General features: G+C 41.9%; 1 protein-coding gene and 2 long non-coding RNA genes across 4 annotated transcripts; 2 read left to right on the top strand and 1 right to left on the bottom strand.

Annotated features, from left to right (window-relative positions):
- The first annotated feature begins 13,758 nt into the window (after positions 1 to 13,758).
- LOC117552335 lies at positions 13,759 to 15,962 on the top strand. The gene is made up of 4 exons (XR_004569932.1): positions 13,759 to 14,180; positions 14,886 to 15,203; positions 15,394 to 15,523; positions 15,903 to 15,962. It is a non-coding gene; the product is annotated as an uncharacterized LOC117552335 (long non-coding RNA).
- Positions 15,963 to 16,537: 575 nt separating this feature from the next.
- LOC117552337 lies at positions 16,538 to 27,969 on the top strand. Of its 2 annotated transcripts, XM_034225710.1 has the most exons (10): positions 16,538 to 16,669; positions 16,896 to 16,994; positions 17,226 to 17,458; positions 17,585 to 17,763; positions 26,430 to 26,523; positions 26,619 to 26,728; positions 26,996 to 27,121; positions 27,274 to 27,388; positions 27,492 to 27,554; positions 27,853 to 27,969. In XM_034225710.1, the coding sequence occupies exons 1-10, from the start codon at positions 16,543 to 16,545 to the stop codon at positions 27,916 to 27,918; spliced, it is 1,212 nt and encodes a 403-aa protein (XP_034081601.1). In that variant the 5' UTR covers positions 16,538 to 16,542; the 3' UTR covers positions 27,919 to 27,969. The 2 variants fall into 2 exon arrangements, with proteins under 2 accessions (XP_034081601.1, XP_034081602.1); XM_034225711.1 differs by lacking the exon at positions 27,853 to 27,969 and having other exon boundaries at positions 27,492 to 27,703.
- Positions 27,970 to 30,530: 2,561 nt separating this feature from the next.
- LOC117552338 lies at positions 30,531 to 34,534 on the bottom strand. The gene is made up of 4 exons (XR_004569934.1): positions 34,123 to 34,534; positions 32,969 to 33,419; positions 32,399 to 32,576; positions 30,531 to 30,660 (listed from the first exon to the last, which is right to left on the bottom strand). It is a non-coding gene; the product is annotated as an uncharacterized LOC117552338 (long non-coding RNA).
- Positions 34,535 to 72,089: the final 37,555 nt, after the last annotated feature.

Raw genomic sequence — 72,089 nt, forward strand, 5'->3', positions numbered from 1 at the left:
GCCTTTGTTTCTGCTAAAAGAGGTGTCGACCAGCTAGGGCCACAAGAAAATCGGCGAAATCGAGTGTGACGATTAAAAAATAAATTAAAAACATCTAATTTTGACAATAAAAACCGACCAATAGGGCTCCTCAACATCGGCCCGCTCACAGGAAATAAAACACCAACCTTTGACTTCAACTTTAGCTGAACCCCGACAATCTGAGCTCAAGTCAGCCGACAAGTCAGGCCCAGCTGCACATCCTGCTGGAGGAAAGGGATATTGTGATGCCTTTGATGACGACTGGGAGAACGACGACCTCCTTGACTCTTTGTGCTGACGATGAATCCTGATCAGCAACACCACCCAGTGACCACTTCCGGTTCTACGTTAACAATGACTACAGCCGTTAAAATGCATTAAATAAAAAGTCATGAATGAGTGTATGAGGAGAAAAGGCATGTGGAGTTATACAATGAACACACTACGTCTAAATCCTCTGTTTTACGTGATATCAGACACAGAAGAACACAAGAGGGAGGTTCCCTTTTACGTCAACAGCCGCCATTGAAAGGAGGAGCCATTTCATCAGATATAGACGTAGGGATGGGTATCGTTAAGGTGTTAATGGTACTACTACTTTTATCGATACCGCTTATCGGTCAGGTCTTTTAACGGTACTCTTATTGGTTCTTTTGGAGAAAAAAACAAGGTAAACTAACCAAACTAATTGTGAACAAAACTAACATTGCTTTTTATTTAAATTAAATAAATAATATTTCACATCAAAAGAAACAACAATGCATTAACAAATCGTATTAAATAATCTGATGACAGAACTGTAAACAGAATAGCTGAAACTTTAACAAAATAAATAACTCAGTTACCTCTAATCATTAACCCATGTTTGTATAATGTAGTTAACTCTGTGTGTCCGAGTCCGACCCTTGTCAATTAACTATAGGGGTCCCTCAGGGCTCTGTTCTTGGTCCCCTCCTCTTCTGCTTGTACACAAACTCGCTCGGATCAGTCATTAGCCCGCATGGTTTTTCATACCACTGCTACGCTGACGACACCCAATTAATTCTGTCCTTTCCCCGCTCAGAGACCCAGGTCGTCGCACGCATCTCTGCTTGTCTAGCTGACATCTCTCAGTGGATGTCTGCTCATCACCTCAAGCTCAACCTTGACAAGACTGAGCTGCTTTTCCTTCCGGGAAAAGATTGTCCCACTCTTGACCTAACAATCAACATCGGCACCTCTGTTGTTTCCCCGACTCAGACTGCAAGGAATCTGGGTGTGACCCTAGATAACAACCTGTCCTTCACTGCAAACATCGCTGCTACAACCCGCTGCTGCAGATACACGCTTTACAACATCAGGAGGATACGCCCCCAGCTGACCCAGAAAACAACGCAAGTTCTGGTCCAGGCTCTCGTCACCTCACGCCTAGACTACTGCAACTCCCTCCTGGCTGGTCTACCTGCATGTGCCATCCGACCTTTGCAGCTCATCCAGAATGCAGCGGCTCGTCTGGTCTTCAACCTTCCTAAATTCTCCCACACCACGCCGCTCCTCCTCCACTGGCTTCCAGTAACTGCTAGAATCCACTTCAAGACACTGGTTCTTGCGTACCATGCTGCGAATGGATCTAACCCTAACCCTTCACTGGCTTCCAGCAACTGCTAGAATCCACTTCAATTCCTCTCTCTCTCTCTCTCTCTCTCTATATTTCCAGTTACTTTACATTCAGTATAAAATCACAGACACACATATACATAGGCAGGGGCGGCGGTACTGTAGGCTAGGGAAGGCTAAGCCTTCCCAAATATTTTTGTCACTGCATCCTGGTAAAATAAAAATATAATGTTTGTGTCTTTGACATTAGCGCTGCTATGCAGCCACCTGTGCCCTGTACTACGAAGCCAGTTCAACAGACCCTGGATATGTTTGAGTAATCTTAACTAACCCTAACAAACGAGATCTCGCTAAGCGGTCCTACGACGCTGGTTTTCAACTCCGTAAATCAAGCCAGGGTTTCTCTCTCCAGCTGAGAGCGCGTTCACGTGAAAGGGGCGGGGTTAGCAACATTTGACCAATCACAAACAGGGACAAGTGTACTGACAGCGCAGCGTCATACTTCATTAATGAAAAGTAAACTAATATTAGACAAATATGAACTTTAAACATCCATGACTTAAACATATAATCCAGGATACAAGCCACATAGTTGCACCTGCAAGGTGAATACAGAACAACTGGTTAAAAAATAAATAAACTACAGAGTGTCTGAAAGCGTACAACAGTTTTATGATATCACTGCCCCGTCTAAGACACGAGTGGAACTGACTTTAATTACATTTCAGTTGAGTGTTTCCTCAACTTAATGTGTTGCTTAAAATAATACTTCTGCATACAGTATGTGACACTGTGAGTGTTGCACGGCCAGATACGCCTCGAGAAGCTGATTTAGATAAGGAAATACGATATATTATGATGCTCTGATTGGTCAGCAGGCGGTGCTTTCACTGAGTTGATCTCTTTTCTACTAGACTCCTGGTGCTAGACTCCTGGTGCAAGACTCCTAGTGCTAGACTCCTGGTGCTAGACTCCTGGTACTAGACTCCTGGTGCTAGACTCCTAGTGCTAGACTCCTGGTACTAGACTCTTAGTGCTAGACTCCTGGTTCTAGACTCCTAGTGCTAGGATGGGTTAAGAGCAGAGAACACATTTCACTGTGTGCTATGTGCTCTGCATGTGAGACCATTAAAGAGGGTCTCATCCCTCCCAATATTATATTATTATATTTATTGCACTTGACGCACACATACGCATGGCGTAATTTCCACTGGGGACAGGGGGGACATGTCCCCCCCACTTTTCTAAATCCTGTTTGTGTCCCCCCACTTTACACATTTTGTTTTTTTTTAACGCAAGACGTCATCGCCACGGAGGATCACACTCATGCCCCTTTCACACCATCGCGTTTTCAGCTCCGGCTCGGAGCTGGAGCCTGAAAAGTACCAATTTTTCCTGTTCACACCGCAGAGGCGCCGCCTCTTAGCTCCGGAATCCGGTTCACTTCCAGCTCCAAAAAATTGTCGGTCTAGAGGCAAGAGCTTCGGAGCTAAGAGGCGGCGTCGCTTACGTCGAGGCAGGGGCAGGGGCAGGATCAAGTAATGTTGTAAATGTTTGTAAAGTTCCAAGTAAAGTCGTCCCTTGTAAAGTCGTCCGATGCCTTCCATTTCGTTTCGTAAGAGGATAACCAAAGCGAGCAACGCTTTAATACAATCGGCCATTGTTGTTGTTGTCGATGTGAGGGATTTCCGCGCGGTTTGGATTTCATGAAGCAGGCACGTAAATGGTGACGTCATGACGCAGCAGCGGCAGCTCTGGGCGGTGTGAACGGAGCGGGAGCAGAAAAGGGAAACCGGAGCTGAACCAGAAAAGCTCCCGCTCAGAGATAGAAAGGGAAAAGCGCTGGTGTGAAAGCTGCAAGAGAGAGTATGAGAGCACACCTTTATCTATTTCATATAGTTGTAAAAAATAACTTGTTTTTTCTCCAAAGGGGGGCCTGACAGAAACGTTTGAGAACCGCTGGGTTAATCCAATGTGTCTGTGTCCCTTTGAAATTATTTCTGATAATCCATAAGCATTAAACCTGCTTTTCCGTTTCCAGATGTCAGAGCGAGAGATAGGTTCGCTCTCATGCAAAACTGGGTGCGCATTGCTCTCATTTCTCAATGGTAAGGTGTGTGTGTATGTGGAAATCCCTCTTCGATTCTATTGGCTCTAACGGTCAGAAAGAGATGTCAATCACCAAAATCGACCAATGGGTTCCAGAGAAACGGTAAAAACTGCCATTTCCACCCAAATCACCTCAGAGGTGGAGTTGTTTTTGCTAAATCTCTCTAAAAAGGTCAAATATCACTTGTTTTGCATCAATCTTGATACAGGGTACTTATTATATGTTGTACTTTGGATTCCTAAAGCTTTTAGTCTACCTTACCAGACTAACATCCAAGGGTAGTTTTCACTATAAGTAAAACATTTATTTTGGACGGACACAATCATTTACAGTTTTTTACTATGTTCAATCTGAATTTTCTTTAAAATAAAAAACATCTATATTGATTCTGACTTTTCTACATCCAACTCACAGGTTTATCATTACTTTGAGAGAAAAGATTATTAATTTAACCCTTTTAGAAGATATGGTCATTTGTTCTGGGAATGTCATTTTCGAGCCTGAGACCTGAAAAACAGGCTCAGGGCTTAACAGGTTAAGGAGCAAAATGTACTAACTTGTGGGTACCTTTCTAGAAATGTGCTGTCAATGTTTATGGTCTCCAGACATTTAGACCTCTTGTTTTTGATGAGCCCTCTTCTCTTCTTGTGTTGTCCCTTGAACAAAATATCAACTTGGCACACTTTATTTAATGATTTAATTGGCAGGCTGCAATTACATCTGCAGAGCACGTTCGTGTTTGTAAGAGGGTAAACATTGTTTTTCCACTTTCTTAACGCTTTTCCCACTTTGGGACGGACTAAAGGTAAGGGCCAGAGAAAAGCAAACGTTTTGTTGTTGCTTCAATCAAACTCTAAGGAACTGTGCAGCCTCAGGGGTGTCAAACTCAAATACACAGTGGGCCAAAATAAAAAAAATGGGTACTAGTCGAGGGCTGGACTGGTTCAATGTTTATTGCAGAACTTATTGAAATGAACTTATTGCACATATTAAACCTGGGACTAACAAAGCTTAAATGATTGCTTATAAAAACAACATTAAACATGAAATAATCAGTTGCATTTATTTCTTATGGCTCTATCTGCAGCTTTTCCAGAGTCATTTCTGATGATTACATTTTCCCACAGGCCAACAACAGCTTCAACAAAACTATTTCCCTCAAAGAGAAAACCAAACATGCCCTGTTGCCGTGAGATAAAAAGTGCAGAAGGAAACATCCATGTAAACTCAGTGTGCTGCTCTGTGATGCTAGTTCAAGCAGATACTTGGCATCTCATCGACGGGCCAGATCTAATGGTGATTAGAAATGATCCTGCGGGCCGAAAATTAAATCTACCACGGGCCGGATTTGGCCCCCGGGCCTTGAGTTTGACACATGTGGTCTAGGGTCTGCTAGATTGTTTATATTTTCAGTTGTGTTGCCTTCTGGAAAGAAAGTAAAGAATGTTTCATCTCCTCTGACAAAGACAAAGTCTTGGGTCTTCAGCCTTTTGTGAAATATGCCTGAAAATCAATATGATTCAAGGCCAAACACAACAACAATCAGTGTGTGCTACACTGTAGCTGCACAATGTTAAACAGGGGAACAATAACTCTTTACACAGGTATACTGCCTGCAATTCTGAGGCCTGTTTACAGCTGGAGAGGCCATAGCATCATAAGAAAGAAAAGGTTAATGCCACTCCTTCAAAAGGGGTTTATTGTCATTGCTGTATCTTTAGAATTTGCAGATATAAGACTACCAGTGGTCTAACAAAGTGAGCAGGTCTGTTGCTGTTCAAACATGACTAATTAAGGATGTGTATGGGGGCCAACTATATGACTATGTTCAGCTTAATTGTTGAGTGCCTATATCTTTTCTTATTTTAAAGGGGACCTATCATGGAAAATGGACTTGTGTACGTCTTTTATACATCAATATGTGTCCCCGGTGTGTCAGAAAACACAACCCTCTCTCTTTTCCTCCATACCCAAATCTCTAAAAACGGGGCTGCAACGGATCTGAAACAGACTGATCCAGATTTGAAATATCTCTGACGTAAGGAGCCCCTCCTTTGCAGGGGGGCGTGGTCAGCTGCAGCTCATTTGCCACAGAATCAGCCCTTGTGAAGACAGGGCTAAAAAAAGAGCAAATAGAGTGAAATGAGGCATGGCTAAAATGCATGATCTGTTTGGTATTTTGAAAAATAAACTTCAGACATGTTTTATAGAGGTATGGCCCTACAATATATGTTTCAAATATAGCATGATAGGTCCACTTTAAGCAAGTGAAAATACATATTGTATGCTTCAATAATTTCAGTTCCGTTGCAGCTGTTTCCAGGCATTCAAACATTAATTTGCTTTGACTTACATCTAAGTATTAGCCCTCTAGACTTATTTTGCTTTACTTCAGTCATTTGTACTGTCACATGCTTAAAGTGCTCAGTGTCATCGCACCACAGCTCGGGGCACTTGGATGCATTTGGGATCAAATGTGCTGTGTAAAGATGGCAGTCATATGCTTTAAATGACTTGTTTGTGGCAATTGGGTAAAGAGTCTTATTTTTTACATGGACTTATTTTGAATATGATAATAGAGTTCTGAGATGCAGCTGATCTTACAGGCTGTGGTCTCATTTGTTTTTAAGTATGTCTGTTAAAGGTACTAACTTCCGTGACGTCTCTGTCACTTGATGCTACAGGGCACGAAAAGTATTTTCTCATTGACTTTCATTCCTCTCCATTCATTTGACTGAGCTGAGACCGGAAGTGACGCTTAATGAAACACAAGTGTGCATGGTCTATGGGCCCAATGGATACGGAATATCAACGTAAGATGCCAGGATGATCCGGGTAGTTTTGTGTTTAAATGTACATGCCATTGGTGAAGATTGCTATTCCACAGGGTTCCTGCAGGTTACACCAACTCAAATGTAAGACTTTGTAAGATCTTTTTAAGACCACTTTGAATAGAATTCAAGACCTATTTCACGGCAAGAAAGTATGTAGGAAAATTGCTATGAAAGAAGAAATACGTCCCATAATTACTTTCAAAGTAAATGTATTCACGTTCAACATAAGAACGATGACTGAACATAACAGCATAACAGTACAGAACGGTGTTAGTGTGTTAGACAAAAACCAGAAAAAAAGAACTGCTAACCGTGAAAGTGTGTGTCTGTGTGACAAGAGCTCAGAGCTCTGCTGCCTTGGCTACAACTTTCATCGTTGCTGTTGATTGGTGTTTAGCTACGGTATTTAGCGTCCACAGCACCTCCACCTTTAGGGTTCACGTAGACCCAAACGTCGCCCAGAGGCAGTGGCCGCGTTAAAAAAATATTTTCCATCTATGACAACAATTTTTTGACAATGACGCAAAAATCTGAAAGCAGTCTGTCATTTTGACGGATTAGAACAAACTCGGAACAGCGCAAAACTTTCCCTGCAGCGAGGATCCGGTGTTATGCCGTGTTATGCATGCCCTCATAAAAAAAATAGTTTCCAAACCGTACTTTGCCGCGCTCCCGCGAGGTGCATGCATATCTCGGCTAGCTGAAGCTTGGTTGCTACTGTAGGTTATTAGCCAACCCAGTCTCACGGCATTTCGTGTTATAGTCACAAAATAAATGTAATCTATTGATTCGTGTTCACCAACACGATTTTCCCCTTCACACAGAACGATTTAAAAAGCAATGTATTTCTATTGGTAGTATGTTTCGTGCCTGTGTCTTTTGGTCCGGCCGGGTCTTGGAAGACCGGAAGCTGTGGGGTTCATAAAAACATGTTCTTAATCAATTATAATTTATTTTAAATTGTATAATGTCTGACTTTTTTTGCCGTCCGTGAGGAAAATAAATGGCGCTCAGAATATTGAAATCTGTACTTTTTAAAATCTTTTTCTTCTAATTTGTTATTATTTGGTGCAGACACGAAACATACTACCAATAGAAATACATGGCTTTTAAAATCGTTCTGTGTGACACGAAAAAAATGGGGAAATCGTGTTGGTGAACACGAATCAATGGATCACATTTCATGACTATAACACAAAATGCCGTGAGACTGGGTTGTACTAGCTGGGTGTTCTCCGATAAGGGGCCGGGGGTATGCAAAGTTAGTGATTACTGGTTCTATGTTGATTTATTTCAATACAAATTGTTGGGGGGAACTGAAAGGCTCTTACCGTACTGGTTACTTTGCAGCCCGGACATTTCCCCCAAAACACATTTAGACGTGATCGCAACATAGAAGTACCTTTCAAATCATATTCAAGACTTTTTAAGGCCTTAAATTCTGTTTATGAAATTTAAGACTTTTTCAGACCCCGCGGGAACCCTGATATGTACATTCCCCGGATCAGAGTTTAACTCACGTTATTGTTGTTATTTCTATTAATACTTTGTTTATTCTTATTTTATTTTTTACTTTTATTATTCTGTCTGTGAGATCCATGAGTACTATCTGAGTTACTTTCTTATTCTGTTGCTGCTATGACACCTGAATTTCCCTATGGGGATCAATAAAGGTCTGTCTTATCTTTAGACATTAGCTAGAAAGCTAATGTGGGTTGTTTTTGCTCAGTGTTCTTGTCTTGTTCCTTGGTGTTATCAAAAAAAAGTGTGAAGGAGAAAAACATCACGCAGCACCCCCTTTGTAACACCCTCCACTCACTGAAACTATTACACATTTTTCCGAAAAACCAGCCAACTCAAGAAATTGTAAAGTGTTTCATTATTCATTCGTGCTTGAAACTCTTTATGAATAGTTTCTCAATTTAGGAGTATCCAATGCTTCTGGCATATGTTACGTCCCCTGTGAGAGATGCATCACTCTCTCCATTGTTTGTCATTACTTTAATGTGTTCCTTCTATCTCTCCGAGTGATGCATCTTGCTTAAGGGAACCATCTTTGAAAAGGCGTTTACTGATCTAGCAGAAGGCTAACCTTCAGTTAAACTCTAGCAGTTGGGAGAGTAAGTGCAAAGCACTTGTGTTGCCACATTCGTGACATTTTTAAACCTCTTCCAGTGGGGGACCACTTCAACCTGAATAGAAACAAATAAATGTTCAGGTCATACGAAAACACTTCTCAACACAGTACATCTCAACAAAACAGAGGAGAGAAAGTTTTTGCTGTGCCCAAATCTGTTTTTAGCCATTATTTTATTCCAGTTGGAAACCACTGCTCGAAAGATTGTTCTACATCACTCTTCCATGTGCCATATACAATACCATATGCGAGCCGCTCTATCGAAATCAGTCGGAAGTCTCAACGGCTCATTTCAAAATAAACGTGGATTTACGTAAAAAACTATTTTTTCACGCGTGAGGCTTTTATTAGCTTTTATTAGTCTCCTTTTATCAGCTAAATTACATCGAGAGCAACAGGTGTGAGTTAAACAATACAATAGCCTATTCTGCTAATTCCACGTTGTTACAACATGCTACGCAGCGGCAGAAACAAGAAAAGTTGACATATAGAATTGACACGGGGAGAGAGAGAGGGAGAGAGACAGAGACACAGGTAAACAGAGAGAGACAGACACAGCACACAACAGGTAGCCTGTATCTCTATTGTCATACAAAACACTTTTTCAAATGACCCGTTATTACAAAATATATTCAAAACTCACTATTCACTTTTCAGGTGGGTCGTGTGATTCATGCACCTGTTCGACTTGTACCTCAATGCGAGGGCGTTTAAGAACAAATCTATCCATCCGAAATATACAATTAATCCTTGAAGTTCTGCTGTCTGTCTGCAATTTACTCGGCGCGAGTTTGGGGACTATTCACTATGAACTAGTGATGGGTCGTTCGCGAACGATTCGTTCTTTTGGAACAAATCTTTGAAGTGAACGAGATGAACTGATCCCTCCCACAAAACGATTCGTTTGTTTGAGTCTTAAAGAACTGGCGGAAACAGTTCAGAACTGTTTCCTATAGTGTACTGTAATCAGAGCCCTCTCACCTGAGCTCCGTTACACACACACACACACACACACACACACACACACACACACACACACACACACACACACACACACACACACACACACACACACACACACACACACACACACACACACACACACACACACCTCAACCTGTCCGCCATAAAGAGGACGGATACCTGAACCGTAGCGTCCAGCTAGCTTAGCGATAAATACACACATCGTTGTATTCGCCTCCCCCTGTCGGCCCTAAAAGCTGAGCTCCATAGTGTCCCGCTAATGTGAAACACACACACACAGCGTTAGCGGGACATTCTCCTCCACCTGTCGGCACTAAAAGCTTCAGAGGGCGGATAGCTGGGCTCCGTAGAGTCCAGCTAGCTTAGCGATAAATACACACAGCGTTGTATTCTCCTCCCCCTGTCGGCCCTAAAAGCTTCAGATGGCGGATACCTGAGCTCCATAGCGTCCCGCTAATGTGAAACACACACAGCGTTAGCGGGACATTCTCCTCTCCCTGTCGGCCCTAAAAGCTTCAGAGGGCGGATAGCTGGGCTCCGTAGCGTCCCACTAGCTAAAGGTAAACATAGATGGGTACATAGAATATGAATAAATCGTCACCGATGTAGAGTATATATTTTTGTATTCACTTTGAATTCTGCCAAATGGAGTTTAATGCTTTGGGATTTAAGTTAGGCCACATAGTACGTGCATGGGTTTGAAAGTATAACGTGCTAGCCTGCTGTAATACATCGTATAGTCAGGCACAAATTTATGAGAGATTTAACAATGGCCAATGATATTTCTTAAATAATATGTAGCCTATTCCCAGAGCATAATTCATGGGGCAACAAGTTGAGGTGTAAAATGTGTTTTAATATCATAAATGTTACGCCAGCAAACTTCTTGTACGGACTTCGGCAGTAGTGAAGACTCACTGAACGAATTAAGTACAAAGACGAATCGTTCGCGAACGTGCAAATCACCAGAAGTCGTTCGCGAACCGGTGAACGAATCAGTGAACGAATCTTTCAAGTGAACTGAATCAAAAGATTCGTGTCCCCGAAGGGAATCGGAATTCCCATCACTACTATGAACGTGACGTATCAGTAATGCATGACGCAGCAGACCCAACGTTTCGTTGCTCTGATTGGCTGTAGGTCTGTTCAAATTGCATTCGGAGGCATTTTGATCTGACCGCGGCCGCGCTGATATTATAACGCGAGAGAATGTCCACACCTTTAGTGTATAAAACTCCCCCACTAGACTATTCCTTGCACCCCTCTAGCATAAGCCCGAATGGTCTCAACCATATTGCGTCAGTAACGTGCACTTGTTGTTACAGCAGGATCAGTTTGTGTGTTGTGGACACGACCGGTAGATTTTCGCAATCCGTGTTCTCAACATGCTTACTTTAACATAATTTTTCATGGTCGGGCTAAGGTAGGGCTAAGCTATTTCTTGGTATGGCTGTAGCCTACCCCAGCCATACCCTGGCGCCGCCACTGTCTGCATGTAACCCAGCCGCAGTGCAGCGCCCGGGGACCAAATCTGGTTCCAAATTCCGTCTATAACGTTTTACAACCTGAAGATACAAAACACATATTTCTGTTATAACAACACTACTTTTAATAACATAGCCGTAACAGTAGGCCTAACAGTGTAATACTTGTTACTGATACAGTAAACAATTTAAATAAATGAAGAACGAAAAATGAACGAACTGTATGCCAATAATTGCCTTAGCCCCAGATGTTCCCACATTGCTCCTATTATTTTCACTATTCGGATAAAATTGAAAAACTAATGTAAAAAACCAATTCGGTTGCTTGCTTGCAACTATTTTCCAAGCAAAGTAAGTGCACGATTTTATCATGTGTAACGTTACTGTTTAAACGGCGGATAAAGCAGCTTCATCACGGCAACTTGACAACAGCTAAGCTAAGCTAAGCTAGGCTAGTATTTACAGCATCCGGTGACTTTTCAGAGTTGTTGTGCCACCGTGGTAGGCCAGTTTCTTGTCGCATATTTGGCACACTGCCTTCTTCTTACCGTCGTCCAATTTAAAATGGTCCCACACAGCTGAAGTCTTTGGCATTTTGTGTTCAGGTGTGTGAAACGAGGTGAAGCGAGGTGAAGCGTGCCGTTTGCGTTCGTGACTGTGAGTGAACGCGATGTCAGGAGCACAGGCTGATATTGTATATATTTCCGCATTTTAACAGTGCAATTCAAAAGTATAAATATAGTATAAGAATATGGCAATTCGCCTTTATTGATAGCATAGATTTAGGGGGAAAAAAATATTTAAAAAAACAAACAAAAAAAAACGAATATCCGAATAATGAAATTGAAACCCGAATAGTTGGCCAACGAACGAATATTCGAATAGTCGACTATTCGGGTACAGCCCTACTGTCCACTCCAAGTAGGGAATGAGTCCTTACCCCAAGTGAAGGAGTTCAAGTATCTCGGGGTCTTGTTCTCGAGTGAGGGAACAATGGAGCGTGAGATGGGCCGGAGAATCGGAGCAGCGGGAGCGGTACTGCAGTCGCTTTACCGCACCGTTGTGACGAAAAGGGAGCTGAGCCAGAAGGCAAAGCTCTCTGTCTACCGGGCCATTTTCGTTCCTACCCTCACCTATGGTCATGAAGGATGGGTCATGACCGAAAGAACGAGATCGCGGATACAAGCGGCCGATATGGGTTTTCTCCGCAGGGTGGCTGGTGTCTCCCTTAGGGATAAGGTGAGAAGTTCGGTCATCCCGGAGTTGAGCCGCTCCTCCTTCGCGTCGAAAGGAGCCAGTTGAGGTGGTTCGGGCACCTAGTTAGGATGCTACCTGGGCGCCTCCCTAGGGAGGTGTTCCAGGCACGTCCAGCTGGGAAGAGACCAAGGGGTAGACCTAGGACCAGGTGGAGGGATTTTATCTCTTCGCTGGCCTGGGAGCGCCTTGGGATCCCCCAGTCAGAGCTGGTTGATGTAAAAGAAAGTTTGGGGCTCTCTGCTGGAACTGCTACCCCCGCGACCCGACCACGGATAAGCGGGAGAAGATGGATGGATGGATGGACAATGTTTGGTTGTCTGGGAAAGAATAGAGTTTGTGTGAAATCTTCCTTGGGAAATTAAAGGAGTGAACTCAGCTGCAAGAAGGAAGTGAAGTGACTCTCCGCCCCAAATATGTCCATATATACTGTTGTTTATTCATGCAAAATGCCCCCTGTTTCTGACTGGCTGGTCCCGATATCTGTATCGCACGGCAGTAGAGCGGGGAGCCCGGAGTGCTCTGTTTCAGGGCACTCTGTATTTCGTATTGTGTTTTTTACCATTAAAATCAGATTATTGTTATAACTTTTATGCCGGTGTTTTGAACTTCTTTTATTAATCTGACCAGGCTCATCTAACGGACGGCGCGGAGCAGGGCTTTAAGCCACCACTACTGTGTTTGCTTCTACAACTTACATGTGTGCTTTGCTCCCACCATGGTTTTGAAATGATTCCAGCGGTGTGTCACGCCTCTTTTATACCCACCGTTCCCGGAAATGCATCCGCGAAGGAGCCGTGGAGGACCCATCAGTGTCTCCTCGGTTAGAGTTCCTCCAGGTCACTGTCCGCCAAAACCGCCTGCTTCAAAAACAGCTTTTTCCCCTTTGCAATACGGACACTAAATGGACTCTAAATAACCCCAATGAACAATAACAATCCACCACACCTTGAACTTTATGTTATGATATGTCTTTGCCCTGTATTGTCTGTTTATTGTATGTTGAATTCAACCTGATCTCACCAGAATGCGTGACTCCACCACGCAACCTTAACACCGCATTGCGTGGTGGAGTCACGCATTCTGTTACATTTGCGTGTCGGCACCACGCAAAAAACCCCAATGTAAAGTGAATGAGGCTCTTTTGTCGTGGTGCACACACGCATTTCTACGACGTCTTGCAGTGAGCTTTTATTCTATAAAACGTTTTTAAAATCTACTTTATAGCTTGTAGTAACTCACGTGAGGCTTCTTTTATTTGATTTGTATTCATAATAATTTTTATTTTCGTCAGAATGTATTATGGTGCATTATTTATCAATTTCTGTTCTCAAAAAACAGTGCATTGTGTGTAATACAACTGTGATTTTTATTAAATTACTTAGTTTTTAAGGAAGGCCAGAGCTTCAGCTGTGTCAAATAGATTGTTCCCTTTAGTTTACGTTATTTAAAAGACAATTATATTCCTATTTGATCAATAAAGGGGTATTGTAGGCCAATATTAGTCATTTAAAACATATACAATGATGATAATGATGGTGAAAACCACTCCCCCCACTGGCTACTGACTGTATTTGAAATGCTTTTTGTTTAATAGTAATAATAATCATTTTTATTATAACAACAATAAACCAGAAGAAGATTCCGTAGTTACCCCGGCAACGTTACGTCGCGCTTTACGTTAACGTGACGTAGCCACATTACCCACAATCACCTCACTTTCATTAATTTCATCCGATTTAATCTGACAACGGACAACAGTAAGTATCTCAAATCAAGGGGAGTTTATTTCTTTAAAACACGAAATAATATTGCTTGTATTTATTCCACTGTAGCACAGTCTCTATAGCGTTTCATTCCTGGATATTAGTTTGAGTTTTGTAGTGTGTTTAGCTTTTACAATAGGCCAACTAGCGGCCACGTTCAGCTAGCCTCCGGCCTTCCGGTCAACGTTTTGAGCTGGATAGCATTTATAGTTTATACAGCTAAATTACATTAGCTGTCACCGGCACAGTTGGATAGTGGAGGTGCGTGCTATAAAAATATGTTTACATTTATGTATTTGCACATGTGTTGTAAAGACAGTGTTCAACACAGTTTTAATAGTGGCTAATGCATCGGCTATGGAGTGGAACAAAAATGTGGAACTGGAGTTTTTCCAGAGGATTTGACTGGCCACCCAATGTCCCACTCTGAATCAGAAATACTTCATTGATCTCCGGGGGAAATTGGGATTGTTACATTGTAGAATTTAAATATATAGTAGAAGATATAAGAAAAACAAGTGCATAATATAACAATATGCACAGTATAAATGCATAATGTATGCCAGAGTATTCCTCAGATGAATTATTATTGCATATAGAGTAATGCACAGATTAATTATTATTGCATAGAGTATTACACAGATGTTACTGTTATTGGAAATAATCCTAATCATGTTTTTCTTTTTTTCTGTTTTACAGCTTCATTACAACACTTAATATCACCAACACACACATATCCACACACACACACACATATAAAACCAACGGCACTTTTAAGAGCCACTCTTTCTCTCACTGTCTCTCTTTCTATCACTCTCTCACTTTCTCTTTTAATCACTCTCTCACTTTCTCTGTTAATCACTCTCCTGTCTTTCTCTCACTCTTCATTTTGTGTATTGTTTGTATTATTTGTATGCCATGTCCCTCAACCCTGAAGTGAGGGTCTTTGAGGATCTCAATGAGGCCACGGTGCACATGGCATCATTGATTAGCGAGGCTCATCTCCTTGAGGCCAGGGTGAGGCTTTTCATGATAAGCAAATACCCAAGTCTGTAATATAATCATTGCTATTGCTTTTTATTGATGTAATGTAAAGGGACAGTTAGTCCTTTTTATGCAACCGTTAAATAATTGCTCAAATATAAGTGCTGCTGTCTTATGTTGTATTACAACTTTGTTGTTGATCTCAACCTCTGAAAAAATATAGACTGCCATGGCCACGGAACCCCCTGCCATCCCTCCGGAAAAGAAAAGAAAAAGCAGGAAGAGACCTCTTTCTAATCCAGTGGTCACACGCAGACGTGAGAGACAACGGGAAACACAACGCCCCGCATCAGGTTAGTTCTTTACTATATCATGATTTCTAAGTCTAAGAATAAAGATAATTCATAACAAAGTTATTTTGGTGTACACAGTATGAAATTATGTAATTTAAAGATACCTCTTGACAAATCTGTTGCAATGTTTAAAACATTTCCAAATGAAATCAAGATATTTTAAGAGCCTGTGATGATAATCCTTGCCTGTGTTGTATTTTTTAAAATGTGTACCTCGATTTGGATAAAAGTATGCCAAATGTAAATTGTCATTGTGATGCTGTGGTAATAAGTTCTTAGTTTCATTACCTACAGTCCTTACAGAGCATTTTCATATTACAATGAATTGGTGTCATTTTAGATTGATTGAAGGGTTAAGCAAAAATGACTGTCTCTGCAGCTTCACAAGCCAGAAGAGACGATCCTGTGCATGAGGAAGGCCTTCAGCTAGAACATCAAGAGTTTAGTAGTCTTGGTGAGTATATTGATTATAACAGCAGTTGACTGGCACTACAGTTTTTCCCAATGTTTCCATTTTTATACTCATCTAGTTAATCATAATAAAGTATTGAGTATTGACTGTTTCATGACAAGTGAATGCATATTTGGTATAAGTATCACTTGCTAATATTGCTTTGGATGCATATGATGATTCATAGCATGTTGCTATTATTAGTCTGCATATATTTTTCCAACTCAAAAGTGGTTCAGTATACTACCTTAATATCCATCATACCAGTTTTAGGGTGGCGGCTTAACAGCTGTTTTATTTTTTAGAAACTCATCTTTAAGAGTTAAGGGACACCCTAACTGCAGTACAGGTTCCGGAGGCAACAGACGGAACGGTTTCTGCCTGGGCACAAAGGCAGCTTCTCACAGATGTGAGAATGAAAACGGCTAGGCCAATGCTTTTTAATGCAAAACTCTCAGCTGAGAGAATAGCCATTCAGAAGTGCCACAGATGCTGTGCAGAAGAAGCGGCTATTAGGTGCCTGGACTATGTTCCACTGGACATGGAGTTCCTCTGTGCAAACTGTGACATGGAGGCCCACAAGAGGAATATCTTCCATGACAGAGAGGCTGTGTTCAATGGATTTCTGGAGCCCATTCCCCCTACAACTGCTGTGGTGGTGGATGAAAATGGCCAGCCTCAGTTTTGTGAACAAAGTATGTAAAGGTTAACATTACATTACAATGTCCCATTATAATGTAGTTCCCAAAATTAAGTGCGAATGGGAAGTGTACATAGCTGATTGAAAAAAGTATGATTGGTTTTGACTAGGGCTGCAAGATATGTGAAAGTTATGCAACATTTTATTGAATATCTTTATAATCTGGAGAATTAAGGAAAAACTGTAAATACACCCTTCCTAATTTATTTTCTATATTGCAGTATGTCAACTGCCCGTTCCTACTCCAAGGTCAATCTGTGAATGCTCTGATGACGTCACAGTGACTCCTTGGAAGCATATTTCTGTGGTCACCATCAACGGTATGTTGTCTGAAAGCCCTTCTTTTTGTACAAGTAGTATTGTACGGCAGAGTTTTACCACTTTGTGCAATGCAAAGATTTGTATCACCTGGTCATTTTCAGACAACACCCAAATGCCATGTCAAATAGCTAATATATCATATATGCACATCTATGTATAAAATCCAATATTTTAAGGCAAACTCACAGTTTAATTACCGAAATACCTTTACTTTTTCCATTTGTTCACAGGACGATACAATGTCTGCTTGCCTCGGAAATCCTGTCCATCCTGCTCTGCAGAATGGACTCCTGAGGTTAAAGACCTGCTTTTGTATCGGTACTGGCCAGCTAGCACCAGCTGCCAGACGCTTTACAAATATGACGTGTTCACCTCATTGGAGCACATGAAGGTGACAGCACCAGCCATGTCCAGGCAGGCATTTCTGAAAATGTTGGAGCACAGATCTGTTCAAGCTGGACGGGTAAATCTGCCTGAATCACACGGAAACATACAAAAAACAATATCATATTACTGTATACCATATCATAAATTGTTGGCATTGCTTTCAAAACAATTACTAATCCACTTTTTTTAAATCAATATACAGACAGGTATTATCTGTGCTGATACATTTCAGCGAAGCTTCTTCGAGTTTAGCTTCTGTCAGTACAAACAAGAGGATATGTGCCAGGTCCATCACTTTGTTTGTCCAGCATGTTCTCCAGACATGTTGGCTGTCTGCTGTGATGGAAACCGCAAGCATTACCGCTTTTCCAAGTCAAAAGGGTATGTATAGGTATTATTGAAAATGATAAAGAACACACCGCTAATACAAATAGTAGCCCTTGGGGTTGTGATTGAGTAGTGTTGGAGTTTTGAGGTTTTTACAACCCCACTCGGCTCCGCGTGTCGTTTTGACGAGTCCTGCTTAAAATCATAACAGGAAGGAAATCAGACAGAGAACACCCAGATACCAGTTTAAACAATCTGTTTTAATTATCAAAGGTAATAATGCAATGCACTATAATACATTACAACACCATATAATACAATATACTAAAATCATATTGTAATGTTTTAAGAAGTAGCCGGCCACTTCTGCCCTGGTTCGCGTGCTGCGGAGATCCTTCCGGTCCTGACAGCATGTGAAGAGAGGCCGAACTCAGGAATCAACAGAATATATACCAGAAGACAGAAGGAAGGGGTGAGGTCAGCTGGTCATCTTTTCAGGTCCTCTCATTGGCAGACGCAAAATATGCTTTGTCACAATGACCCAGCGCTGGCCAGCAGAAAACCAAACGGGCCCATTTTACAACAAAACACATCTTATCACCCAAGTCATGTGTTTCTTTATGAAAGCCATACTTGTTGGGAATATAACAGTCATTATCCCATGACATCCTCAGAACTAGCTCACCAACAAGCCTAACTGTCTTCATACCCCCCCCAATCATCTCTGAACTTTTATTCACCCGAAGTAAGCTCACCCTTAGTCTAAAAGGACCATTGTCTCTCTTAACTGTGTGACTAAATTCTCAAGGCCTGCAGGATGCGCACAATTAACTTAGAACGAATTTAGCCACTATATCTAATGGTTAACCAAGAAAAACACTCAAAAGGGTAATCTTTTCACTCAAAACAGAACTCACAAGTAATTCTGCATTTTACCCCTCAAAAATAGCCTAAAGCACCCTTTTGATGAAAAGGGTATAAGTGAAAGAAAAAGACTATTGCGCTAATCTACTTTAAAGAAAAAGGGAACATTGTTTCAGGAATCTATAAAAAACCTCTATATTTAAGAGGAAAAATGTATTTTGTTCCTTCAACTATTAATACACAGGAATGTATATACCCACACATATATTTAGGGATAACATGATGCAATACACCTCTTATATATTGGTGAGATTAAAATGAATATACCAAAAATATGCTGCATCACATCTTCTGCATAATTCTCTTCATAAACTTCCGCAATTCCCCCTTTTGCACTCTTTTAAAAGAGTGCAATTTACACAAGGCACTTGAAACATATACCCACTGTCATTCTTTTCTACTGTGTCCGTCCCCTAAACATTGTATAAATCCATCCGAAGCTGGTATTTAGAGTACTTGAAACCTTCATGGAGACAGAACACCACTTTCCATGGCAGTGAAGGAACCATGAGGGGGCAGCTGGGTGCTAGTGCAGTCTCCTTGTGTGGTGAATCATCAGCCCCCCCCCCCCTCAGAGGAATACGCCAACAAGGGGCAGCTGATAGGGAGGGGGAGACGCGGCTAGCCCTTCACGGGTGGAACTGATCAGAGAAGTAGACTCCTCTGCTGCCTCGACAAGTCCCCTGTGCCGTCCTGGCTTGCCGTGTCTTTGTCCCCCCGCTCCGCTGACGGAAGCTTCTGGGCTGCCTGCTAGAGAGATGTCTTCCTCCTCCTCCTCCTCCGGCCCGCTGATGGCGGCTTCCGGGTCGATGCTGGAGTGATGTCTTCCCGATTCTCCTTCTCCGGCCCGCTGATGATGCCTCCCGGGTCAACTGCCTTGACGAGGGCCAGGTCTGTCCTGATGTCGTCTAGGGTCCTCGCAGGTGTTTTCCCGACCGCACACTGGCTCCAGTGGTACCAGTTGTCCCCCTTTCCTTCTAGGCGGACGGCATGGGATGTCCTCTGGGTCACTCGGTCGGGGCCGGAGAGCCTGGGGTTGAGCCACTTTGTCCTCGTGCTTCTCGGGTCCCCCTTTTGGCGCCAGCGACCTGTGTGGAGAAATCTGATACAACTCCCTCAAGCCTACGCTCAGCTGTTTTGACCCACTTGGAGCCTGTTGGTGGGGTGTCTTGAAACAACAGCCGTCTGTGAACAGGTTTTCTAAATTAATTGTAGACCTCCTATCTGCCAGTACAGCTTCAGAATCTTAGTACTTGGATTGTGCCAACTAAATAAGAACCCCAACATCTTTAGGTAAACTAAATAACATATTTCAATAGCTCTGAATTTCTGACAAGCATCTGTGTTTATTTTTAAATGAAATCCTTGAGATCCTATTTAAAATCTAAATATAATATGAACTGCTAATGTTTCTGGTAAAGAAACACACTAATGTTATGGATTCAAAAACAACCAAAATCACGATACTAACAAAGTGAATGATTTCCTGGTGATACTGCTTCTACCTGTCAGTGCTTAGATATTATCACGCTGAAAAAATGAATACAGAATTCCAACAAACTGTCATCAAATGTCTTATAAATTTAGATGAAATGTATATCCTCATAATGACCTAAACAATAAAGTCTATGGCTTTTACTTCTTCACCAGGCTAGTTACATGATGTTGTCTAAATTAAATTATGTCTCATTACATTACTATGTTTTAGTTTTAACTGTAATATGTTCTTTCTACATTTCAAACCTCAGTTACTTTTATACCTGTTGAAACATTACTCACAGGTCAACTTCTTCAGTATTCCATTCTGGAATCACATCTCTCACAGTAGCCCCTTGGCCACTGATTCTGCATCTGTGTTACCTGCTATAACTCAACCAATATTAGAAACATGTCAACATTCACCAAACAGTATCTTATCCCCAGATATGGAGCAGGTCAATTCTAAAACCGTCAATCAATGGTCAGATTGAACAATCGAGTTGGGGCAGCCGTACACTCCCCCTTTTTACACATGACTCATGTGTAACCAAAATCCTGTATGGGAAGAAAACCTTCAGGTAATAATGGATTCTAAGAAAATATCAAACATTTTTTCCCAAATGTACATCCATCATTTCCACAGTAAACACTCCAGTGAAATGAAGTGTTCCTCTCCATCCTTCAGTCCTAAAAGAAACAGAATCTTCATGTTTTAGTTTGAGTTCCACATTCTGCAAACTGCCACCTCCTGTGGGAGTGCACAAGTGCGGTTTTCCAATTCTGTGGAATGTTATTGAGGCCCAGAAAAATGTGTTAGTCCAAAAACATGCTTGATTAGTCATTGTTTTAAATCATGCAGTTGCACTGATCACATGCAGACATACACTCACATTCACACTCACACTGTCAGGTTGTAAAGTCAAGTTTGGTCAGGTTCACCCCAGAGTCAGTCAATCACAGTGCCTTGTCAAGTCACACTGTCGGTCAGGGTCAAAGGTCAGTTGGTCTCAGTCTTTTTTGGCCATGTGTCGTGCTCTGCAGAGACTTTGACATTTCAGCATAGGCCAGTATCCTTTGTCTACACAAATATGTATATATGGAGCGCCATCATTTATTAATTCACAATTACAACTATAATGTTCAAGATATCTCTAACTTTTCATTGAGACAGCTGCTTCCCACATTCCCCGAAAAGTGTTTAGCCAAAAAATGTCACTTCCTTATTGTACTACTACTGCAGTTTATCAACACCTAATCTATATTCAAATGTCTAATAGATCTATTTCAGAAACTTCTGCACATAATTATTATCTTGAGTCAAACCATTACTAGGATCTGTAAAGCTCTGCTATGTATTTCATAACTCATATTCATTTATCTTCAAATCTGGTCCACTTAAAAACAATGTTAACCTCTTTAACAGTGCGTGGAACCTTGGGTGTCCGAATATGTAACAATCACTCCTTCCTTTATCAAGGATTCTAAAAACAGAAGTCATTTCATCAATGGTTTGTAGCTAAATTTAGGAATTATCACTTATGGTAGGTATGTTTTTACTCTTTAACATCTCTAAATGTCAGTTAATTACTAACTAAATTAATGTCCATTAGGAGGTGGTGACGCTAGTCTTCCAAACTCATAATCTGGTGCCGTGCGCTTCCTGTGAAGCTGCATAAGATTTTAAAAACCACTGCAGGGTGGGTCGAGTGACCCCTCCTCCCTATTAGTCGTCAATAATATGCACCATTACAATGGGTGATTGAAGGCCTCACATTATGTCCAATTACAGCATCAGTCTTCTTTACTCTAAAATTACTTTTTAAATAGGAATATTTAGAAATGGAACAAATATTCAATCTTCAGAAAAGTTCTTAACCAATGTCTATCTAGTGAATAGCCAACATATTTGAAAATGTCAGATGTATAAAAATAAGCCTAAATACTCCCTTACCATCAAAGTCCAAATCTAGACATAAGGTGAACAGTTTTGGTAATGGACAACTTAACCTAAAAACAAAACAAAATTGGACTTGTGTCCTTGTTATTTGTTCTTCAAAATACATTAGCAAATACCTTGTGAAGTATTCGCAACATAACTAACCCTCTAGGACATAAAATCCATTCATCTTTTACTCATAGTTAGTTTATATGTCAAGATTATTTAGGTGTGACCTAATAATCAGATGTGTTGTTTGCTAAACAAGGATATTAACTTTAATCTTTTCAGTATTCCAGACCATCGTTTAAACAATCAGCCTCCCTTCTCAAACACTAAACCTATTGTTGTACACCACCCTCTGGAAAACTGTTGCACAGTTATGCTGTAAAATCATCGCATAATTTCTTCAGAGTCTGAACAATCTGAGACAAGCCTGTCTCAGAACTTGTCATAATGTGAACAGTCAGTGATGTGTTGTCTTCTGCAGCTGTAGTGAATTGGATCAATGAAACTCTTGTTTTGCACTGGGATGTCCTGAGGGGGAAGGAACCTCTGGATCAATGTGGTACAATCAGCAGACACACGTTGTCCTCTGCACAGCAGGAATCCCCAAAAACTGCAGTTCCTCTTCACACCACTGTTGCCTCGGCAACAAGGCCCAAGCAAAATGTCAAACCCTCCTCAGAGATGCGTTCTTTGCACAGTTCTTCTGTTTCTGTAGTGAGCAACTCTTCACCAACACACTGATTCAGAGTACAACCCAAAGGTGGCGTACATCTATCCAGTGCTGCTATAATCACAGCAAATCAGCAACTGGAGAAAAACTCAATTTAAATCTCTCCCCCAAAGGGTTACAAAATAAAACGGCTGAATGTCTATATGGTCAGGAATGCTGAAACATGTGAATGTTAAAACAAACCAATGGCAGTAGTCTACCCAGATTATTTACTCCATTAAAAGTAGTAAAACCACATCGTAAAATATCTTGTCTAGTTGAAGTCCTGCTTCTAAAATTCTAGTCAGAAAAAAATAAAATAAACTTCATCTTTAAAATCTTTTTTTAATTTGAAACCAAAAAAGGTCTTCCTTCTCCACCATGATCCTATCTTTACCTCAAAGTCCAAACAAACTGATGATTTATCTTTAAAAACCATGAGGAATGACAGTTCTCATAAAACACTATTCTTCCTTACTTGACTTCCAAATCAAATGAGCCAAACAGGAAAACCTCCTTAACCACTTGCTTATTCTGTTATTTTTCAAATTGTTTATCTAACTTGTGTTACAAGCAGGTTAGATTTGTAACAGAATACAAAACTAACTGTATTTAGCGCTATATTTGAAAAACAAGTAATCTGATTACAGTTACTGAATATATATTTTGAACAGTTATTATTGGTGGAAAAGTTTCCTCACAAAATGTAATCTCCATTACTAAAGCTAAAACCTAAAGAAATCATCGCGGAACAGTTTTCTGTCCTTACCACTTAATTGTTTCAATACAAACTAAAAAGCGTTGTGAAAACTCCCACTCTTGAGAACATCTCAACACTTTATTCCATCTGAGCACGAATGTTTATGACAGACACGCCCTATTAATCCAAAACGGCCTTTAATGGTATCAATTGTGAACTTTCTTAATATGAATTGTAAATGCAACGTATGTTCTCTTTGGAACACAGATAGGACAGTAGCTGCTGAAACTGGTTGATAGCAGCTTTCTGTTAACCTAGATAAGCATGTTGTTCTTATATTTTTACTTCATGTTTACTCACAAAACAATATAACATTCTTCAGACTAGTAGTTAACTTTATATAAGTTGTACTCTCTCTGAACTCTTCAAAACATCTACTTCTCTTGTCTCTCTCTCTCTGTGCCCTGCAGCTGCTCCTGCACAAGCTTCTCTCATCAATCACCTCTCTGTGTTTAGCCAACAGTGTGCTTTTAGCCTCGTGCAGCACCTCTGTCATGTTTAAACATGAACAGATCCCTCCTGTTTACTTACTCTTTCTTCATAAACACAATTAATGTCTACTAATGATATTACAAAAACTACCTAATGACAAAATAGCACAAAATTCACAATGCAATGCAATAGTAACAATCAGTTCTCAAAACTTCTCATGAAAACCACAATGTGACGTAACTGCATCCCACAAAAACTATGCTAAAAACGACAAATTATAGTTTCTTATTTATTTAAATATCTACGACACATTGATCTATTAATTTTCAATGTTATTCACTCCAACTTCAGACCAGTCGTTGATTATTCACTCCTTGTTTTAAATTCAACGCTCAGCAGCCATTTTTGAGGCATTTTGAGAAGAAGCACAAGCAGTCACACTTCTGGCTGCTGCTTCAGCAATTAGAGGAAAGCTGTGAAGAAAAAGGGGGGCTTTCTTTAACCCATGGTGACCACGCATTTCTTTATCTGACTTTTCTCCCTTATCTATTAGTAATTATTCACAGAAAATTATTCCCCGTACAGTCTATCCAGCTTTATGGTGCGATGTTTATTTCAACAGATAACATAATCTCTTTATCGTCACCTTTGGCTAGATAGATTAACCCCACAGAACAAGAGAACGAGCTTCCGGTCCTTTCAAAATGGTTATTTGAAATTTGCGTAACTCTTCTTGGATTCACTTATAATGCAACTGCAGCTCCTATGAGACTGGAAAGCATTATTCAATTTAGTTCTGGATGGAATCATTAGAAACCACTGAACGCCCCCGATGAGTTAGCCGTGTCGAGTTATGAAAAAAACGCACGGGGCCTTTCACCTTCTTCTTACAGTCCTCATCGCTTCACATGGAGCTAACGAGTTAGTCGTGCGATTCTGAAAAATCCACGAGGTTCCTAACCGTTGCTTTATTAATCTTATTATTCTTAGTTAGTTACCTACCTATGCTAAAATATGCATTGCATTATCTTTAGCGTGAAGACTAGACACTGAGAAATATTCCTGACAACTCTAAAAAATTTGAATATAGCCAAATCACAGATTTTGAGTGTAACGGGTATCCGTGCTTACCTGATATTTTGTATAGAGCTCTGTTTTTAGTTGTCAGAAAGTATTTCGAGGTGTCACCCCTGGACAGCTTAGTCCGCTGGCTGCTGATGTGACTCCCGCTGAACGCCCACTCGTAAACGTCTGGGTCACCACTTTGTTGGAGTTTTGAGGTTTTTACAACCCCACTCGGCTCCGCGTGTCGTTTTGACGAGTCCTGCTTAAAATCATAACAGGAAGGAAATCAGACAGAGAACACCCAGATACCAGTTTAAACAATCTGTTTTAATTATCAAAGGTAATAATGCAATGCACTATAATACATTACAACACCATATAATACAATATACTAAAATCATATTGTAATGTTTTAAGAAGTAGCCGGCCACTTCTGCCCTGGTTCGCGTGCTGCGGAGATCCTTCCGGTCCTGACAGCATGTGAAGAGAGGCCGAACTCAGGAATCAACAGAATATATACCAGAAGACAGAAGGAAGGGGTGAGGTCAGCTGGTCATCTTTTCAGGGTCCTCTCATTGGCAGACGCAAAATATGCTTTGTCACAATGACCCAGCGCTGGCCAGCAGAAAACCAAACGGGGCCCATTTTACAACAAAACACATCTTATCACCCAAGTCATGTGTTTCTTTATGAAAGCCATACTTGTTGGGAATATAACAGTCATTATCCCATGACATCCTCAGAACTAGCTCACCAACAAGCCTAACTGTCTTCATACCCCCCCCCAATCATCTCTGAACTTTTATTCACCCGAAGTAAGCTCACCCTTAGTCTAAAAGGACCATTGTCTCTCTTAACTGTGTGACTAAATTCTCAAGGCCTGCAGGATGCGCACAATTAACTTAGAACGAATTTAGCCACTATATCTAATGGTTAACCAAGAAAAACACTCAAAAGGGTAATCTTTTCACTCAAAACAGAACTCACAAGTAATTCTGCATTATTACCCCCTCAAAAATAGCCTAAAGCACCCTTTTGATGAAAGGGTAAAAGTGAAAGAAAAAGACTATTGCGCTAATCTACTTTAAAGAAAAAGGGAACATTGTTTCAGGAATCTATAAAAAACCTCTCTATATTTAAGAGGAAAAATGTATTTTGTTCCTTCAACTATTAATACACAGGAATGTATATACCCACACATATATTTAGGGATAACATGATGCAATACACCTCTTATATATTGGTGAGATTAAAATGAATATACCAAAAATATGCTGCATCACATCTTCTGCATAATTCTCTTCATAAACTTCCGCAGTAGCCATAACAGACATTAAAACAAATCATAGTAATGTAGTGCTTTGTGATTTTTATTATTGACTTGTATGTTAACTTATCATGGACAGGACTGAGGAGCCGCCAATCTATGAGGGCTTGTTCCTGGCCAAGGATGAGGAAGTCGCAACATTTGTTGACCTTGTCAGAGGCAACATGAAAAGTGTACGTTTTTTTTCTTATTATGATAGTTGCAGTTACACCTGTGGTGTTCTTTTTTATATATGTCAAAACTTGTGTGTAATAAACTGACTTTATAGGGAAATGACAGTGCCGTCTGTGGTACTGCCAAATTCACCGCTGGCAGAGAGATGTCAAAAAAGTCTGGTGCCCAGATAGACGAGGAGGGCATTCAAGTGGCAGTTTGCAGGTATGTATTTGTAAGTGTGTCTGTGTGTGTATATGTGTTTGGTTCTTGAGTCTGGTCTCATTATTTCAGTTTTAATAGCAATCCAAGTCTAAGTCTTTGTAAGAATTGGAAGCATTAAACACTTTTGATTGTGGAGCGGAATTGATCCATCCTTTGTAGCATCCAAGTGATATTTGTTGTTATAGCCACCTAGATGACAGAGTGCTTAAGCCAGGCCTTGCTGTGTCAGTTTATTATTAACAACTAGATTTTCTTCTGATTAATCAGACATGGGTTTCTCTTACGAGGACTGAACCACTTCCGTGGAGAAATATACGCGTACGCAATGTTTCTCCAAAAAGAGATGTCCAAGAAGGCAAATGTTGACTTCTTCTGTATGGATGTAACATGCAGGTAATCCTCACTGTCATATTGCACATCCACAACAATGTTTAAAATGGCCTATGCCTCAGCAGTCATTTTAGATGATATTGATATTGTTGTCATGTCAATTAAAAGTTTATCTTTGTAACACTCAATCACAAAATGCTGCTCCTGCTTCTTAGGTACTGGCCATACCTTAATAAAATAGCCGAGGGATTACCAGAGCTTCTGCCGTTGACAGAAATGAGGCCATTTCTTAGCGTGATGCATGCTAAAGCCCATACAGCAAAATGCGAGGTACATAACATCTTTAATGCAAAGGATTTTTAATGTTGTGCATGGCATGCCTTATTGGATATCAAAAACTTTGCTATATAACACTATTTGCGCTGTGTTGCAGGTGAGATGGGGTGGCAGAAGTCAGGACGGGGCAGGAAACACAGTGGGAGAGGAAGTAGAGCAGGTATGTTATTAATGGCATTATTATAACTGTATGGATACAAGAGGTCTTAATAGAAAGCAGTACAAATATGTATGTGTCATCTCAGTGACAAGCCTGTTGATTAGTTTAAAGCATATCCTTTATGTCTGAGTTCAAATGAAAGATAGGCAGCTCATATGTTCAGCAACAATACATGCATGCACATTGTAGGAAGTCAGTACACAAGTTTTCTCTTAAACCATCCAGTTCAAGATCTATGATGTGTAGGTAATATTGTTATGTAATGGTGACCGAACATTAATTGTAACATTCATTATAGGTGAACAGCTTTCTCTCCAGGGCAGCTCTGGTCACAAAATACATGACAAAATCAGGTTGGTATTAACACTACACACTGTGATAAGGCAGCCCTGATAAGTATTTTACAGAGAGTTCCCTCCGTAAAAACATTATTGGTGTATTACCAGTTCAACAACCTTTTAACGATTGGGTTTAGTCATGTCCATCAGGTTTCTCACTCAGTATTGCCTTTTTGATGTGAATACTTACTTTTTTGTTTGTGGATATATTTTTGTGTTTTTTAGAAAGAGTGAACATGCTTACTCAACAGGCCATGGGATGGAACAGAAGGAAGAGGGACAACCTTCATCAAGTTTTAGCACACAGATATGTCAAAGTAAGGGCAAATTACAATTGTCTTCTCATCTGACATTACATATGAAGGATGTCTGCAATGTAACCTCATGGCTATATACATTATGTTCTCCCTTATCCACACTTCCTCTTGCAAGTCAGATGGTGTCATGGAATGTTTCAACTGTTCTTCTGAAGGTCTTGTACTGAAAACTGGTGTTCTTTGCATTATGGTGTTGCATGGCGCTTTTGCTCTGACATTTTCTTTTTTTTGTAAAGATCACAGATTCATTACAACTTGCTCATTGGAAAATATGGAAAACGGGTTAATCGTGTTAACAAAGGTAAAAAGGCACAGTAGCTGAAAATGCCAAAATGTTGTGGAACAATCCTATAAAACCTCTAATTATAAGTACACATTCATCCATCCTTAGTGTAATAATTGTAAAACCCAAAGGTGATGTTTCCTCAGACTATTATCATAGCATCAAAATGTAAAATCATTGCATCCCTAGAGCCTTACAGCACAACATTTCAAGTGAATAATAACTCCTCCAACAGGCACATTGTATTCTAAGATAAGGGATCAAATAGCATTTGATAGATAACAAACAGTCTATAGATCCCCTTGGGGAAATTATATCATGATGCGTTTGTTACGTTACAATTTTATCTGCCCAATAATAGGGTACCGATATATTTCTCTTTGTTGTAGTTTACGGTTTCACCACTTGATTGTCATCACTGTTGTTAATTTGCACTATCTGTAGATGAATGTCTAATCATAATTCTTTGACCTAGTTCCTTTACATTTCTGTTGTTGTTTGGTGATTATTTACTAATACTTTAGTAAGTGTGGACTTAACGCCAGAGTAGCTAACGTGAACCTGGTGTCTCTGTGGTGTAATCAAATATTGACACAGCTTTAATTAAATAAACGACCTAGTTTCAATGTATCGTTTAGTGTGGACTTTGCACATTTAAAATAACTTGTGTATAGCTGGTGCTACAGACAGCAGAACTTTTTGCATTTTTCTTTAACAAATGCCACCTAAGATAATGGCATGCCAACAATTACCACAAATGTACACATAGATGTAATTGTACAAAAGCCAATTAACATACCAAATGGTGCAGGGCTCCCAGTCATAAAGGTGCTCCGTCCCCCCTGTGGTAGGCAGACAAAGACATTGTACATCTGTATGTTATTTGAACGTTGTACTTTCACAAGTACTTATAATATATGTATTGTTCAAATAGTTTGCATATATTTAAAAAAATAGTCATGAAAAAAGACATCTGACCGACTAGAGGGATTTACAGGATGTTTACACAAATAGCTTAATATTGTGAATTGGACAACAGCATTCCTTCAAGGTAAGATAAAGTCATTGCTATACAAATTCAGAAAAGTTATCCAACAGCAAACACTGTCATCCAGGTAATCATTATCCTACCTTTCGGTTCCTTGTCTTTATTATGTTGCGCACAGGGAACACCTCCAGATGGTTGTGAGAGCAATCTGTAATTGTATGGAATACATTATTTGCACAAATATGCAGAACAGGTAAAGTACGTTTTGTATTGGGCTCATCTCAGAATGCACAAACATTTCCACTGTGTGACATAAGCACATTTAGTGTTTCCTCCTGAGCAATCACAGAAGTTTAAGAGTCTACACATGCTTTTATTCTAAATCTTAGCTTATCTGCCATTCCTTCGGGATGTTGCTGTGTCTGCTAATGGACTGATTACATCTTACATTGCTTGCTACTGAGTGGATATGTTTTAGTCTTATATTCATTACACTAGTACTTGGGGTCTGTAGCACTATATTACATTAAGCAAGGATGTGCAAGCTTTCTATTCAATTATAAAGTATAAGGGTGGGTGCTGGGAGCCTGGTTTGGTGGTGGGTGGGTGCTGGGAGCCTGGTTTGGTGGTGGGTGGGTGCTGGGAGCCTGGTTTGGTGGTGGGTGGGTGCTGGGAGCCTGGTTTGGTGGTGGGTGGGTGCTGGGAGCCTGGTTTGGTGGGTGCTGGGAGCCTGGTTTGGTGGTGGGTGGGTGCTGGGAGCCTGGTTGTGGTGGTGGGTTGGTTGGTGGTGTGGTGCTGGGAGCCTGGTTTGGTGGTGGGTGGTGCTGGGAGCCTGGTTTGGTGGTGGGTGGGTGCTGGGAGCCTGGTTTGGTGGTGGGTGGGTGCTGGGAGCCTGGTTTGGTGGTGGGTGGGTGCTGGGAGCCTGGTTTGGTGGTGGGTGTGTGCTGGGAGCCTGGTTTGGTGGTGGGTGGGTGCTGGAGCCTGGTTTGGTGGTGGGTGGGTGCTGGGAGCCTGGTTTGGTGGTGGATCTGCTGTTTCCTGTGGTTGCTGGTGATGGGTGATGGATCACATGGCACCAAATTTAAGATGTAGCTTCCATCGGGCAGTTGGTTGGGTGGGTCTTGGGGTGGTGTTGGTGTGTCAGGGTGCTCCTCTTGGTCTGGGTTGAGTCGTGTCCAACCTACAAAGAGTTTGTTGTACAAATCTGTTTAAAAGCCCACATATTTATTTATTTATTATGTATAATACCATAAATGTTGCATTGGTTAGTTATCTGTTCATATATAATATATTTATATACATATCCACATCTGTTTATACAACCTTTTCATTCATGCCTCCCCATATTAGTATTTCATTTTACTTTCTGTTTTATCTTATTCTATTTTATATGTATATATTTGACTTATTCCTGCATGTAAGTTTTGCACCTACGTTGTTGGACTAGTTTCTTCTTGCACTATTTTATTTCTTCTTGTACTATTTGTATGCTGCATTGTTGGAGGAGCCTGGGAGTTAAGATTGTCATTGCCAACAACTACGCTGTAGCTGTGCATATGACAATAACACCTTTGAACATTGAATGTTCGAAAACAGGAACTTGGAATACACACACATACATTATCAATGTGAAAAACATGCAAACAAAGGCAACCCTAACCTAAACTGTAAAAAAAAAAGATTGATTGAGTATGATGTCACCCACAGGTATCTGCTTGGCATCAGGGCAGAGGAGCCAGAGAAGCTGAGGGTTGTCCACAGAGCCACTGCTCAGCGCAATTTATTTGAAGAAGATACCATTTTTTCTGACTATGTGACTGTGACTCTGATTGTGGTGGAGGAGGTCCCAGAACACTTGTCCCCTCTTAATTCTTACATTCAGGGCGTCCTAGCAGTGCCAGTGGTCCACCATGCAGCATTACGAGTATCATACAGTAATTCAATGTTTACAGCAATCAATGATCGCAAAAGTCAATGGTATCCCCCACACTGGGTTATCATTGGAAAATGGAAGTTTGATAAGTGAACAAAATGTATTTATTTAATTTTTGGCCAGCAATATAATTAGGACTCATATGTGAGATTGTGCGAGAGCTGTCACTGGCTTTACTTCTAGACTTTGCTATCCAAATGTGTAGGTGGGAAAGATGTGCTGGGTGAGGTCACTTGAGAAGACGTGTGTGGGGGCCGCAGTGTCTTCAGCGCGCTCTTTGTGCACCACAGAACGCTTTGGAGACACAGTCTGGTACTTGCATCTGTTCTGCTATTGTTTACTGCTATTTCATGTTATCTTGGATTGTTGTCATCAGCTGTGGTGCGCTCCACAACTGACCATGAGTGTCAGTACTATACTGTTTCAACCATCTCCTCTGCGCTCCGATGGGGAATGTGATGGCGAGACAGTGCTGATGAAATACAAAGTGGATTTGATTTGAGATTTGAGTTGGCTTACTTCTTTTACAATTGAAAGATGCTTATGGAATTAGTTATGGCTCACAAGCATATGCACAAATAACACTGATGGTTTGAATGTAGGATCTTTAAGAAACGTGTGATAGTAACTGAAATTAAATATGAGAGAGGCTTTATTATATGTATAATGATGCTTATAACATGTATTTCTACAATCTGGCTTCAATCCACCACCTCACCATCTGCATAGACAGTTTCCCCTGTCACCATAATCTTCTGTAAACATTTTTCAAAATATATATTACAACTTTTGCATGGGAAGTGGCATACACCTCTTTCAAGCCCTGTTTTGTGCATACATAACAGTTAGAAATGAGACCCCAGCTTTTTAAAATGACTCTTTGTTGCTTTGAAATAAACAGGACGAATCAACACATTGTATAACAGATAGTCAATATATGCATGAGTGACTCGCGCAGATGGTTATTAAATAAATGCAATCTCACCTGCAACCATCAGCTTGTAGATGGCCTCCACATTGTCGAGGCATGTCTTGGCTGATGTGCTAAGCTGGGCATGCATGGGCATCAAAACCTTTGTTTTAGATATCCGTGGCACCCGCTTGGTAGGGGGATACGCCAGCAGCAGCAGGGGCTTCAAGCCAAGGGCATGTCACTTTTCCAGCTGGGAAAATAATTGTTGAGAGGTAGAGAGATTAATTAGATAAATACACAAAACTGTTGTTTACATTTGAATTTATCTGCAAGCTTGCCCTGAAGTAGCATCAAAATAAATCATCTACACTAATATCCTGGCATCATAATAAAAACAATGATTTGTTCATAATGTTTTGTTGGATACATTTGGGATTTTTAACTTATGAGACACTTCCTAAACTTCCTACACATAATAGTTAATTCTGTTTGAAAATCATTAATCATGAATTATATTCTCATTAATGATACAATTAATAATGTGGATGTGAAGCAATACCAGTTAATTTATAATCCTCTGTCAAAGTAATAAAACTACTTTTCACACTTTTGGTGAATGAGATAATTCTGTAAACTACATACCAGAAGGGCGGCGTCATCAATAACGTGGGACTTGATTCTGTTTTTAGTCATGGATGACAACCACTGCTTCTGCTGGCTTTGGAATTTGTCCATTTTCTTTTTGAGTCTCACATTTTTTGGCTGTGGATGTTCACATAGTGGGCAGATTTTATTTCCACAGTACATTTGTTCACTACAGTTTGGGCAGGTCTTTTTTTGTGACCCTCCAGCCATTTGTAGGAGTGAGAGAAAGACAGGAGAGTGATTAACAGAGAAAGTGAGAGAGTGATTAACAGAGAAAGTGAGAGAGTGATTAACAGAGAAAGTGAGAGAGTGATTAAAAGAGAAAGTGAGAGAGTGATAGAAAGAGAGACAGTGAGAGAAAGAGTGGCTCTTAAAAGTGCCGTTGGTTTTATATGTGTGTGTGTGTGTGGATATGTGTGTGTTGGTGATATTAAGTGTTGTAATGAAGCTGTAAAACAGAAAAAAAGAAAAACATGATTAGGATTATTTCCAATAACAGTAACATCTGTGTAATACTCTATGCAATAATAATTAATCTGTGCATTACTCTATATGCAATAATAATTCATCTGAGCAATACTCTGGCATACATTATGCATTTATACTGTGCATATTGTTATATTATGCACTTGTTTTTCTTATATCTTCTACTATATATTTAAATTCTACAATGTAACAATCCCAATTTCCCCCGGAGATCAATGAAGTATTTCTGATTCAGAGTGGGACATTGGGTGGCCAGTCAAATCCTCTGGAAAAACTCCAGTTCCACATTTTTGTTCCACTCCATAGCCGATGCATTAGCCACTATTAAAACTGTGTTGAACACTGTCTTTACAACACATGTGCAAATACATAAATGTAAACATTTTTATAGCACGCACCTCCACTATCCAACTGTGCCGGTGACAGCTAATGTCATTTAGCTGTATAAACTATAAATGCTATCCAGCTCAAAACGTTGACCGGAAGGCCGGAGGCTAGCTGAACGTGGCCGCTAGTTGGCCTATTGTGAAAGCTAAACACACTACAAAACTCCAACTAATATCCAGGAATGAAACGCTATAGAGACTGTGCTACAGTGGAATAAATAAAAGCAATATTATTTCGTGTTTTAAAGAAATAAACTCCCCTTGATTTGAGATACTTACTGTTGTCCGTTGTCAGATTAAATCGGATGAAATTAATGAAAGTGAGGTGATTGTGGGTAATGTGGCTACGTCACGTTAACGTAAAGCGCGACGTAACGTTGCCGGGGTAACTACGGAATCTTCTTCTGGTTTATTGTTGTTATAATAAAAATGATTATTATTACTATTAAACAAAAAGCATTTCAAATACAGTCAGTAGCCAGTGGGGGGAGTGGTTTTCACCATCATTATCATCATTGTATATGTTTTAAATGACTAATATTGGCCTACAATACCCCTTTATTGATCAAATAGGAATATAATTGTCTTTTAAATAACGTAAACTAAAGGGAACAATCTATTTGACACAGCTGAAGCTCTGGCCTTCCTTAAAAACTAAGTAATTTAATAAAAATCACAGTTGTATTACACACAATGCACTGTTTTTTTGAGAACAGAAATTGATAAATAATGCACCATAATACATTCTGACGAAAAATAAAAATTATTATGAATACAAATCAAATAAAAGAAGCCTCCCGTGAGTTACTACAAGCTATAAAGTAGATTTTAAAAACGTTTTATAGAATAAAAGCTCACTGCGGGACGTTGTAGAAATGCGTGTGTGCACCACGACAAAAGAGCCTCATTCACTTTACATTGGGGTTTTTTGCGTGGTGCCGACACGCAAATGTAACAGAATGCGTGACTCCACCACGCAATGCGGTGTTAAGGTTGCGTGGTGGAGTCACGCATTCTGGTGAGATCAGGTTGGTTGAATTGTATGGAACAAGCTGTAATACTCTGCACTGAACACGAATTCCACCTGCCTGGCTGTGTGGTCATTAAAGATTCTAATCTAATCTAATCCTCTCTCCTCTCTCCTCGGTTAGAGCTCCTCCAGAGAGCCTCCTCTCTCCTCTCCCCTCGGTTAGAGCTCCTCCAGAGAGCCTCCTCTCTCCTCTCTCCTCGGTTAGAGCTCCTCCAGAGAGCCTCCTCTCTCCTCTCTCCTCGGTTAGAGCTCCTCCAGAGAGCCTCCTCGACACTCGATCCTCGAAGTGCATTTAGAGAAATGAGATGTCCTTCAACATGGCGCACTAAAATGTATTTCCGGGTCACTACCGGAGGACCGAGGGGGAGTTGATGAAATGAGAAAGGGCCCTGGTGTGGGTATTTGAGGACAAAGAGGAGGAAGTCCTCATCCAGGCATCTATTTATAGCCTGTGAGGAACTTCTACCTGCTTCCCTACACAGTGCCTCTTGTGGACAGGAGGGTTACACACATGCAATTTCTAACAGCCGCAGTAAGTGATGAAAGTGGGGGATGTTGGCTTATCAGGCGCCCGCAGCTCACAGCCAAAGTGCGAGCGAGAGAGAGGGCGAGGGAGAGAGAGAGAGAGAGAGAGAGAGAGAGGGCGTACCGGTACCGCTGTTGTTATTAGCATCTGGTGCTAGCTGCGCTAACGGATATACCAGGGTGGAGGAGAGCTCTCCTGTCAGACTGAGAGGCTCAGTGAGGTTTTTGTCTTTAGTAGAGATTTTTCATTTAATCTTTATATATAAAATCTCGCCTAGGGCAGCAAATTGTCTGGAACCGGCCCTGGTACTAGGCCTCAAGAGCCTTTCTTGTGCTGGCAGACACATAGAAACAAATTGGCAGGGCGCACTTCGCACAAACTAAAAAATTCCACGCGCTCCGCGCTCACATTATGCTGGGCCCACGTGCCTTAGCACCGCTGCTATGACTCCATCCTGGGGGAAACACTGGGCCCTGACTCCATTTCAGCCCGGATTCAAACTCCTGGCAGGACAAGCTCCAGCTCAACTCTCTCACTGAACAGAACAAAGTGAGAGAGGGACTGCAATATAAGAGGGACAGAAAGAGAACCTTTAAAACTGTTCAATTGTTATGATGTAAAGACTGATATTGTTCTATAATCGTCTGAAACTGTTAAGTCATGATGTGAAACGGTTAACAAAGAAAAAGGGAAACTCAAGCTGCTGCTACACTTTATTTTATTTATATAAAATTAAAGGTCACATGTCATGGCCATTTCCACTGATCATAATTCCATTGTTGAGGTCTACTAGAATAGATTTATACTGTGCAATTTTCCAAACTCACATTGGTTTCGCATACAGCATCTCTGTAACGTATGTGTATTCAGCAGTATTCACTCTCTCCACTAAACGGCTCGTTGCAGCTCTTGCCCCCCCCCCCCCTCCCTGTGAGCCCAGTGTGCTCCGATTGGTCGGGAGCAGTCGGGACGTTGTGAATCGCGCTGAGCTCCGTGGAGGTGTGATTTCCTTGTTTAGCGATACACAGCCAAACTCACCCTGAGCACACACAAAGTCACAGCCGAAGTAAAAACAATAAGTGTGGCTTGATATTGAGTAAGAAAAAGGTTGATAAACGCTGTGAGAATGGGTCTGCAGAGAGAATGGGTCTGCAGAGCTTTCTTGATGCAAACACCACAAGATGTGGAAGCTAGTCACAACCAGTGTTGTGCTAGTTACTGAAAACCAGTAACTAGTTACCATTACTAGTTACTTCATTTCAAAAGTAACTCAGTTACTTTACTAGTTACTTACACCCAAAAGTAATGCGTTACTGTGAAAAGTAACGTTGGAGTTACTTAAAAAATGACTCCCATTAATGCCCTTATAGCCTTCATTTCAGTACTGTTATTGCATTGGAGAATAATACAATCGGTTGATCAACTTGACATGCATTATATGCAATCTGGATTGCATCGATATTAGCTGGCTTTCCATTTTTGTATATTCTTTCTCCAGGTAGTTGGAACAAGTTTTCCGTCCCATATGCCGTGTGCCGCCCGGACATGCTATCATGCTAACTAGCTCCCTGAAAGCGGGTGACTCCACTGTAGCAATAGCCTGCATGTGTTCTACAACATACCGTGCAATGGCTTTATCGACTTTTCCCTGGATAGCAGTCCCTTGGTTAAAATCCAGCCGCTGTTGCTTAGGTGGAGGTGGAGTGGCGTCGGCTGAGTCTCTGTGGTCTTAGCTACTAGCTTCGTCCCAGCATGTTGTTTTTGCAGATGTTTTAAGATATTTGAATGACTGGTTTGGGCAGTAGATAGGATCTTTGACCCGCCAGGACACAACTTACATTTAACTAAAACGTTCTTTTCTTTGTGCTCGACAAAAGTGAAATAGTGAGAATATCTCCAGGTGGAGAAACTAGACTTGAGCTCCGCCGCCGCCATGATAGTCTTGTCAGTAAACAACACAAACACGCCCACAGCCCGTCTCCGCATGTGACACAGGAAGTATCTAAGTACATTTACTCATCTCTGTTCGCCTGGCTGTTGACTATATAAAAAAAACTAACGCAGTAACGGACCATGTAGTAACGGTAACTGAGTTACTGAATTTAAAAAGTAATGCGTTAGAGTACTAGTTACGGCCAAAAATACGGCCAAAAAGTTACTTGTAACGCGTTAGTCCCAACACTGGTCACAACATACATTCCTTGACAATGTGCGCATAGAAAAATTGCGTCTGCAGTGTATTCACAGTTTTCTGTGTAAAAAGAGATAACCTTCAGCATAAACAGTGACTGCATAAACCTCAGCTTGTTTAAAACCTGCCTTTATATGGTTCATGTTTCCTCCATATGTGAGTGTTGCCATGGAATATCTTTATATCCGTATGAACAAGTGCATGTATGTAGGTGAGTACACGTGGACCATGCATGTGCCAATGTTTCGAGAGATACCTCCGTACAGCGTTTCCGCCAGGGGGGCGTCTTGCCGTCATTTGACGCCCTATTCAGCTCGGGACTCGAGCCGAGGGCGTCCAAAAATATTAATAATTTGAGAGGAGATCGAGAGTTTCTATCGCTTGAAATTACGAAAAGGAAAAAGGACAAGGCCATCCCTCTGTTGGAGGGGCAAAGGAGTCTGGTGGGATTATTTTCGGAGTATTGAAGATCGTTTCCCCCGACATCGAAGGTGCCTGCTACGGGACAACACGGAACGTGTGCGACTTGGACGCGATGAGCGGGGGGGTTTTAGTGGAGCGTGAGCTGCGAGCGCCAGAGCCTCGTAGCGGCGAAACTGAGGCTCCGTGGTAAACTGTGGCAACATGAAGAGCCGTTTGGGAGCCGAAACAGCCGGGGCTTTAAGAGAGCCGAGCCAAATGATCCAGCTCACTAACGTAAAAAGACAGTATCTATAAGGGACGGCTCAAGTCAAAATTCAAGCACCCCCCCCCCCCCCCTTTTGATTAAATGTTCCTTTTTTAATACAACAAATGTCAACATTTCATAATTGTCCATTTAAAAATGGGTTACTACTGAGTAGTAATCAAATGTAAAAAGGCCTTTCCATTTCATTATGAATAATTCATATATAACATCAGTTTTGGCAATGATACATCTTAAGTTTCAGCAGAGCACAAAGAAAAAGGAAGAATACGTCTAAATAATAAAAAAAGATGACTTTTGACTCATGCAATAATAGTTCACTACATGTTGTCTGTTTACTTAAATAATAATAACGATAATAGTACATTTAATTTCAAAGCCAGTCTGAAGAGGTGTGTTTTGGTCAGTGTTTTGAAAGTGTGGGGGTGGGGTGGACACTGTGCCCATGTTACTTGTCTTTCATTTTTTGTAAAGCACTTTGAATTGCCTTGTGTTGAAAAGTGCTATATAAATAAACTTGCCTTGCCTTATGAGATACACAGAGTAACTGGATATAAACACAAAGTAAAAGCCAATGGAGGTCTGGCTCATCCGCCCATGCTAGTGTGGGCTTCTTCTGCTGTATTTCCCTGAGGCTCACCTGAAGGCCTAAGCATTATGCTAACACAAGGATGTCTATTAACTGCTAGTACACACACTCTGCCTTTTGGTGTCATCCATGTACAATCCCAACGCCCTGCCCTGTCACACACTCACTGATGGGTCTCATACATGCTGTACACACATATACAGAGGTTAGTCACACATCACTGGCTGAGGTTTAGAGGACATGTCACTGTGTCTGAGTCACACAAAAACTCATCAGTCACCCAGCCGGACGCATGTGGCCTCTGCCTCCGCCCGCTCACTGCTAACTGCCTCTGAGTGGAAACTGTCACACCAATGGTCAGCCTGTGTATGCATGACTGTGTGTGTGTGTGTGTGATCTGGCAAACTTGTGTTCCAGTTCTTATTTGTGTGTCTGGCCCCTCTGGCGTCAACACTACGCTGTGTGTTAAATCCCCTGCTCTCCGACAGTGAAACCAATTGTCCCAATTGTTACAGTGCTAATGAATCATTTAGCTGAAACAAAACACACACACTCATTACACACACCCACAGGTAGAGATGACCAGTGGCGTTTCTATATGTACAAAACTGGGGGGGAAGAGAGGTGGGGAGAGAGGGGGGGGGGGGGGGGGGGGGAAGTGTGTCAAATGACATACTGAATAACACGGAACAACACTGAGCGCATATTTTTACGTACACAGCGTGGGGATGTCTTAGTGTAATGCACCTTAATACAGATGTAGCACTCCAGATAGGACTCCACTGGGTGGATTCCAACCAAAAACCCAGCGGGTCCCAGTGGCTGGGGGCGTTGCCAAATTTCCCCATTTGTTCAATTACAGGTGAAAAGGAATCTAACTTCGATACAACCAACGTTAATACCTAGGCCGTCTCCGATACGAACTCCGGTGCTGATAAGGCTCCAGTGAACGGCCGTCCAATCTTTTTAGGACTAAACCCCCAGAATCTACACGCAAGATCAACGTAATCTGCTTAGGGGAGAGTTTACAGCGTGGCCTCTAACACCTCGCTGCCCGTCGTATCCCTATTTCAGGCACTCTGCCCCCGGATAGCAAAGCGGTGTGTATGGTGTAGCAGGTGTTGGTGGGCTGGTAGAACCCCAGAGCAGTATCAAAACTGCCCCTGGAGGAGAATCCCTCTGTTAATGGGAGACTCCCTGGTAATTAGGGCAGCTTCAGAACCCACAGTCCCTAACCCCACCCTCTCTTGATCCCCAAATATATCAATCAAAACAATGCAAATGTAATATCAAACACAGCCAGAGTCAAACATTAATGTCACAGCGGTGACATCATCACATCAGCAGAGCATATGTCATATTTCAACATCAATCAAAACCACCTCAACCACAGTGACCAATGTGAAACTATAGTTTAACCTTAGCAGAGTTAACGCGATTAACGCATGTGTATTTTTTGTCCTCGGCCGCCCCGTAGTTTCAGAGCGCATCGAGTTTAAAATACCATCTACAAGCTGATGCTGACAGCCCCGCTCCTGCCGTCCGCTTGCGGCAGACCACACTTCCACGCTCACCGGCAGGCACCGACTGGCTATTGGGAGGACCGGGAGGGTGTGTGTGTGTGTGTGTGTGGCGCGAGCAAGAGAGAGACCTTACGTGTATTGTTGTTGTTAGCATCTGGTGCTAGCTAGCTGCGCTAACGGATATAAGGAGCTGTTTAAATGAAAACAGAGGAGCGACATTTCACCGACAACTGCGCCGAGCACTTGACTTTATGCAGGAAGCCAGACAGTGGGACATTGTACGAACAGTCAGCACACTCGGCAGCTCCCGTTCGAGCATAAGCCTTGAGTTGCACATAGCTCCAACGAACGAACACACACACACACACACACACACACACACACACACACACACACACACACACACACACACACACACACACACACACACACACACACACACACACACACACACACACACACACACACACACACACACACACACACACACACACACACACACACACACACACACACACACACACACACACACACACACACACACACACACACACACAGAGTATTGTATTGTTGTATGAGAGGTTCCGGGTTGAATTGAGGCGAATATTTGTAATGTTCAGAGGTTGTTGTGTTTAATATTCATGAGATTATTTGTCATTGAAATGATAATAAACATTTGCATAAAGCATATGTGTCCACTCATATGTTGATAAGAGTATTAAAAACTTGAAACATATCCCTCTAAGGAACATTTAGAACAGACTTTAACTATGGACAATCATGCGATTAATCGCGATTAAATATTTGAATCGACTGACAGCCCTAATTGTTATATATCTGATATCCATAATATATGCCTAAAAATAGCATGATAGGAGATCTTTAAATAACTTCTTGGTCCAGTTCAAAACAGTAATACTCCAATAAATAATTTAAAAGACTTCAATTTACGTTTATATACATATTTATTTTAATCTAATATGGTGCAACTGTCAAAAAACCTAATTTCCCCCTGGGATAAATAACATATTTTGAATTGATCATTATACAAGTTGGACTCTCCATATGCCATTTGCATATTCTTATAATGGAACGTTGAAGCTGGTAACATTTGAAATATTTCCTGATGGAAGCATGCATCAGATGATACATGATTTGTTCAAGGACAATCAAAATCTGACAATTATTTTCACTTTGTAATGTTTCTGGTGATCAATGGTTTAATTCTGGCCATGTTGCTGTATCCTTTGAAGCCACTCCGTTTCTGACATGTAATTGATGCACTGTCAGAGAGTTGACTTTGACTCAAGGTCACGGTACATGTTATACGTGCGACAGCTTTATGATGATGGTTATGTATGAGCAAAGATTAAACATGATGGTCGCATCTGAACAAATATTGGACGCTGTGAGGGTAACAGATGTTAATGGGGGTTCAGTAATTACATGCTAATAGGTGTCAGGTCTCTCTGCAGAGACTGGCCGAGGGAGCGCCTGCTTATGAGTAATCACCCCATACCTGTCAGGGTACACCATGTGCAGGGGGAGGGGTGGATCCTGTTATTAGACTCAGCTGTGGTGCCGATATGTTCATGCAGAGTACAATCAGTCCTTTCTCTCAAACAGTGGGTTGATAATTAAAATAGAGGAGGCTTTATGAAAACTATAGATTTAAATGAAAATCTTTACATGCTTCTGAATCACTGGTACATCCCTGTTTGTTTTGTGTGATGATGATTGATCACCTCGGGTTGTAATTTCTCTGTCTTGTTTTTTTCTTGCTTTATTTGGGGGTGGACCTCACCTCCTCTAGGGGGGTCCTCACATCCTCTAGGGCAGTGCTTCTCAAACTTTTTTCAGTAATGTACCCCCTTTGAAACATTTTCTCAGCCGAGTACCCCCTGACCTACCCCGAACATTTTTGATCGAAAAAGCCTATACAAATAATTCCAATATAGTGATGTACAGTATTACCTCCTTCATGCATGCATTACAACAAACTAAGGATATTTTAATTTTATGCATGAAAAAACATAATATGAAAAAAAATGTAAACTGATTTATCCAAGGAGTTTTTCAACTGAAGTAATATCTGTTTAACAAACCAATGAACATATATATATATATATATATATATATATATATATATATATATATTATGCAAAACTATAAAATACAATACACAAATTTGACATGTTTATATGAGGACCCCCTTGGTGGTTCTAGGAATATTTTATATACAATTGTGTTTTCTATTTAACTTAATTTACTAAGATTATTTTTGTAATCATGCATGATATTTTTTTCATTAACTTTTTGTATTAATTTTTTTAATCTCACGTACCCCCTGCAGTACCCCAACGTACCCCTAGGGGTCCGCGTACCCCCATTTGAGAATCACTGCTCTAGGGTGTACCTCACATCCTCTAGGGGGGACCTCACCTCCTCTAGGGGTGTACCTCACATCCTCTAGGGGGGACCTCACCTCCTCTAGGGGGGACCTCACCTCCTCTAGGGGGGACCTCACTCCTCTAGGGGTGGACCTCACATCCTCTAGGGGGGACCTCACTCCTCTAGGGGGGTCCTCACATCCTCTAGGGGGGTCCTCACCTCCTCTAGGGGGGACCTCACATCCTCTAGGGGGGACCTCACATCCTCTAGGGGGGACCTCACATCCTCTAGGGGGGACCTCACCTCCTCTAGGGGGGACCTCACATCCTCTCGGGGGGTCCTCACCTCTTCTAGGGGGGACCTCACTCCTCTAGGGGGGACCTCACTCCTCTAGGGGTGGACCTCACCTCCTCTAGGGTGTACCTCACCTCCTCTAGGGGGGACCTCACCTCCTCTAGGGTGGACCTCACCTTCTCTAGGGGGGACCTCACTCCTCTAGGGGTGGACCTCACATCCTATAGGGGGGACCTCACTCCTCTAGGGGGGTCCTCACATCCTCTAGGTTGGTCCTCACCTCCTCTAGGGGGGACCTCACATCCTCTAGGGGGGGATCTTACCTCCTCTAGGGGGGACCTCACATCCTCTAGGGGGGACCTTACATCCTCTAGGGGGGACCTCACATCCTCTAGGGGGGACCTCACATCCTCTAGGGGGGGATCTTACCTCCTCTACGGGGGACCTCACATCCTCTAGGGGGGACCTCACTCCTCTAGGGGGGACCTCACATCCTCTAGGGGAGACCTCACCTCCTCTAGGGGGGACCTCACATCCTCTAGGGGGGTCCTCACCTCCTCTAGGGGGGACCTCACATCCTCTAGGGGGGTCCTCACCTCTTCTAGGGGGGACCTGAAGGATAAAGATAAGGCAAATGTGGCAGTGAATATAAGATATAGTGGGCCTATCATGGAAAGCTAAGACATTGAGCTGTCTGAGTGGAAAAGTACAGTACTGTGTTAAAGTCCAACTGCTGAGAAGCCTCAGTGGAAATATACTATGTGAATACTGTGTGCAACAAAAACGCGGGGTCAACCAGATTAAGAACAGAGGCATCCTGTTATGTCCAAACTGATAAGCCACAAGGTTGCAGAACTCATTATTCTCACACTAAATCACCCACCAAGCAGGCGCAACAGTTCACAAGGGCAGTCTTGTGAGTGAAACCAGATAAGGAAGTGAGTGAAAGCAAATAAGGAAGTAACAAAAGAGCGCCGAAGGCTAACCTAAGAGTTGCTAGGGTAGCAACGGCAGATTACACCACAAGAAAGCAGCGAAGGTGGGGGCTCCGCTAGGAACAGTATATAAGCAGGATGTATTCAGTACTCGAGGCTCTCTTCAACTGGGATCTTACACTGACGAGCTTGTCACGGTGAGAACTCAAGAAGAAGGAGTCCAAGGCGCTTTGTGGTATAGTATCAGATTGATGTATCTTTGTTGAACTGTGTAATATAGTGCTTATTTGAAGAAACAATCCATTGGAGTGCAAAGTCTAGTTTTGTACAGCTAACAGAGAATAGTGTCTAGGACACAATTCCTTTTCCCTCAGAACTAAGAACGGTCATCGGCAGATCCGGACAGCGACCCCGCTCTAGCCATATCCAAACGATCTGCGCGGAGGACGGACCTGGTCCGGTAGACTCCAACAGACCTCACTCCTCTAGGGGGGACCTCACTCCTCTAGGGGGGAACTCACTCCTCTAGGGGGGACCTCACCTCCTCTAGGGGGGACCTCACATCCTCTAGGGGGGTCCTCACCTCTTCTAGGGGGGACCTCACTCCTCTCGGGGGGACCTCACATCCTCTAGGGGGGTCCTCACCTCCTCTAGGGGGGTCCTCACCTCCTCTAGAGGGGTCCAGGGGCATGCACCCCCGGGAAGATGTTTTTTAAATGTTGAAGTGAAATGCATCAATCTGGAGCACTTTGAGAGCAACATGAAGTTATGGAAACAGCTCTCAGCACTCAGATGAAAGGGAGCTGTATACTTTTCAATAATCCAAACATCTTTAGAATATGATCACAACCAATAACAAATCATTTAAACTGGTTTATTCTTATCTTATGTTACCTAGTTAGCATTCTTTCTTTTTATGCATATTTTACTAATCACTCCCCTTTGTATCTGTTTTTTTTTTTACTGTCCTATAGTACACACTGGAATGATTTCTTACTTTATTTTTTACAACTAAGCTATATTAAAGTAAGTGTGTGTGTGTGTGTGTGTGTGTGTGTGTGTGTGTGTGTGTGTGTGTGTGTGTGTGTGTGTGTGTGTGTGTGCGCGCGTGCGCACGCGAGAGAGCGTTTCACATGTGTGTATGAGAGATTTCTTACATATGTCTGTAAATGATTTTGGTTTCAGTTGTGTGTGTGTGAGCAGCCTCGGATTGGCCATCGGGAGACTCTGGACATCTCCCGGTGGGCCGCTGGCTCTGGCATAGGTGGGCCCTGGATTTTCACAGCCGCTGCAAACACCCGTTGCGAGTCTCCGGCTGTAACAGTCCACTACCGCCCGAGAGGACCCAGGTTCGATTCCGGCCTAAGGTCCAAAAAATGTATTTAAAAAAAAAATATAATAATCTCCCGTTCATCGCGTCCATTCGCGACCCACCTATCACATCTCTGATCTCGCCCCACTCGACACCGTGATCAATGCATCTCGCTATCCGGGTGCTGACAGCGCATTAAAGAGCTACGGACTGGAGGCCTTGGAGCGCGTCTGTGACCATTACGGGTCCCAAAGGGATGCAGCTGCGCCACTGGTGCAGAAGGAGCGCATGCTGCGGGATTTCCTCCCAGTGAAGCGAGTGCTTGCAGGATCGGGAAATCCCTCGTTCAGAGAGTCTTGCCGACTTCTGATCACTTCCCTGGGAGAAATGTTTCCCGAGTACAAAACGTTGGCTGAAGTGGCGCTGGTAATTCCAGTCTCCAGCGTAGCAGCAGAGCACAGGTTCAGCCTTCAGAACAACATCAAAACGGCCATGAGAAGTCGTCTGTCCGAGGCAAAGACCCAACGCTTAATGACAATCGCCTCTGCAGCAATCTCCCTTGATGCATTTGACTACGCACCAATCGATAGCCTGGTTTGAAAACTACCTGTCCATGCGCACCCAGTGTGTAAAATCTGAAAATCTGATGACACAGCCCCTATCCATCTCTAAGGGAGTACCACAAGGCTCTATTCTAGCACCCATCCTATTCTCAATATATATAAATGACATGGAGAAATCAGTGGGCAACTCCTCTATCCACCTATATGCTGATGACACGATTCTGTACACTGCTGGCCCTTCCCCGGATACTGTCTTGGAAACTCTTCAGGATAGTTTTCAGAGAATCCAGTCACATCTCTCTGCCAAGAATCCAGTCACATCTCTCTGCCAAGGCCTGGTCCTGAACACCACTAAAACCAAGATCATGTGGTTTGGCCGCAGTGGTGCCTCCCAAACTGGCACTATTGTGACCGCCGATGGCCGGGACCTCGAAATAGTTAAATCCTATAAATACCTTGGATTTTGGATTGACAGCAATCTGTCATTCTCAGAACATCTCTCCAAAATTCAGACCAAGGTTAAAGTTAGACTCAGCTTTCTATATAGGAATCGCTCCTCATTCACTTCATCTCTTAAACTCTCTCTGGTCCAGATGACTGTCCTTCCTCTGTTCGACTACGGTGATACCATCTACCGCTCGGCGTGTAAAGGAGCTCTCGATCATTTAGACGTTCTGTATCACTCCGCCAACCGCTTCGCCACCAATGCCCCCTACAGGACACACCACTGTGACCTGTACTCTCTGGCTAACTGGCCCTCTCGAGACCAGACGCAACATCCACTGGCTGATGTTTGTTTACAAAACACTCCTAGGCCTCACCCCCTTCTACCTCACACAATTACTGCAAATCCGCACCCCCCCGACGCACAACACCCCGGTCAGCTACAAGCATCCTGTTAAAGATCCCCAAAGCCCATACATCCTTTGGCCGCTCCGCCTTTCAGTTTGCAGCAGCTGATAGCTGGAATGTCTTTCAAAAAACTTTGAAAATGAAAACCTTTGTCTCCCCCCGCACCTTCAATGTCACTATTATTGACACCCTGGTACACACATGTAGCTGCTTTGCCTGATGCTGATTTTAATGACTGATTGAACCACAGCAATATTGTTTTAGAGTTTTTATATGTTTAACTGCTATGCCTGTCATCTTTGCTCTATGTGTTTGTGTTGTCTCCTGGGTTCTGTAGTGCCCGGAGTCTGTCTTTTTATTTATTTTTCCTCCCAAACCCCATCCCCTCAGGAAGCCTTTGCCTCCTGTCAGGTCATCATTGTAAATAAGAATTTGTTCTTAATTGATTTTCCTGGATAAATAAAGGTTTTACTACTACCCAGTTTAAATCCTTGCGGCCCAGGAGGAAGGTCTGAGTTCAGGCTACAGCAGGTCAATTGAGTTGTTCTTGTAAATGTTTTGTTCATATTTTGATTGTAATTGTCTCATTTAAAACAATGGCATGGTTCATATTTGCCTGTTTAGGCACAATGGTTGCTGTGTTTTAGTGGCCTCTGCCCCCCCTGCTGTGCTGTCAGTGCAGGAACAAAGACATCATTCATGTTCGTGTTGACATGAAAAGTGACCACACGCATCTTTTTTTCACACAATACACACATGTTACCAAATAAGGAGTGAGAGTGATGCATAGCCAAACCTGAAGCTACAATTAGCAGCTAATATTATTAAATGAATAAATAAAATGACGGGTAATAATGGATTATGACGGAAATGTTACGATCCTGTCGTCAAAATGACGGACAACGAAAAAGTCTAACGCCACCACTGGTTCTGACGCTCCTATCCAAAGCTTCATACATAGACTTCATTACTGCAGAGATGGAGCAATTTGGGGTGAGATATCTTGCCCACTGATACTTCGACAAGTTGAATGCGTGGTTTGATCAAGCCTCTGATTGGCACACTCTTTATTACCCCCTTCGCCACAGTATCCTCCTTGTTGGACCGAGGCAGTAACACTGTCAAGGTTACACGTTTATATTCTGTGAGACATAAAGGAAATAAAAGTGAAGCCATGTAAGAAAACAAAGTCGCCATTTCATTGCCTCTTTTATAGGAGGTTTAACAAAACGATCCACGAGAAATGTATTTTCCAATGAAATCCAAACGCCTCAATAGCTATCCTGAATACACACCTCAGAGGCAGCTAATGTTAAGGATTATTGTCCAAGGATTTGAAAAGATACAAAAGTTTCATCAAAGTGAAGCATGGCCTGAAATGCTCCCTTGGTTAGTTAGACATTAGCTTTTCAAGGTAAAGCACTCGAGGCAGTTAACACCTTCTGTACAGATGCTCTGCTTGTATTGGGTGAGTGGTTCGGCTTCTGTGTGCTTCTGATTTACATTTCAAGCTTATACCTCTTACTGTATGTGCAGGCCAATGCAGTTCTCTGTGTGTGTCACTGCCTTCTGTTGTGCTCTCTGTACCTGCCACTAGGGACACACAGGTGATAATGGATGTTTGTATCCCGGGAAAAAGGTTTTGCCTGGAGCCCAAGGAGAGTGACCTGCCATCTCCGGCTACCCAACATTCACTGTTGTGTGTGTATTTGTTTGCTCAAATGAAATTCTGCTGCTGGGTATGGTCACTGGGGGAGAATTGTCTTGAGGCAGGATGACACTGCTGTTGGAGCTATATATCTTTAAAATATTTAATAGTTTAAAATGTAGTCTCTTGCTGTTTATAGTGTTTATTGTAAATGTATTCTTAGTTGGCGTTATGAGAGTTATTAACGGCCAGGTTTAGCTGTGCTATTTATCAGAGGTAGGACCAAGTCATTGTTTTGCAAGTCCGAGTCAAGTCTCAAGTCTTTGCGCTCAAGTCCGAGTCAAGTCTCAAGTCAGGATGGGCAAGTTCAAGTCAAGTCCAAGTCCTAAACTTTGACAAAACTAGTCATAAACAAGTCATTATGTGCTTTTCATCAAATGTAATGACATCGATCAACAGAATAATACTTAATAATCAAACTGCTCTTTATTAGTCACATTAATAATTTAATAATCAATTTTCTCTCTGCTGGTAAAGTAACGTGTTTTTTTCTAATTTAAGAGGGATCAGTAAGGTAAGGCTACCGTGACAGTTTGATTCAGAAGGAGTTTAATTTATAAGATCCCTGATGTTGAGGTGACCAGAATGTTTATTTCCACTGTGTACAACATGTTATAAGGGACCCACAATCTATCTTTATGCAAGGGATAATGTGCAGCGAGGCGGTCTCTATGAGGAAGAGAACACCTGCATCTAGATCCCTCTGCAGGTGGTACTTTAACTATATTTTGATGCTAATACTTTTGTACTTTTACTTGTAACATTTTGAATGCAGGACTTTTTATTGTAACCGAGTATTCCTACACTCTGGTACTTTTGTACTCAAGTACAAGATCTGAACTTCTCCCACCTCTGACAGTAAATCCTTAGTGGTTACCAAAATAAAGATAACCAAAAAAGGTTATTTTCATTTTACAAATCCTGCACTCAGCTTTGCTTTCTCCAATATCACTGAAAAGCAGCCAGACGCTGCTTCTTTTTTCGGTTTTCGCTAATTTCCTGACTTTTTCCGTCTCCCCGTCGCTCTGTGCAGCTGGCCTGTACCACTACACCTGCTGTGCCCCCCACCCTTCTTTCACATAATGGTATGATCCTAGTGTGTCCTCGCATATGATTGGCCGCATGGTGGCCCAGCTAAATAAAGTCCCGCCCCTGCCTGCAAGGATTCTCAGCAAGAGTTGGAGCGGCTGAAGATTCTGCTCTCCCCGACGGGAGTCTTCTCTTCTAGCGGCAGCTCGCGATCGGCGTGTTGGAGACCTCTGAATTAAATGATCAAGTCACCTCAAGTCAGAAGGCTCAAGTCCAAGTCAAGTCCCGAGTCATTGGTGTTCAAGTCCAAGTCGAGTCGCAAGTGTTTTGTGATTTTGTCAAGTCGAGTCTCAAGTCATCAAATTGGTGACTCGAGTCTGACTCGAGTCCAAGTCATGTGACTCGAGTCCACACCTCTGCTATTTATAGACGTTGGCTCTACAATAAACTGTGCTTTGTGCTTCCTGGCGGCTAACGCACCGTCTGAGTATCGCTGTCAGACAAACAGTCGGGTTGTCAATAGCAGCCTGTATTGTGTTTAAGTTTCACCAGTTCATTACACTTTGTCTAAGCGGACTTTGTGCCGTGGAGTTCCTTTGAAAGTGTTAAACTGGATGCATAGCAAGCTCGCTGCTAGTGAGACCTTCACTTGTAAACCTCAAAGTCTATATGGTAAAATATTCATCTTCCCAATTAGTTTCAACGGCAGAAAGATTCACATGTCATTCTGAAAGTCCTCATAGCAGAGCCTTTTCCTTAGAGCTGATGTTTTAGCCTCTCTCACCCACCTGCCATTTTAAAAGCAATATCACAGAATGAGTGCTCCAAGCCATCCTCTGTTTCAATGAATTCTACATAACGTAAGTAGGACTCTTAAACCTTTTGAAATGTAAGTGATCTCCCATTTTCAAGTTGCAAAGTGCAACATTAAGCATATTCCGACAATGACCCTTCAAATCCATCACACCAGTGCTTTCTGACTAAAAGCTCAGAGTGACTTGTTGACTAGGGTGGGTGGCTCATCACTGTACTCCTACGGCACGAACAAACTGAAAAGCATTTTGTTCCAGTAATTGAACTTGCTCAATATATCTGAAGTGTTTGGGTTACGGGTCATGTATTTGTGTAAAATATTAATCAATACACACACACTTCTAATGAATAAATTACCTGCAGGCCTCCAGCACTGTCTCCAACTGCTGCAGTTTAGCCAGCTCAGCTGTTGTTGGCATGGTAACATTGGTTGTTTGTAGGGCCAGCACATCTCAGAGGTTGTTGATTCATCAGTCTGATCATCTCCAGTGTACTGTCACGTCCTGTGTGAGTGACTCTTTCTTTTGACCACTTGCCATTTGCTTTAGTTCGAGCTCTGCTACGTTTGGCGGGCTCTGCTTAAAATGACCCACTACCTTTCTGCCAATGCGCCGTTAAACGGACTGTCCTGGAGAGACACTGTGATGGGTCGTTGTAGACTATGTGCTCGAACGGGAGCTCATGTTGCGCGCACTATCCGTGGTGAGTGTGCTGACTTTTTGTACAATGTCCCACTGTCTGGCTACCTGCATAAAGTGCTCGGCGCAGTTGTCGGCAAAATGCCGCTCCTCTGTTTTCATAACAGTCAAAGCATGAGACTGAAGTTCCCACTGTGGGTCAAAATAATGCGCTGTGACCCCGAGGTAACTGTCCTTACTGAGCGAAGTCGAATAGTCTCCGGTGAGTCTTTCTTAAATCCTCCTCGACTTTCACTTTTTGGACTTCATACAAGTTGAGTATTGTCGACACAGTGGTGGCTCTGGAAGGTGCAGTCGTTGGATGCGACCCAAATTATATCACGCAGCCCCTCGTCCTCCACAATGTTAATTGGCCTGCAAGCTGTCGCCACCCATTCAGCGATCGCTGTAGAGAGCTTGCTGTGCGTTGAGGTGTCCAGGCGTCTCCCGCGCACACTTTCAAGTGTGGTCTGCCGCAAGCGGGCGGCAGGAGCGGGGCTGTCAGCATCAGCTGTGCGTTTGGCTAGTAGATGGTATTTTAAACTCGATGTAGTACTCCTATGGTAACTCAATTCACATCGACAGTAATTGCAAATTACTTTGGTCTGGTCGAGCTTTGAAGCTGAACTTGCCGTTTAAAATACCTTTTCTTGAATCCATAATATGAATATCTCTGCTCATAGAATCTCCCGCCATCAAACTAACAACAACGCTTTGCGCTCTGAAACTACGGGGCGGCCGAAGACAAAAAATACACATGCGTTAATTGCGTAGTTTTATTTCATTCATTCTTTGTTTTTGACTATTATATTGGTTCTGTTGTTTTACTTAATTTGCCATTTTACTTTGTCGGTATGTTTAAAGGTTATAGCTGTTTTGGGTAGTCCAGGGACAGATTTTATTAGTTTCTTTATTTGTGATTTAAACTAAATTGATATGAATTAATATCAGACCACAGTTTTTAAGATTAAAATAGCTAACATTATTTTAAGTTGCACTTAGCAGAGAACTCACGGTAGAAATACTAATCGTTTGCTTTCCTAAAGCTTTTTGTCTGCTATCCAGGGGCGGAGCTTCCTACAGGCGATACAGGCGGTTGCCTAGAGCGCCCCCCAGAGGGGGGTGTAGTTTTGGCGCCCCCCTCTATATCTGCAACCATTATTCTTACATAAAAAAAAAAAATTCTAACATAAGGGGAAATAAGCCAAAAATCTAAAACGGTCGGTCGGTCTAAGAGCCTCGGCTTTAGGTGTTCACAGTCAGAACATGCTAGAGCGCTGTGCATTGATGGGTATCGGTCAAGTGTTTATACAATTGAGCGTTGAGGAAAGAAAGACTAACGTTAGAGAACTATGAAGAGGCAAAAGCCATCCGGGGCGCAGTATAAAAACAGAAGAAAAGAAGAAGAAGAGAAACGTGCCAAGGTGAAAGGTATGCAATTTTGATTGTATTGTCAACATTAGCGAATGGATCCTGTAATCTTGCTAGTTAGCCAAGCCAACGTTAGCTAGCCAGCGTTTGTTATTGCCATTCAGTCGAAACTGTCATAAGGCTATTTTCGTTGTGTCATGAAATAGAAATATTAGTAATAATAACAATGTTAGTTTTGGTGTAGCGAGCTAGCCAGTGTGGTGGAATGTTAGTTAGTTGGTAACGTTAGCTAACGTTAAGTTTACCTCAGAAAGCACATTGACTATCCGAGTCAAACATTTGCCAAATTCAACCCTGTCATAATGTGCGCTAACGTTAGCTAACTAGCTCAGTGGTTCTCAACTCCAGTCCTGTTGAATGTTTTAGTTCCAACCCAGAACTAACACACCTGGTTCAACTGTTCTAATAACATAGGCATAGCTCTTGATTAGTTCAATCAGACCTGTCAGGCTGTCCAAATGCTTACTAACTAAATAATAGCTACATTTAACAAATGGAAATTATTCAATGTTGATAATACACATTTTGTATATCATTTTAGATTCACTTTTAAAATATCTGGGACCACCTGCTGCATCAGTTGACAAGGAACAAAAGTGGCTGAAGTCAACAAAGAGGCACTTCTCATATGAGTCTCCTGATGAGCCATTGAGGGATGCCTGGCAAAATCTGGAGGTAACCTTCCTTAACGTGGTGGTGGATGCTGCAGTGTCAGCACAAAAGGAGAGGTTTACCACTCTTAAACATGTGCAAGACAAGTTTGGCATTCTGTACTTCCCAGACCTGCCACACCAAGAGCTGATGAAGCAAGCAGAGGCAGTTGCACACACCTTAAGCCATGGAGGGAAATCGGATTTGTATGGGAAGGAGCTGGCTCAGGAGTTGGAAAATGTACCTGACTTGCCATCAAAGAGCATGACAACTCTTGAGTTGTTGAAATTCATACACACAAAGCAGCTCACCGAAATATATCCCAACTTGTGTATTGCTCTGCGGATCAGTGCAACGCTACCAGTAACAGTAGCTTCAGCCGAGAGGAGTTTTTCCAAATTAAAACTCTTGAAAACATACCTGAGGTCAACCATGGCTCAAGAACGCCTCAGTGGTCTGGCTGTAATCAGTATTAACCATGAGGTTGGTGGTCAGATTTCACATGATGATGTGATTGATGACTTTGCAGCGAGGAAGGCCAGAAGGATTGCACTGTAAATGGAAACCAGTAGGAGCTAATATGTAGATTAACCTTGTGTGATGATAGTGAGTGGAATGTAAATAGTTCTTAATTTTTATTTATTTGTTTGTTTATTTAGCATATTATATATTGATTATTTGACATGTGTAACATATTTTACATTTCTTCTTAATTTTCTTTGAAAGCAAATTTGCACATTATTTTATTGTTTGTTATTGTTATTATTATTATTATTATTATTGTTGTTTGTTAGCTAAGTTGTTTGTTTTAATTCTTTAGTGTGCACTTTACATTTATTCTTAGCTCTTGTTCTTGATTGTAATAAATAAAGGTGCAGTACTTTACTGTATAACTGTTAAGATGTTTTGATATTTTCTTTGGGGGGGGGGCGCAGTGGTGAAGCTCGCCTAGAGCACCAAATGTGCTAGGTCCGCCCCTGCTGCTATCCCATCATTCAAAGTAGTTTTCACTATAAGTAATGTTTGTTCAATCTGAATTTACTTTAAAATAAAAACATCTATATTGATTCTGACTTTTCTACATTCAACTCACAGGTTTATCATTACTTTGAGAACAAAGATTATTAATTTAACCCTTTTTAGAAGATATGGTCATTTGTTCTGGGAATGTCCTTTCCGAGCCTGAAAAACAGGCTCAGGGCTCAACAGGTTAATTCAATTCATCAAGGAGGGGTATGTAATTGATACAAAAATTATAATTGTAGGGATAAAGTATACCTTTAATTCCATTTATCATTGGGTCTTTACAATACCAACCAGAAGATGCTACTTTTTGCGTTGACGCTTGTAAAGGGGTGAAGAAGACGAGCTGTGAGCAACTTTACAAGCTGTTTCCTTTGAAAATACACACTCACATTTTCTAACGTCCAACTTTTCCTCATCCAAGTAAAAAACATCCTCCATGCTAGTAGCTTAAAAACAAGTTTGCTTCATTAATCAAGACATGGATCTGTCATCCGTCAGCTGACCGTTGACTATTATGCCCCTTAAATATTAAGCCTTGATCCCCCTCTTAAAAAAACGTTGGCTGAAAAAGTTGTATGCAAACTTTGCTAACATGTAATGTATAATACTTTGCTGAATATCTGTAGAACAAATCTAAATATATATATATATATATATTAGGGCTGTCAAGTTAACGCGTTAATAACAAAAAATTAACGCCACTAATTATTTTAACGCGATTAACGCATGTGTATTTTTTTTCCTCGGCCGCCCCGTAGTTTCAGAGCACATCGAGTTTAAAATACCATCTACAAGCTGATGCTGACAGCCCCGCTCCTGCTGCCCGCTTGTGACAGACCACACTTCCACGCTCACCGGCAGGCACCGACTGGCTATTGGGAGGACCGGGAGGGTGTGTGTATGTGTGGCCCGAGCGAGAGAGAGAGAGACCGTACGTGCATTGTTGTTGTTAGCGCAGCTAGCTAGCACCAGATGCTAACGGATATAAGGAGCTGTTTAAATGAAAACAGAGGAGCGACATTTCGCCGACAACTGCGCTGAGCACTTGACTTTATGCAGGCAGCCAGACAGTGGGACATTGTACGAGAAGTCAGCACACTCAGCAAGTATAGTGCAACATGATTGCAGCGTCCAGGCAGCTCCCGTTCGAGCATATGCCTTGAGTTGCCAATCCATCACACACACACACACACACACACACACACACACACACACACACACACACACACACACACACACACACACACTAAAGCACCCAGATATTGTTCTAAACTGTATTAAAGTAAACAGGTATTATCTTGAACTGTATTGAAGTGAACATGTATTATTTGGGACTGTTTAAAGTAATCCTATATATATAAACCTTCTTACTTACACTCCATAACCCAGAGACCCTGACACACACACATACACTTCCTCCCATCAGCAGACAAACACACATACACCTACTGTCTCCATGCAGCACACACACAAACTCCTTGACCCAGATATCAGCAACACACACACATACGCCTCCGCTTATCAGCACACACACACACATACACTTCCCCTCACTAGCACACACACATGTTCTTTTTCAAGGTTCTTTCTGGGGCCAATATAATCCCAAGCACCAATATATCTGTGTACAATGTTTGATTGTTTGGGAAGGAATAGTTTGTGTGAAATTGTTCTTGGGAAAGTAAAGGAGTTAACCCAGGTATAAGATAAAAAGTAATTCTGACCTTGTATAGTTCCGATGCTCTCATGCTCTGTTCAGAAGAAAAATACTTTTTCCCAGAACTCTGATTCGCTGTATTGGGCCCGACCCAAAGTGAATCCAACCAGTAAGAACACCTAGGGGAGTGAGCAACCGACCCAAACTCCTCCCCACGGACTCTCTGATTCGCGTAGGAGTAAAATGGGACGGAAGAGCCGACACACATCTCCGCCCCAAATATGTCCATATATACTGTTGTTTCTTCATGCAAAATGCCCCCTGTTTCTGACTGGCTGGTCCCGATATCTGTATCGCACGGCAGTAGAGCGGGGAGCCCGGAGTGTTCTGTTTCAGGGCACTCTGTATTTCGTATTGTGTTTTTTACTGTATTAAAATCAGATTATTGTTATAACTTTTATGCCGGTGTTTTGAACTCCTTTTATTAAATCTGACCAGGCTCATCTAAAGGATGGCGCGGAGCAGAGGTGGGCTTTAAGCCACCACTATTGTGTTTGCTCCTACAACACACACACACACACACACACACACACACACACACACACACACACACACACACACACACACACACACACACACACACACACACACACACACACACACACACACACACACACACACACACATACATACACACACACACACACACACACACACACACCCCATTTGTATTTTATTACTGTAGGTTCCAGGTTGAATTGAGGCGAATATTTGTAATGTTCAGAAGTTGTTGTGTTTAATATTCATGAGAATATTTGTCATTGTTCAAATGATAATAAGCATATTTGTCCACTCATATGTTGATAAGAGTATTAAAAACTTGAAAAATATTCTTCTAAGGTACATTTAAAACAGATAAAAAATGTGCGATTAATTTGCGATTAATCGCGATTAACTATGGACAATCATGCGATTAATCGCGATTAAATATTTTAATCGACTGACAGCCCTAATATATATATATATATATATATCACCGGAAAGCCAAGAATCTCTTCTTTCCAACAGTGTCTATAACCTTAAATGTGTTTCGGAGTCCATGTGAATTATTTTCATAGAGCAGGTCACATATGTTGAAGAGGAAAATCTGAGTACATTTCTGGAGGTTCCATTGGTGATAAAATACCTTCTATTGAGGTAGAATAATGGCTTAGAAAAAGGACATTTAAATGCTCCAAAAAATATGAATAAGGGACATAGAAACCATGATTGTCATTTTGATCCCTATGCCCTCTGAGGAAGGAGCAAACAGTGCATCACTGGTAAATATCTCTGGGTATAGCCTCACACTCCGGAAAAACAACCTCTCCGTGCCCTTGCTTTTCTTATCACAAGAGAGGAAGAAAGTAAAGAAGCGTTGAGTTTGTGTGTGGGAGGTGGGGGGAGCGAGTAGTCTACCCAAGCAGCCTGTGCCTGGTCTACCCAATCGACGGAGCTGTGAGCAGAATGGGCTGTGAGACCCGCCAGCTGCGTCATCGACAAACCGTGGAGAGATTAGAATTTCGAACACCTCCTCCCTCTGCTGGGCCTCTCTTCTGTCATAAAATATAACTTCTCTGCAATCCATGGGACGGGGATTACAAAACAGCTGCACACACACACACACACACACACACACACACACACACACACACACACACACACACACACACACACACACACACACACACACACACACACACACACACACACAGTCACACACAGTCACTTACATACAACACAGCCTTTGCACTCCAAGAAAACACGTAGGCAGCCTTTCAGTGCCAAGAGTCTCAATAGATGAGTTAGTGTTGGGCAGAGTTATCGATTGTTCTCTCAGTTGGGTGAGAAAAGAACAACTCGCTGCTATTGAGTTTATTTTTCCTCCTTGTTGAAATCTGTAAGTGAGTATTTTTATTGAAAGAGCTTATTGCAAATTATTGCTCAGGTTAAGAACCGTAGGTGTCTTGACTTTAATTAACTCATGGACCAAGAATGGATTAGTCACTTTTTAATAAACAGGTTGGGAGAGTTACTTTAAGATTGTGTTCTTGTTCCATCACTTTTATTAGGTTATTTAATAAAGTCACATCATTTGATTCATCTGGTTAGTTTTGGATTACAATACCAAAAAGAGACAAAAGAATATAAATATGCTGAAATATGGCCATTAATGTTTATGTAATATAAAACATCACAGAACAATGAAAAGTATGCCTTACAGCTTAAAATGCTGTTATCATCATCATCCAAGGACACACATTATTTGCCGGAGTGTAACTCAGAGCAGCAGTACTCACATAAGGTCATTACAATTCCAGTTTGTCCTGTATACGTTTGTTCATTTTTGCTACTATCCTACTTTTTACCTTCGGGGGCCTCAAAGAAAAGAATAATCTTGAAGAAATGAAAGTGTTCAAACCATTTATTTTCAACGATAACTGGGGTTACGTACTGTAACCCAGCTTCTATGAGTATAGGCGCAGCCCTCTAAGGCTATCGCTATTGCATGCGCAGCACTGACAGACTTAACCCACGCCCACCTATGACGTGGGCCCCACCTCCGGACTCACTTCCGTATAAATAGGAAGTAGGCCCTACAATCTGCTCCCACACAAACAGCTTTTCTTCAGCTATTCGCTGAGCCAGTGGGGCCGAACCTTAGAGGGCTGCGCCTATACTCATAGAAGCTGGGTTACAGTACGTAACCCCAGTTCTATATCGTATAAGGCTTCGCCCTCTAAGGCTATCGCTATTGGGTTAAGGGCGAAGCAGGATGTAGTCTACGCCCCACTGGTTCCGTCCGTTACCAGAAGCACAGAAACACACCTACTCAATTAATATTGCGTAAATGGAGCATCACATTCCCAGGGAATATAGCATTTAAAAAATGAATATTCTCCATACGGGAAAGAAGGTAGGCTAAATAGGCTACCTGTCGTTTATACAAAGTAGAGACCAAAGTCCCACTTGTTAAAACTATAAAAAAGGGGGAAAAGGGCAGCTCTCTAAGTGCCGACAGGCAGGAGAGAGGGCACGCAGTTGAGTCCCCGACATTACTCTCTCTGACAGGACACTCAGTACGGAGTGTCCTGTCAGAGAGGAATGGGAGACATCCCTCAAATACAAACAAATAAAAGAACAGGGGGAAGACCAAGATGCAGCAGTGCAAATGTCTTCCACTGTCATTCCTCCGTGCAATGCCGCCGTTTTTTATTATCTATTATCTGTTTACATTGGTTATGGATCCAGTGCCTGATGAGTGCTACTTCAGTTGGAGGTTTAACTGCCAAGCGAAGAAGGAACCGTTGATCTCTGCAGGAGCAGTCAGATTAGCAAACATTATCCAGTGTAGCAAGATATATGGTGATGAAAAACACTTTGAGCTTCAAGAAACATTGGACAATGAATTCACATTGAAATGCCATCAAAGTTGTGTTTCATGTTACACCTCGAAGACTCACTGTGAACGGCACAAAGGTCAGAGGGCTGGAGAAGCTGATTCACCTTGCAAGGTCAACAGGTGCTCACAGTCAGGGGACTCAGATGAACCTTTCAATTTTCAAAAGCATTGTGTTTTCTGTGGTGAGTTTTGCAATCTTAACATTGACAAGAAGAACCATCCAGATGGAGAGCTGCATTCTTATTCTTAGACCAAGAAGTCTCTATTAGAAGTTTGTGGAAAACGAAAGGATGCTGTTTCGAAAAGCGTCCAACATCGTCTTCAGGGGACAATTAGTGATCTGATTAGTGATGTTGACTGTCGACAAAGAGTTGTCCAATTCAGGTCACTGCCAGCAGGCCGGTAGAAGTTCAGAGAACACTGACGAAGATCCTGCCTTAATGTCAGTTGTAGAGAAGATGACAGCTGACCGGTCAAACATGTGGAATTCTGTTGAACTGTTTGCACTCTATACAGACTGTAGCGGCGATCGCTCATCAAAAAAGGCCACTGATGGAGGTTAGCAGTCAGAGTTCCCAACGCGTGTTGTGATGAAGGATGAGGTCCACCATGACGTCATTTGTAATGCTTTATTTCTTTATACAACGTTAAAATGTTCTTTGAGGCCTATCTAAAAGCTTGGTTAAAACATAACAATCACGCACACGCTCAGACACGGTCAACACGGTTGAAAAACGTGTGGCTTCCTCTCTAACCTCTCATCCCAGCTGATCACCTGTGCCCACATATATAGGTTAATTACCTCCCGTACTCTCAGGGGCGCAGATTAGATGATGACTCGTTCACACACACAGACAAACCCCGTGCACAACCCAAAGCAAATTGGCGACACACCGGCCCCTAATTGTGACTGTATAATAAAGTGACAATTACACTAAAACACCAGTGGAGTCAATTATTAGTAAAGAGCACAAGAGTGTCTCAGTCCATACTGTCAGTCAAAAAGTGTCCAAAAAGGGAAAAAGTAATCCGAACATAGGGATCTATGTCAGTTCTTCATTCAGCTTCCTGGAGAAGACAGATCTTGGTGACTGGTCGTTCCAGTATGCTGCATTTTGTCTGGACTTTAAAGTGCAACGACTGTGTCATTTAATCAAAGGACATTTTTAAATTGGTCTAATTAAGAATCGTGGTTTCTGTTTTCAACATGATTTTTTCCGTTTGCACAGAAGCAAAACACCCCCCCCCCCCCCCCCCCTGAAATAACTTAAAAACAATATTTAACCTAAATCGTTTTTTTCACTTCAAAGCATGTCACATGACCACGTGACGTACAAAGCAAGGTAAAAGAGCCTTCTTTCCACCTTTCTTAAGCTCTTTTCTGTTCTTTGGTTTTAGCGCCTGGCCGACGCGCTCACACATCACTCAGAGATATGTTTGTTTTTGGTACATTTATTTCCATGTTATCGTTTCCATTTCAACACTGGTCGTTCTCTTCTTTAAAACACACACATGAAGGTATCTTACCAGACGATGTTGAAACAGTGTTCGTCATTTAAATAAACAAATCTTCTCTGCAGTGCAATGCAGCGGTCAAAAAACCGTGTGGCTTCACAACCAAACTAGAACCCAGAGTATAATCAGCAGGACTCTTTTAACCACAGGAAATCACAGTACCAATCAGCCGCTCCGCCCCACAGTGGCTGCGGATCCCGATCAAATTACACCAATCAGTTATACTCCATTACATACATTAAATGATTAAATAATCAAAATAATAAATCAACGTTTTGGCTCCGACACAAGGTGACTTCAAGATTTTCTGCAGCCGCCATTACACCGCTACCCACTGTCTGAGAGTGCCTGAACCATAAACACTTTTAAATAAGGTAAGGATTTGAAATAGTTTTTTTACCATCTGTCTTTGTATTTTGCTATGTGTTAACCAATTTTTTCAAGGATGGCTTAACCAGATAATTTTCATACATTTATCATGCAACGGGCGATTTTTTGTTGTGTCGGTTCGACTATAGAAAAGTTTAAATAGTTGAAAATGTTATATTGGTTTCACATAAGGTCTTTGTATGGGACTATGGGTTAGCAAGTTTAGCCATGTGTTAGCTAGTTTTAAAGCTGTTTAACTTGGTCATTTTCATAAATATATCATGCACGGGGCGAACTTCTGTGTCAGTTTGACTAGTGAAAAGGTTGAATTGTTGCGAACGTCATTTATTTATATATATATATATATATATGGTATACCCGTTGACGAGAAAACCGCGCCAGACTGCTGTGCCTGGGTGTGGTCTAATCAAGGCCCTGGCGGGCTGGTGTGCAGACACACAGACACACAGCAGAGATGGCAGGTGAGGCAAAATGGGGAGAAGAAAATGAAGGTCCCTGACAAATGTTATGAATTTGGTGACTGAAATGCATATAACTGTGAGTGGCATGGGCCTTTGGAGTAAAACGAGAGACTGTTTAATTCAAGCTTGTTTTATGAACAGCATAATAGGCGCGTTCACAGTACTTTTACAAGTACTTTTCCCGTTTAGTTCCGTGCCTGGAATTTTGCGTTCACACCAAAAAGAGAACTTAGTTCAGATAACTTTTACCCCCATGTTTAGTGCATGCTAGAGAGGTGGTACTGAGAAAAAAGTATACATTTCGATTGGCTGGGCGAATTGCAAACCACGCCGCCATTGTATTTGCTGGCATTATTAGCATTAGCCCAGCGCACCAACGGAGAGAGAATAACTTATGGCAACACAAAAGAAAACATGGGAGCGGTGGAGATGAGGAGGTGTCGGCGTTCTGGCGATTTACTCGGAAGGCTTCAGTAGAAGCTGCTGGGAACAACCCACTCTCCTTGTGACAACGCTGCACGTCTTGTTAACCATGCTTTGAGGGTGAGGGCTTTATGCTGGGTTAAGATCGTTTAAATACACCTTGTTTATGATTTATTTTTATAGTTTAACAAGAGCATAACATGTCTATCCTCTGAAACTATCCTCTTCATGTTGACCAGATTGGTGCATCAAAGCATGGAAAAATGTCGCAGTAGAAGCACAACATACAAATATGAAGCTGAACATTTGCATAATGTTTTTGCATAAATAGTCTGGCCCTGGTTCAGTCTAATCTTATTTAATAGCGTTTTGGTTTGAGCATATTTGAAATGAGTAGAATGTGGACTAAATATGACAAACCTGTATTTCATTATTTGATTAGTATGTAGTTAAGAAAAATGAAAGTAAGTCAAATGCATAATATTAGTAAATTAGTTCCAACAACTACATTTCCTTTCATTTTTACAGGTTGGCTGTTTCCGCTGGTCACAACTTAAGCTGATTTGGTAAGTTCCAAAATGAACTGTATGTAGTTTGCATGTACGTTTAAGGCGAGACACGGCAGGCAAAAACATCGTTTTTCAAGTACTAGTCAATTTTGAGATTTTGTGCTATTTTGATTCTATAACATGTTTTCTTTCAGGCTTTTGGAAGGAAAACGTACAAAATACACATTTAAGTGTTTATTTTACTATAGTTTGTCTATTTGCGTCTGTAGATTTCTCCTAAATTCACCAAAAGTTAGCATTCTAACGTAACATAAAGTACCGCGACCGCTGTTTGCACCATGTCAACAGAGATATCGTTGGAAAGCTGTGTCTCTCCTGCACAATCTCATAGGATCCAAATATGGTCATTTCCTTTGGATCAGCAACCAATCGTGAAAGCACAAAGGGGTCTTAAACCAAGAAACTAAATCTCATTGGCTGGTGTCAACTTCTGACAACGTGATTCGTTCAGATGCGTCACGTGGTGTGCTAAAACACTTCCTGGTTAGCTTTCCGCTAGAAATTGAAATCTCAAAATGGCAAAAGAACGGCGAAAAAAACGTTCACAGAGAAGACGACAACAATTGTCACTTGCACAAGGTTATACAAAAAACAACTGACCCCGAACATGAAATACCTTCACGGAGTGCGTTGATGCGCAAGCTATCATCCAAAGAACAGGAGGGTTTAGCTAGCTCACTGCAATCTTTAAAGGTCGTTTTCTCAAAATGAGTTTTTTCTCCTACTCTGAGTTCGAAAATGTTACTTCAGTAGCACGTACATACACCAAACCTTCCAGTTATATTCCTATCAATATTATGAAGGCTTTTACAGAAGGGTTTGTTCATATATAATTCATAGCCTGAATTATACAACATTGTATACCTAAAAACATGGCGAAAATTGATATTTTAGGCTGTTGACAGTATTTTCTGGAGTGATAAAAAGAGATATCCAATATCCCTTCTGTAAAAGCCTTAGATACTAATATGACTACAAAATGAAACAAGAATTTTTAACCTGGCTTTATCCAAAGTTCAGATTTCGATTCCTGAAATGTGTTAAACTATCTGCATATTTAATAATAATAATAATAATAATAGATTTAATTTGTTAGCGCTTTTACAGGTGCTCAAAGACGCTTTACAGATATAGTGAAGGGAAAAGAAAAGGAAGGAACAACAAATAAATATATAGTTAAAGTTAAAGTCAAATAATAGAAAAACAATCACACATTAAAAGCCAGATTGAAGAGGTGAGTTATTGTGAGTTTTTTGAAGGTGGTGAGGTCAGTGCAGTCTCTGATGGGTTGTGGGAGTGAGTTCCAGAGGGAGGGGGCAGCGACAGAGAAGGCTCTGTCCCCCCAGGTCCGGTGATTGGTGCGGGTGGGGATGGATAGGAGGTTGGCTTCTGATGAGCGGAGGCAGCGGGAAGGGGCGTGGTGGTGCAGCAGGTCTGTGAGGTAGGGGGGGGGCCTGATTGTTGAGGGCTTTGTGAGTAATGAGGAGGACTTTGAAGTTGATTCTTTGACGGACGGGGAGCCAGTGGAGGTTCTGGAGGACGGGAGTGATGTGGTCTCGGGAGCGGGTGTGGGTGAGGAGGCGGGCAGCAGAGTTCTGGATATGTTAGAGTTTATTGATTAGGTTGGATGGTATGCCATAGAGCAGGGGTATTCAACTAAAATTCAACGAGGTCCAATTAGAGAAAATGTCCCCATGCAAAGGTCCGGAACCTCAAAATGTCTAAGTTGCTTTATGAATTAGTGTGATATATATTGAAGTGACCTGTAGCTTTATCAACGTCTGCATGTAATCAACAACTGACTGCCAATCAAATAAAGAAAGTACAATTCATAAACAACAATATTTATCGTCAATTAACATTGAACTATACAGATATACAGTAAATACTGTGGATATGTGTAATGTTCCTCTCGGGCTGCATTTACAAATAAAATAGAGAAAATAAATAAAATAGCATTTGAAAATATGTGCATCTTAAAAGTGCTTCATTTTAGATCAATAAAATAAAGTGTAGCAGCAGCTTGAGTGTCCCTTTTTCTTTGTTAACCGTTTCACATCACGACTTAACAGTTTCAGACGATTATAGAACAATATCAGTCTTTACACATCATAACAATTGAACAGTTTTAAAGTTTCTCTTTCTTTCCCTCTTATATTGCAGTCCCTCACTCACTTTTTTTAAATTCAGTGTGAGAATTGAGCTGGAGCTTGTCCTGCCAGGAGTTTAAATATGGGCTGAAATGGTGTCAGGGCCATTCTCACACACATGCAGGTGCTCATTGGTTTCAGTGATGCAAACACAGGTATGGTGAAAAAAGAGAGAACTATTCGAAGCAGAAAAAAAACAGCGTAATATACCATCTGACAAAGGCCTGTGCTATAATGCTTCAATTAACTGGCTATTCTTTATAATATACTCAGATCAATAGGAGACAGAGATGTTAAGTTATAAATCAAGGGTTTTTATTATTATTTACAGCAGGGGTGGGAACCTTTTTCCTTTCAATTTTTACAACATCCTCCGAGGGTCGTACAAATTATTTAACTCAACCTCTGCTTAAAAAAAACTAAAATCACAGCCCATTCATTTGGCCTTTCTTTCATGCTGTGCAAAGAAAAAGCAACCTCTTAAATATTGAAGTTAAAAGCATCAATCTGGTGCACTTTGAGAGCAACATGAAGAGATCTATGGATCCATCTTTCAACACCCATATTAAACAGAACTGTAAGCAGATTTTTCTTTTTGGATATTTTACAAATCACTCCCCTTTTAAACTCTATTCTTGTTATTTTTAACAACTTTTTTGTGACTGTCATATAGTATTTTATACCTGTTTTTGATTTAGTCTCTAATGTCTCATTAATAACTATATTGATCATATCAAGGTGTGCCTTAACCTCACTGAGCTGAGGTTATTTGAGCCTCTCATGAGAGAGCTCTCTTCCACCTGGTTGTAGAAAAGCTCTTTAAATTCGTTAGCATAGCTAGCTAACCAGATGCTAATAACAACAGATTGCCACTGTGCTTACAACTAAAGACACAGCCACGCAAACACTGCGGCATGTGTACTGCTCCTTATGGGTACTGCAATATTTGAAGGGCTGGTGCGGCGTTCCGGTGCTCAGCACTCCTTTCAGACGAGACATATACCACGTGAAGACACGTTACGCTCGTGTTGTGTTCAAGGAACCTGTCCTTGGCCAGGACAAACAGGTACTCGCTTGTTTAATTATTTTTGCGGTCTAGATTTCTTCTTCTTTTTTGAAGTGAGAAGTTGTCCGTCAGTCAGACTGACGGACTCCCCACCCCCAAAACGAAAACTCTTCGGTTCTCCACGAATTACACAAGTCACCCAAATCAGCGTTAAAAAAGCGGGAGGCGACGAAAAATCCCCTATTAATGTATTGATTATAGCTCCGGGTCCGTATAGTTCAGCATCTGGGTCCGGTTCCGGACCGCGGTCCGCCTGTTGCCGACCCCTGCCGTAAAGCATGGGTCGGCAACAGGCGGCCCGCGGGCCATTGTTGGCCCGCCAGCAATAATATTTGGCCCGTAATTTTGAGAATCAAAAATAAAATATTATTTAGATTTTTTTTTTTTTTTACAATATAGGACCGACAGTCGCACATCAGGGTTTCCGTTAGCCGCCGATCGATTGGCCGCCGGTCATTATCGGCCGATATTCACTCTTAATAGTTTGATCGGTACTCTCTATAAAGGCCGATCAGGAGAGCTGGATCTGATCGATATGGACATAAACGCGAGTGAAGTATAACCGGACCCGAGAGAGAGATCAGATCAGCTGCTGAGTCTGATGGAGACACGCAGCTCTGCATGATCACCTAAAGCCCCGCCCACTGTTTAGCGAGCTGCATGAGAAACTGACGGGCTGTCAGGAGAGAGAGGGAGGGAGAGGGGAAAAGAGAGCATCCGTTTCTCCCGTGTTATTATTCAAAGTTAATGTAAACTTTTGAATAATGTACTTCATCTACTACAAGTAGTTTGTTTGAATGTAATAATTATGTTGTTTGTTGTGGAATCATTTATGGAAAAATGAATCTGAATTTTTTGATCTGTAACGATTATAAACTGAAGCAATATAAAAATGAGCCCCATTAACTGAGTTTTAAACATCAGCATATCCGGTCCTAGTCAGTGGCGTAGCGGAGGCCCCCGCACCCCCCGCGGTGCGGGGGAGCCCCGGAGCTTAGGGGACCCCGCCCCCACTGTAGGCTATCCTCTTAGATTTCGTAACGCGGGAACAGGGTGCAGAGGGCGGGGCCCCCCCCTCCCTGCTATGTTGCTACGTCATGTGTACGCTGCCTGTAGTAGTACAACAGTGTATCATTATAATTATTTGCTCATCTGCGATAGGGCTAGCCGGCTGATAACTAATGTTCATTGGCAGGCTGGGCAGCGTTCAAAACAAAGCGGGAAGCATTGCTCATATAAATAACGTTCATTAGTTGCGTTGCCGGTAAACATGAAAAATGAAGCGCCACTACCCAAGCGGTGCTCAGAAAAGCAAAATGAGAGCGAAAGCCGAACAGGAGAGGGCAAAACTACCTAAAATAACGTCATTGTTCCGGCAGGCAGCAAAGGTAGACGTAGACTCTAACGTTACTGCAGATAGACCGCTAGCAACCCCCCCCGGCCCCCGGCCGTCAGCTCCGAGTCCAGGCAGACAGCCCAGCAGCCCCGTTACAGCCGAGCCAGCTAGTCGTGCCTCGCGCTTCGAGACAGGTTAGACATTAGAATAATATAAAGTTGTATTCGCCATAACCAGTATGCTACAGGTTACATTGGAATTGGAATCTAATCCGTTCATTTTTGCAGGTCAGCAAGAAGTCAGCTGTGCCCCCTCCGAGGCCAGTTCAGACATAGGCATAGACAAGGCTGCCCAGCCAGCTAGCCGTGCCCCCACAGACCCCAGCAGCCCCGTTACAAACGGTACATTCTGAATAACGGGCCATGCAAGCCTGAAGGGCCATTCAAAAGGGATGGGAAGGGAAGGTGCTTTTCAAAAGAGTTCTATAACAAAACATCCAAAATTGGATATAGAATTCCACGAAAGTGGCTATGTTACTCGCCATCTATGGACCGGGTGTACTGTGAGCAGTGCTGGCTGTTCGGTGACAGACCGTCTGCCCATCACCTCCACCAAGCGTGGAGAATAGGAATAAATGATTGGCAGGGTCTCTCTAAAAAGATTAAGGAACACGAATTCTCTCGCTCTCATTTGGCAGCATGTGTCGTGTATGATACGTGGAAAAATAATCTGACCATTGACGCGCAAATATCATCTGAGTTTAAGAGAGAGGTGGGGTTTTGGACCGAGGTCCTAACCAGAATAACTGATGTTACACTAACACTGGCCTCTCGCAACTCTGCTTTCCGGGGTCACAGAGAGAAAATAGGTGATATAGATAATGGTAATTTCTTATCTACCATAGAACTTATGGCGCGTTATGATCCAGTTCTGCAAAGGCTTATTGAAAGCAAAAAGAAGGTGCACTACCTAAGTCCTCAAACTCAAAACGAAATAATTTCATTGCTATCGAAAAAAGTGCAGGACACAATCATTACAGACATACAGAATGCAGAATTCTATTCGATTATAATGGATACTACCCAGGACATTTCAAAAGTAGACCAACTGAGTCAAGTGTTCAGATATGTTACTATAGCAAATGATGAAAATGGAAACCCTACAGAGGTGAAAATAAACGAACGTTTTTTGGGCTTCCATGCAGTCACAGACCAAACTGCTGCAGGTCTAGAGAGAGAAATTCTCGAATCGATGGAGAGAAAGGGGATACTACTTGGGAAGTGCCGTGGACAAGGATATGACGGGGCTAGCAATATGAGTGGCGTCTACTCCGGTGTACAAAAACGCATAAGGGATAAAGAGCCCAACGCAGTGTACATTCAATGTGCTGCGCACAATTTAAACCTTGTACTCAATGACACATGCCAAAATATACCTGAGATAAAAGACTTCTACGACACTGTTGAAAGGCTATATGTATTCTTTAGTGGAAGCATCAAACGATGGGAGCTTTTGGAAACACGCCTCTCAGTGCCCAAGGCTGGCCAGCCTACACTGAAGAGACTATGCCCGACACGATGGGCATCAAGACAAGACGCCGTCCAATCATTGCGGTTCCGTTATGCTGACATTATGCAAGCGCTAACTAAGATAGACTTGCTCTCCAAAAAAAGCGAGGAACGTGCCGAGGCGACTGGCTTGAAAAAGGCCATGGAGAGCTTTGAGTTTGTTGTAATGACTGTAATACAGGGCAAGGTCCTTGAAACAGTCAACATTGTGTCCCAAGCTCTCCAGCGCAAAGACGTGGACCTCTTACAGGCGACAGCAATGCTTGGTAACGCAACCGATACACTTGCCCAACTCCGAGGAGAGTTTGATGGCTTAAAAGCGCATGCGCAAGACCTGGCATCCTCATGGGGTGTCCACAGTCTCTTCAAAGACAGACGCGCAAGGCGCACAAAGAGGCACTTTTCAGAGCTTTGCGAGGACCAGCGGCTCCAAGACCCAGGGGAGCATTTTAGAGTGGCGGTATTTTACGCAAATATCGATATTGTCGTTGCCCAACTCAAAAATCGATTTGTTGGAATGAGCGAAGTTGCACAGCGATTTTCTTTTCTGCTTCCCCGCGAACTTTTGCGCGCAACAGACAAGGATCTGTCTGAGTCCGCAAGTGCTTTATCAGGCCAGTATAAAGACGACCTGTCAGCCGAGTTTCCTTTCCAGATCCTGTCCCTCCGGAATGCTCTTAGGCCTACTATAAAGAACATTGAGCGTGGAACAATCAAAGACCTTGCACAAACCCTGCTCATTGAAAATCAGTCCATTTTGCCAAGTATCCCCGATGTTGCCACAGCACTGAAATTGTTTTTAACTATACCCGTGACTGTTGCCAGTGCTGAGAGATCTTTCTCAAAACTTAAATTAATAAAGACATATTTGAGGAGCACAATGTCGCAAGAGAGACTGTCTGGGTTAGCAGTCCTTAGTATTGAGAGCCGACGCGCGCGCAGTATAGATTTAAAGACTGTTATACAGGACTTTGCGCAGAAGAATGCCAGGAGACGTGCTCGTATAAAATAATAGGCCTACAAAGCAGCTCCTGATTGCATCCTCTTTGTAGCCTATATAGGATGTGTTTTATTTGCTTGTTTTTTGTAGGCTACTTTTCTTTTATACAGAATGTTATGTGAACCGTTCCGTTGTGTGAACTCCAATGATGATAGGCTATAACGTTCTACAATATACCTTCATGTTACAAAAAATACACAGCCACTTGTTTGTATTTGTCAATTATGTTTCAATCAGATGTATATTATTATACAGTTCCTACTGACCTTACTGTTTAAATCAGATGTATATTATTATACAGTTCCTACTGACCTTACTGTTTAAATCAGATGTATATTATACAGAAAGTTCCTACTGACCTATAGGCCTACTGTTTACAAAAGATGCCTGAAAAAATAAACATTTAAAAAAGTGGCCGCGATGTCTATCCCATGTCACTCTATTATTGATTTAGGGGAGGGGGCGGGGCCCCATGGTCCGACCTGCGGGGGAGCCCCGAAATATTGCGCAACGCCACTGGTCCTAGTCCGGTGATTACCTGCTAACGGAAACTCTGCTACACAATTCTTATTATTATTGAAACATGACCGGTAAGTTTCAAATGTGTCCGGTAAAATAAATTCTGTCCCGACATATCCGCTTACATTCATAATGTCAGCGGAGGGAGGGGAAGCGGCGCTGTGGAAGAGCAGAGTGGAGGGAGAGCTGTCATCTTCCCTTTACAAGCTTCAAACATGTATTTATCGTGTGATTTTGGAAATAAAAATGTCATACTGTATTCTGAAAGCCAAGACTTTGTTTATTTAAAATCAAACAAAACACCCGATCCCCGAAAAACTATTTTTTTACGCAAATCCACGTTTATTTTTAAATGAGCCGTTGCGACTTTCGACTGATTTCGATAGAGCGGGTCACATATGGCAAATGTGTGGTTGGGGGGAACCAGGTCAATTAAAGTACTTATTTAACTATTAAATACATTGAGTTTGAGTAAAATACTTGGTTACTGATTAATTTAGGTTATAATATATGAAATTGCAAAGCAAAACTGCTGTAATTGATTTATTTTGTCCTTTGGTATTTTTTAAAGGTTTTCAACCTGAAAGAATCCTAATGTGTCCTTGAAAAGTTTAAATAAAGAAAAGGAAAAAGGATTCCAGTTGTCCCTCAAGCCTCTCAAATGTGGGCAAACACTCAAATAAATGCCAAAAACCCAGAGAACTTGACAATACTTATCAGAATAAAAGTATGTTAAATAACACTGCTACCTTAATAACTCTACTTTACTCAGTGAAGGCTCGTCCATTGAGGAAAGGGAGGACCATCCTCCCTACTATTTCAGAGAAAAATAAACTTTGAAGAGAACAATAAATAAACCTCAATTTAAAAGATAAGTCTGTTAAAATACAGATAATAGCCCTGGCTTTGGGACTGAAATGGGTCTAGAGAGGACGAGCCTGGGCGAGTCTAGCCAGAGGCTCTGGATTGGGCGCCTATATCATCAGTGAACCAATCAGCGGATCTGACTGCGCATCAGAGTGTTGATGGGGAGGGTTATCAGCGATATCAGAGTTTTTTCTGAACCGGGGAACAGGGGCGCTGCGCCCTCTTACCAAAATCAATTCCTTGAATTAGGCTTTGATTATGTTCTGGCCCGCCATCTTGCGGCTCAGCAAAAAATTGGCCCACGGCCAAACTTACTTGCCTACCCCTGCCGTAGAGGATGCTATTGCAGTAGTCGAGTCGTGAAGTGATGAATGCATGAATCAGGGTTTCAGCAGCAGAGGAGGAGAGTGATGGACGGAGACGGGCAATGTTTTTGAGGTGGAAAAAGGCGGTCCTGGTGCAACACACTCTCACTCCCTAAGCGTCCAATAACGACGTTTGGTCAGTGTCCGTGGCGTCCAGTTGTGACGCTCCTAGGCTCCTTCAGCGTCATAAAGTGACGCAAATAGCTTTCAACTGATTGCAATGTATTCCCATCTGCGGCGGGATTTGACGCTCATGGAAGCACGGCATTCGTTTGTGTCGGCTGCCCTTAAAGGCAATGTGAGCGTCCATTCCCATTGGATAACGGAGAATTGTACACCCGGAAGTAAGTATTCCCCTTACTGTCGATTGATTTTACAGTGATATCTGCACTACTCATCGACTAAAAAACACCAGATTATCCTTGTTAATTACACAACATTGATTGGTTTAAATTGTATGCAATGCTTTTGTATTTTTCCCCTTCGATTCGGAGAAACAAATATTTTTTCGGAGTAAAGGATGGCAGAAGACACTACACTACCCAGAATCCCCAGCTATCGTTTGGACTACACCATGTGCTCTGTTTGACAAACCCGTTTTTTTTCACCATTCATTCCAATGGCTGGCGTCTATGTCACGTGATCTTCAAATTTCTCCCTGCAGAAAAATAAAACATGGCCGAACTTCGTTT

This window comes from Gymnodraco acuticeps, unplaced genomic scaffold, assembly GCF_902827175.1.
Source record: "Gymnodraco acuticeps unplaced genomic scaffold, fGymAcu1.1, whole genome shotgun sequence".
NCBI lineage: Eukaryota > Metazoa > Chordata > Actinopteri > Perciformes > Bathydraconidae > Gymnodraco > Gymnodraco acuticeps.

Bases quoted from the DNA above. Each gene is read 5' to 3' on its own strand.
- LOC117552337 (XM_034225710.1), top strand. From the start codon at position 16,543: ATGGAGGCCCACAAGAGGAATATCTTCCATGACAGAGAGGCTGTGTTC. The intron at 16,670-16,895 runs GTATGTAAAGGT...TCTATATTGCAG, and splicing joins GCCTCAGTTTTGTGAACAAA to TATGTCAACTGCCCGTTCCT. The intron at 27,122-27,273 runs GTAATCCTCACT...CCTGCTTCTTAG, and splicing joins TGTATGGATGTAACATGCAG to GTACTGGCCATACCTTAATA.